Consider the following 57,970-nt stretch of genomic DNA (forward strand, 5'->3'; position numbering starts at 1 on the left):
TGAAACACCTTTAAACCTTTGTATCTTGAGTCCCTGACCGAGGCAGTTTTCCGGTAGGGTAGTGGATGCATTGTGATCCCAACCTTTGTATCTTGAGTCCCTGACCGAGGTAGTTTTCCGGCAGGGTAGTGGATGCATTGTGATCCCTTGACCACGAGGAGGTGGCAAGGATAATGAGATATTGTGATTGAGGTATATGGTCTGCGAGACCCCCATGGGTCCTGCTTGGTAGCACAGCTCGGCAGGTGTATACGACAGGCTGTGCGACAGTCTTGATTCCACCGTACCACCACATCATTGCATCATCATATTGCATTGCATTGCATTGACATTTGTGCTGCTTGAATTATTTGATTAATTGTGATTATGAGTTGTTATTATACTTTATTCGTGCCACTATATATATAAACTGGCGGCACCGATGCCGAAGTGGGACTTTTCTATATGCAGGTGGAAGCGTTCCTTAGTTTACTTCATAGGTTTGATTAATTCCTTATACTCAGTCAGCTAAAACCTACTGAGTACATGTGAATTGTACTCACCCCTACTTCTGTGTCCCTTTTTGATGCAGCTACTAGTCGGGGTACCCCACGTGGCAGTTAATATTCTAGCGGATTGTGTAATTCTCAGATTAGTGGTGAGGTCCCAGAATTCGGATCGTCACTAGTCTATCTTTATTTTTCAGTCTTTTGTATCATTCAGAGACTTATGTTGTATCTTCAGATTCGAACCTTGTATTAGATGCTCTTTATACTTATGACACCAGGTTTTGGGATAATTTCTTCATTGTTTTTTTTCTTTTTATTTAAATCGTGGAATCACTTTCCTCTTTGGAAGTCTTGTATGAATTTTATTTTTAGGGTTACACATCAGATTGGGTTTTGAGATGTGTGCCATCATGACCTCAGTTTTTGGGTCGTGACAATTGGTATCAGAGCACTAGGTTCACCGGTCTTATAAGTTAAAGAGCAGGGTGTCTAGTAGAGTCTTGCGGATCGGTACGTAGACGTCCGTACTTATCTTCGAGAGGCTACAAGATACTTAATAGGAGAATTTCTTTCTTTTTACTCCCTTCGTGCGATTTATTCATATCAAGTGTTGTATACCTCTGATCTATTCCTTCTGCGCAGATGGTGAGGACTAGAGCCACAATTACTGAGGGTGAGGCTGCACCTGCTGCTCAAGCCCCAGTACGCGGGCGAGGTAGAGGACGTGGTGGAGTCAGGGGACGAGGCCGAGCAAGGGGAGCGGCACCTGCTCGTGGACGAGCTAGAGAGCTATCACCTGAGCCCATGTATGAGCATGAGGATGACTTAGAGCAGAAGACTGAGGAGGAGAGGCCATCCCAGCCTCCTGTGGTTCCCGATAGTACTCCGATGCTTCAAGAGCTATTGGTTCGATTATTGGCTAGACTGGATGGTGCTCCTACCTCTGGTATTATTTCAGGTACTATAGGTTCTCCTATCACAGTTGGTGCTACACCGCCAGTTCAGGGGCCTAGTGTAGGATTTCAGACTCCTGGTTCATCTTCAATGCCTTCTATTGCACCTCCGAGATTTGCAGCTCCGCCAGTTTCTGCTAATGCTGCCATGTCGGTAGCTGAGCAGAAGAGTTTTGAGAGGTTCGTTCGATTGGCACCTCCAAGGTTTGATGGTAAAGCCGGAGAGAAAGCCTATGACTTTTTGACTGAGTGTCAAGATAGGTTGTTCAACCTAGGCATTTTAGAGGCACATGGAGTTGCTTACACTTCATATCAATTTGCGGGAGTGGCCAAAGAATGGTGGAGGTCAGTTCTTGCTCGTAGACCTATTGGTTCTCCTATGATGAGTTGGGAACAGTTTACTGAGGTGTTCCTTGAGAGATTTGTGCCATATAGCCTTCGTGATCAGCGTAGGGATGAGTTTGACAGACTGGAGCAGGGCTCCTTATCTGTATCTGAGTACGAGACTCGCTTCCATGAGTTATCTCGTTATGCTATGTCGAGTATTCCCACCGAATTCGAGCGGATTCGCAAACTAGTGAAGGGATTCGCCGGTTATCTCCAGGAGGCTACAGCCTCTCTTGTACTGTCTGGGGGTACGTTTCAGAGTATTATTGATCATGCCAGGATGATAGAGAGTATCCGACGTGCTAGACAGGGCGGGGCCAAGAGGTTCCGTCGGCAGGGTCAATTCAGCGATCATTCCTCCAAGGGTAGAGAATATTCGGGTTCAGGAACCCATGGTTATCAGGGCAGACCAGTCCAGGCAGCTATTCAGGGTTCTTCGAGCTCCGGAGGTCGTTTTAACAATTCTAGTTATTCCCCACGGAGTTCAGGTCCTCGAGGTTGTTATGTGTGTGATGAGTTTGGGCATAAGGCCCAAGATTGCCCCAAACGTGCTCCTTCTAATGGACGGCCTGGGGCACCAGTTGTTCATTCTATAGATGCTCCAACTATTCGAGGTTCTTCGCAGAATACTAGAGGTGGCACCCATGGTGCTAGGGGTAGAGTACGAGGTGGTGCTCGTGGTGGTTCGCAGGCTAAGGGTGACCGTCAGTTATGCTATGCTATACCGGGTAGATATGAGGCAGAAGCCTCTGATGCAGTTATTACAGGTATTGTTCCAGTTTGCCATCGTTCTGCTTCAGTATTATTTGACCCAGGGTCTACCTATTCTTATGTGTCGACTTATTTTGATGTGGGTATTGATTATGTGAGTGAGTCCCTTATTGTGCCTATTACTATTTCTACCCCAATAGGTGAATCTTTAGTAGTGGATCGGGTATACAAGGGATGTTTGGTGATATTTTCGGGTAGAGAGACCCGTGCAGACTTGATTTTATTAGACATGCTTGATTTTGATGTGATACTGGGTATGGACTGGTTATCTCCTTATCATGCTATATTAGATTGTTATGCAAAGACCGTGACCTTAGCTTATCCCGGTTTACCTAGCTTAGTATGGAAGGGTAATCCGAGTTCATACCCTAAGGGGGTGATATCTTATATTCGTGCTCGTCGCTTGATGGATAAGGGTTGTTTGTCTTATTTGGCTCATGTACGTGATCTCACCACGGAGTCATCTCATATAGAGACTACGAGGGTGGTGAGAGAGTTTATGGATGTATTTCCTACAGACTTGCCGGGAGTTCCTCCTGATCGTGATATCGATTTTGTGATTGATTTGGAGCATGACACTAAACCCATCTCTATTTCTCCTTATCGGATGGCTCCGGCAGAATTGAAAGAGTTGAAAGAACAATTGGAAGATTTATTGAAGAAAGGGTTTATTAGACCTAGTGTATCACCGTGGGGTGCACCGGTTTTATTTGTGAAGAAGAAAGATGGTACTATGAGGATGTGTATTGACTATCGACAGTTGAACAAAGTCACTATCAAGAACAAGTATCCTCTCCCTCGCATTGATGATTTATTTGACCAGCTTCAAGGTGCATCGGTGTTCTCAAAGATTGATTTGAGGTCGGGTTACCATCAGTTGAGAGTTCGAGAATCTGACATCCCGAAGACTGCATTCAGGACTCGTTATGGGCATTATGAGTTTGTGGTTATGTCCTTCGGGTTGACTAATGCCCCGGCTGCTTTTATGGAGTTGATGAACCGGGTATTTCGACCTTATTTGGACTCGTTTGTGATTGTGTTTATTGATGACATCTTGGTTTATTCCAAGAATGAGGCGGATCATGTTAGGCACCTGAGGACAGTCCTTCAGAGATTGAGAGAGGAGAAGTTGTATGCAAAATTCTCCAAATGTGAGTTTTGGCTTGAGTCCGTGACATTCTTGGGTCATATAGTGACCAAGGATGGTATTATGGTTGATCCAGCCAAAGTTGCAGCGGTTCGTGATTGGGTTAGGCCTACTTCGGTTACCGAGATTCGGAGTTTTATTGGGTTGGCAGGCTACTATCGTCGGTTTGTTCAAGGATTCTCTTCTATTGCAGCCCCATTGACTAGGCTAACTCAAAAGACCGTGGCATTTCAGTGGACTGATGAGTGTGAGGCGAGCTTTCAAAAGCTCAAGGAATTATTGACTTCAGCACCTATTCTAGCCTTACCCGAGGAGGGCGTGGCATTTATTGTGTTTTGTGATGCTTCGGGAGTCGGCTTGGGTGGTGTATTGATGCAAAAAGGTAGAGTTATAGCTTATGCTTCTCGACAGTTGAAGGTACATGAGAAGAACTATCCTACCCACGACTTAGAGTTAGCAGCAGTGGTGTTTGTTCTGAAGTTGTGGAGGCATTATCTCTATGGAGTGCATTGCGAGGTCTATACTGACCACCGTAGCCTTAAGTATATCTTTTCTCAGCCGAATCTGAACATGCGGCAGCGTAGGTGGTTAGAGTTATTGAAAGACTATGACATTACCATACTTTATCATCCGGGCAAAGCTAATGTGGTAGCGGATGCCCTGAGTCGCAAAGCATTTAGCATGGGTAGTTTGGCCTTTCTTAAGGCTGTGGAGAGGCCTTTGGCGTTGGAGGTTCAGTCATTGGCTAGACAGTTGGTCCGACTGGATATTTCTACACATCATGGTATTTTGGCATTTGTGGAGGCTAGGTCTACTTTGATGGACCAGATTCGTACACACCAGTTTGAAGATGAAAAGTTGAGGGCCATTCGAGACAAAGTGTTGAGTGGTGAAGCAAAATCAGCCTCTCTTGATCAGGAAGGAGTTTTGAGGATTAATGGTCGCATTTGTGTGCCCAAGGTTAGTGAATGGGTACGTATGATATTAGAGGAGGCTCATTGTTCCAAGTATTCGATTCACCCGGGAGTGGCAAAGATGTTTCATGACTTGAAACAACATTATTGGTGGTGTGGCATGAAGAGAGACATTATTGATTTTGTGGCTAAGTGTCTAAATTGCCAACAAGTGAAGTATGAGCATCAGAAACCGGGTGGTCCTATGCAAAGGATGCCCATTCCTGAGTGGAAATGGGAGCGTATCACTATGGACTTCGTGTCTGGATTACCCATGGCATTGGGTAAGTATGACTCTGTCTGGGTGATTGTGGATCGATTGACCAAATCAGCCCATTTCCTTCCGGTGAAGACTAGCTACAATGCGGATCAGTTAGCTAGGATCTATCTTCGTGAGATTGTTAGGCTGCATGGGGTGCCTATCTCTATTGTATCGGATCGGGGTTCAGTGTTCACCTCTCACTTTTGGAAGGCATTACAGCGTGGTTTGGGTACGCGACTAGAGATGAGTTCAGCATTTCATCCCCAAACCGATGGTCAGTCTGAACGGACTATTCAGGTGTTGGAGGATATGCTTAGGGCCTGTGTGATTGATTTTGGTGCCCGATGGGACCAACACTTGCCCTTAGCAGAGTTTGCCTATAATAACAGTTATCACTCCAGCATTCAAATGGCACCATTTGAGGCATTGTATGGTCGTAGGTGTCGATCACCCATTGGATGGTTTGATTCTGTTGCGGTTGATGCATTGGATACTGACTTACTTAGGGATGCTGTGGAGCGGGTACGTTTGATTCAGGGTCGACTATTGACAGCTCAGAGTCGTCAGAAGAGTTATGCTGATAGGAGGGTTCGTCCCTTAGAGTTCATGGTGGGTGATTGCGTGTGGCTTAAAATATCGCCCATGAAGGGTGTGATGAGGTTCGGAAAGAAGGGCAAGCTTAGCCCAAGGTTTGTTGGCCCGTTTGAAATCCTGAGGAGAGTAGGTGGAGTGGCGTATAAGTTGGCCTTACCCCCTAAATTGTCAGCTGTCCATCCGGTGTTTCATGTTTCTATGCTTCGCAAGTACATACCGGATGAGTCTCATGTGATTTCTTATGATGCGGTAGAGTTGAGTCCGGATTTGACTTATGAGGAGGAGCCGACAGTTATTCTAGATAGGCGGCTTCGTAGACTCAGGACCAAGGAGGTCGCTTCGGTCAAGGTGCAGTGGCAGCATCGGCCTGCTGAGGAGGCGACTTGGGAGTTAGAGTCTGATATGCAGGCTCGATACCCTCAGCTTTTTGAGACCCCAGGTACTTTATTTTATCTTATGTTCGAGGACGAACATCCTTTTTAGTGGTGGATATTGTAATGACCTTGAGGGTGATTTTCGTAAATTTGTACAAAACACGCGTGAACAGTAACACGCGTGAACAGTAACTTTTTGGGCAGAAAATGCCCCTTTCTTCTCATTTCAATATTTTTCAACATTTGTTTGAGTTCTTGAACTCCTTGAGGTGATTTGAGAAGAGATTTTCGAGGCAAAGTGTTGGGTAAGTGATTTTTGACCTAAAACCTTCCTTTTTCATTAAGTTTTTGACGATTTTAACTCTTAAATTTTAGTTTCAAACCCCAAAAATCCTTGTTTCTTCCCTAATCCGAATTTAAGGAAAATTGTGATTTCCAACTCGTTTTGAGCTCTATTTTTATGGGTTTTTCAACCATGAGTTCCTTATTACCAATAGAATGGGATTGTTCAATAAATTTACAGATTTGACCCTTTTCGAAAATAGTTAATTTTTGGACCATTTTACCCCCGGTTCCGAAACCTATCAATATGGGTGTCATTGAACTCCTTGTGACGTGTATGTTTCATTGTTGATAGTGGGTTGTCATTCCGAGCGCTGAATTCGAGAGTTACTTGTCCGGTGGAGGTATTCGAGTGCGGTTTCGGCAATTGAGGTAGGTTTGGCTATCTTTCTTTGAGATTGAGATGGGGTAATTAATCATTCATATGTTATAGACTTTGGGATGGGGTTGTAGTATGAGTTGAGAATGTTATATATATTATGATGTCCGTGTGGAGGCTTATTTATTAATGTGTTGCCGTGACGGGGTTTATTTGTATTACATAGCCCGTGTGGGGGCCTTATTTGTTATCTTATTTGCTTTGAGAGCATGTGAATTATGATTTACCTAAGAGAGAGGCTTGAGTATATTATTTGACTTGTGATGCCGCCTAAGAGATTGAGTTGGGGGTTTTGAGCATACTTGAGTATTGAAATATTGTTGAGAAAGGGGTGAATATTTAAATGAAAGTGTGTTCTTCCCGTTACTATTTATTGAGGGTGAATATCATGTGTAGGTTAAGTTTTGAGAACTTTGAACATTATACCACATGTGAGTTGATTATTACTTCCATGCATATGTGTTTTGATGCATTCATCCTCATTCATCACATCATGAAACATGGGAAGTTGAGAAATATGGAAATTCTTTTTGAGAAAGAAAATGAAACACCTTTAAACCTTTGTATCTTGAGTCCCTGACCGAGGCAGTTTTCCGGTAGGGTAGTGGATGCATTGTGATCCCAACCTTTGTATCTTGAGTCCCTGACCGAGGTAGTTTTCCGGCAGGGTAGTGGATGCATTGTGATCCCTTGACCACGAGGAGGTGGCAAGGATAATGAGATATTGTGATTGAGGTATATGGTCTGCGAGACCCCCATGGGTCCTGCTTGGTAGCACAGCTCGGCAGGTGTATACGACAGGCTGTGCGACAGTCTTGATTCCACCGTACCACCACATCATTGCATCATCATATTGCATTGCATTGCATTGACATTTGTGCTGCTTGAATTATTTGATTAATTGTGATTATGAGTTGTTATTATACTTTATTCGTGCCACTATATATATAAACTGGCGGCACCGATGCCGAAGTGGGACTTTTCTATATGCAGGTGGAAGCGTTCCTTAGTTTACTTCATAGGTTTGATTAATTCCTTATACTCAGTCAGCTAAAACCTACTGAGTACATGTGAATTGTACTCACCCCTACTTCTGTGTCCCTTTTTGATGCAGATACTAGTCGGGGTACCCCACGTGGCAGTTAATATTCTAGCGGATTGTGTAATTCTCAGATTAGTGGTGAGGTCCCAGAATTCGGATCGTCACTAGTCTATCTTTATTTTTCAGTCTTTTGTATCATTCAGAGACTTATGTTGTATCTTCAGATTCGAACCTTGTATTAGATGCTCTTTATACTTATGACACCAGGTTTTGGGATAATTTCTTCATTGTTTTTTTTTCTTTTTATTTAAATCGTGGAATCACTTTCCTCTTTGGAAGTCTTGTATGAATTTTATTTTTAGGGTTACACATCAGATTGGGTTTTGAGATGTGTGCCATCATGACCTCAGTTTTTGGGTCGTGACACAGGCCAAGCCCATTTAAAGTATACTCAGCAACTAATTACTAAACATAATTTTCCCTAAACCTAAATAAGAGTATAAGAGATTCAGAGTGCCACTTTGCCAGTTGCCCTCTGTCTCATCTCTATTCTCTCATTCTCTCTCAAAGCTCAGTGTAGTGTTAAGTTGTGTATACTGTGTACTCTTCTTGACTGCCATGGTGGCTTGAAATAATTTAAACTAGTTTGATGTTGCTTGAGCATTGATTGGTCTCCAAGATGTCAACAGAAACGTTGTGGCTCCAAACTCCGGCGAACAACAGGCTATGCGCCATTGCTGCCCACCCGTGCCTGTTACACCACAAAACAACCAGATGAGTCAGATATCTTCTTTCTAAATTCTTTTTTTTTTTCGTTTGGTAGATATTATAAATATGTATTTAGTTTCTAAGATTTGTGTTTATCTAGATATTCTGAATTATATTTGTTATAGTTTAATTTTATTATTTTTGTCCAAGTCTATTTTCAGTGACTAAGTTTACTAATTTTTTTTAATCCTCAAATAAGTTATGCATTGTTAAATTGTCTTTATTCTTTTATTATTGGTTTCTCACTGATCTTGTCCTTCATTATTTCATGATATTATTTTCTATCATTTTATCTTCTAAAAATCACGTGTTGGTGATCTATTTAGATTAGTTTTTGTTTCTGCATTTAAGATATATGAATATATGTGATGTTTTTTTTTAACAACGTTGGATTTGTATTGCTGCTCCACTTGGTTCACAGTTAATTTTCCTTAATTTATTTGAATTGATTTCATTCACTGTTTAAGAATTTGTTGGCAACCCTTGTGTATGTCATTTTCATTTGACTACTTTTTATTGTTTGTCTTTTCTTTACATGTTACCATACCACCGATACACCGCCCGATAACCGTCCGATAATTGCTAATTCGATGCCGAACCAACCGATATCTTATAAGTTGGCTAGTGGATTAGTACTTTTAAAAGCCGATAACCGTTAAGTCAAACCGTTAAGCATAATAATCCGCCCGATAAGCACCCCTAGTAACAAGTCACTATTAGAAAATTTTGCTCTAGCTATTGGTCTTGGAACTTTTCTTCCCTTTTATGCTTTGTCAACAAATAAGAGTACTTGTCTAAAAAGAAAAATAAATAAATCAAAGTTGTTATTTTTGTTTTGTTCACCTTATTTTCCATCTGTCCATTTTTCAACATTAAAAGCCAAAATGTTTCTCCATTTTATTGCATTAATAAATCTAGAAGCAATCAACATGACCAAGATTGCTAATAAGATTTCCCTAATTTTACACCATCGTCCTAAAGTCTTAGCTAAATTTATCATGAATTTAAGTTATCGATCTTGATATTTTTTAAAAAAATTTAAGTTTATTGATTGCTGAATCATTTTCTGTCTTTTTTAAAGTTAAGCTGTTGACTCCTAAAAAAAAATAGTGCAAAAATTATTGATATTGTTAGTGTATAAAATTAAATGCATCATATTATTTTCCTTTGGTGCATGAGTATTTGTACCATTTCAGTTTGCTTCAATTAAAAAATTATAACTTGTTTATATTTGAATTTTTTAAACTTGAATATTCTCATAATCGATCACATAATTTTTTAGGAGGAATGAGATCTCTTACTTTTACAATTTAAATAGAAAAAATAATAATTAGATTTCTTATATATAAAAATAAAATCTATTATAAAATAAATATAAAATTAAAAAATAATTATAAAAAGCCACAAAACCATTTCTCCCATTTTATAGGAATAACACAACATGTTACTTGTAATTGAGTATTTTTTTTTTTTGGTAAATCGACATGTTTTACACGCAAGGACAAATGTCAATTTGGAGAAAATGTCATATATCATCCTTGAATTATTGGAGCATATCTAAAATAGCTTTTTAACTATATATTTATCGAATTTAGTATTTTAACTATTTAAAAAGTTATCAAATTTGTCACTTAACTATACACTTATCTATTCAAAAAGTTATCAAGTTTGATCGCTTAACTATACACTTATCGGTTTTAGTCCTTTAAGTATTCAAAAACTTATCAAGTTTGGTCTCTATTTTTCTTTTATACAAATAGCTTAGGTATATATTAACGGAACTACAATTTAAATAGAAAAAAAAGTTTTTAGATTTCTTATATATAAAAATAAAATCTATTATAAAATAAATATAAAATTAAAAAATAATTATAAAAAGCCACAAAACCATTTCTCCCAATTTATAGGAATTACACAACATGTTACTTGTAATTGAGTATTTTTTTTTTTTGGTAAATAGACATGTTTTACACGCAAGGACAAAATGTCAATTTGGAGAAAATGTCATATATCATCCTTGAATTAAAATAGCTTTTTAACTATATATTTATTGGATTTAGTACTTTAACTATTTAAAAAGTTATTAAATTTGTCATTTAACTATACACTTACCTATTCAAAAAGTTATCAAATTTGGTCGCTTAACTATACACTTATCGGTTTAGTCCTTTAAGTATTCAAAAACTTATAAAGTTTGGTCTCTATCTATTTTTTTTATACAAATGGCTTAGGTTTATATTAACGGAACTCATGTCTCTGTAAAATTAAATCTTAAACTTATTTATCAAGTTGTTTTCCTCTCTCTACTAATTTTTCTTCAAATTACTTTTATGAAAAACAACAACTAACCTTGACGATTCAAAATAAAATTAACGAGAAAAGAAGATACAAGTTCCGATTTTATTTAATAAAGGATAAAATGAAGCATATTACCATGCTAATGACTTGAACATTATGTTCCACTCTTTAGCGGTTAAAAATTCATAATCAGCATGACTTGTTTTTATTTTATTTTCATACAAACGAAAAATAAGAAATTTGATTTTATTACTCAAATTTCTCTCGTAAAATAAAACGATCTGAATAATAAAATTGATCTACTTCAAAACTAGAAAAAAGATCTTTAAAAACAAGTTGCAAATCTACAATTTTATAAATATCAACTTCTAAAATATTCATTCAATAAAGTCGTTAGAGTATAAAACTTGGATCAAAACATGTGAGTATAGAATTTTTAATTATATTTTTATTGCAAGAAATTTGTTTCTATTAAATATAAATAAATTTCTCCCACACCAAATGAGTAATAGCTTTTTAATAATAAATTTTAGCATATTCAAGTTATTAGTAGCAATAATATGCTTCACTCTATTCTCCATTTATTAAAATCATGACTTATACCATCTTTTCTCCTGAATTTTATTTTAAATCATTCAATTTAAGTTTTTTTTTTATAAGAGTAATTTGAAGAAAAAGTGATGGGGGAGAAAAATAACTGAAAAAATGATTAAAGATGTAATTTCACGAAGTTATAAGTTTCATTAATTTAAATTGAAATTATTTGTATAAAAATTAGCCAGAGACCAAATTTGATTAGTTTTTGAATACTTAAAAGACTAAAATCGATAAATATATAATTAAGGAACTAAAAATGATAAGTGTATAACTAAAAACCAAACTTGATAACTTTTTAAATAGCTACAAAATTAAATCAAATTAAAAGAACTATTTTAAATCAACTCCAATAATTCAGAGACTCTGACATTTTCTCGGTAAATTTCCATAAGATATTTCTCGAAGACTGAAGGTCAAAGCCACCTCACATGATGCACATATACTTTTGGAAGGTCGGTTTTCTGCACAAATTTTGAGCAGAAAACACTCCCTTTTTTCATTATCTGTCTGATCTTGTTTGCTGATTTGTTCTCTTTCTGCATAATCAAGATTTGAGCTATGAGGTTTGTGCATTTTCACCTTACTCTGATTCTTGATTCTGACCAATGTTTTCTTGATCCTAAAATCTGACACTTTAGTTAACCTAAAGTTTGCTGCTTTTCTCTTCCTATACCCCGCCGCCCCCCCTTTTTCGTCCTTCCCATTTGCCCTTAAAAAGGGATTTGGGTTAACTCTTACATTAGTTGATCTTTGCAGGTGATATCTTTCTTGGTGAAGTTCTTTGTTGATAGTAATTCCTTGGGTATCTTTGGTTTCATACAAGTTTAAAAGTTACAATCTTTACCTGTTTGGGATTAACCTTGAGTTAGTTTCTTGGTTCTTGAATTATATGGGAGACTGTGAACCTTCAGTCCCCCTAATGGAAGAAGAAGAAGAAAACCTGATAGCTGCTGCACAGAACATTGTAAAAGCGTTGGGCTCAAATAGGACTCTAACGGATGATGCTAGGAAAATTTTGGCTGATCTAGGCTCTCAGTTGTCTTCCATAACTAGAGTTAGTGAACCCCAAGATGAGGGAACTGATGAAACTGAGGAGCAGCTTATTGAGCTGGAGGAGGAGCTTAATTTAGTGCAGAGTAAGGTCATGAACTGGGAGGTGGGTAAGTCAATGATATGGGATTGTGGCCAGGAAGAAGCATATGAGTATTTGAGATATGTGGATCAAACTAGAAAGTTGATCGAAAGATTGGAGAGTTTGAACTTGGTTAAAGGTAGTAAAGAAGATGAGCTTCTGTGTAGGGCTCACGATCTTCTGCAAACAGCAATGAATCGTCTTGAGGAGGAGTTTACGCATTTGCTTGTTCACAACAGGCAGCCTTTTGAGCCGGAGCATATGTCTTTTCGTTCCAGCGAAGATGATACATTAGATGATGGCTCTATTGTGTCGTTTGGGGATGACTCAATTGAGGATGTGATTCAAAGAGATAGCATGAGTAGGGGCTCGGAGGAGTATATCATTGAACTGGTGCATCCAGATGTTATTCCTGATCTAAGATGCATTGCCAATCTGATGTTTGATTCAAATTATGGTCGGGAATGTTCTCAGGCATTTATCAATGTCAGAAAAGATGGTTTGGATGATTGCCTCTTCATTCTTGAAGTAGAGAAGTTGAGCATCGAGGATGTATTGAAGATGGAATGGAACTCGTTGAACTCCAAAATCAGGAGGTGGATACGAGCTATGAAGATCTTTGTGCGCATTTATCTTGCCAGTGAAAAATGGCTAAGTGATCAGATTTTTAGCGAGCTGGAAGCTGTTGGTTCGGTCTGCTTTGCTGAGGCCTCGAAAGCTTCAATCTTGCAGCTTCTGAACTTTGGTGAAGCCATAGCTATTGGCCCTCATCAACCGGAGAAATTGATTCGGATTCTGGACATGTATGAGGTGCTTGCAGATCTTATCCCAGATATTGATGCTATGTACTCTGATGAGGTGGGGTTATGCGTTAGAACAGAGTGCCAGGACATCCTTAGAAGTTTGGGTTATTGTGCAAAGGCGACTTTTCTGGAATTTGAAAATGCTGTTGCTTCCAGCATATCAGCCAACCCTTTTCCTGGTGGCGGAATACACCATCTCACTAGGTATGTCATGAACTACATGAAAACTCTTATAGATTATAGCAAGACACTTGATGAGCTTCTGAAGGGCCATGAGAAGGAAGATTCAGTGGCCATTTTACCAGACATGACACCTGATAGAGAAGAAGATAACAGAGACAGACGCTGTTATGTTTCTCCGCTGGCTCAACATTTTCGATCCTTCACTTCAATTTTGGAATGCAACCTTGAGGATAAGTCCAGGTTATACAAGGATGAGTCACTAGGTCACCTTTTCTTAATGAATAATATTCATTACATGGCTGAAAAGGTGAAGAATTCCAATCTAAGAACAATGCTTGGTGATGGTTGGATCAGAAAACATAATTGGAAATTCCAACATCATGCAATGAGCTATGAGAGAGCTACTTGGAGCTCTATCCTCTCTTTACTCAGAGATGAAGGGCTACAGAATCCGGGATCGAATTCTATCTCGAGAACTCTCCTCAAGGAGAGACTATACAACTTTTATCTCTCATTTGAGGATGTTTACAAGAGCCAGACAGGATGGTGTATCCCGGATAGTCAACTTCGTGAAGATCTTCGAATCTCAACATCACTCAAGGTTATCCAGGCATACAGGACCTTTGTTGGAAGACACACCAACAATATAAGCGATAAGTACATAAAGTATACTGCGGATGATTTGGAGAACTTCCTTTTGGATCTCTTTGAGGGATCTCCAAGATCTTTACATGGTTCCCACAGAAAGTGAGCTTAATATGCTAATCAGGGGTTTCTGCCTAAGGAAATCAAGATTCTTAATCCTCAATCATCATACTAGTGATACATTTAGATATATCTGTTTTTGTAATCTTATGAATTCATAACTTCTTGAATGTAGAAATTTGGTGTTATGTGCAAAAAGGTCAATGCCATGTACTTGTGAAATGCATAGAGCAAGTATTTGTTACTTAATTTTCCTGCTAACTTCATTGTCATTGTCAAAACCAGTTTGCTTAAGGTTGTCACCTAGGAGAATGTTAGTAGCTCTTTGTTAGATCTAGGCCTAGTTGGGTCCTGGAGAAAGCTACTTGTGCTTGGAGATTTGATATCTTGAATCTTGATTAACATGACAACATTTTGGAGATTTGATATCTTGAATCTTGATTAGCATAACAATTTTTTTTAACAGATGGAGTCACCTTGTTCACATAGATTTATGTCTGATAGAGACCATCATCCTTCAATCAGAGTCCATGTGTGTATTGGATTGTTGTCATATTCAGTGGGCCCTAAATGAAATTAGGTGCTTCTCCGTTTGCTTAAAAGATAGAGATTGCAGAAGGTAGTAAACCATGAGTTCAGATTTGAGCAAAAAATGCAAGACTTAAAGTGTACAGACAATGAGGATAATTTTAAGCCTTCTAGTATAAGTGACATTTTTTTTTTATGGTATAACGAATGTGAGATGGTGAGTTTTGAGAGTCAAGTAAAGTAAGCAGTTGGGTCAAAAGGATTAGAGGGTCATGGTCCTTCTATATTGAATATCCTTAATAGCTAATAGCTGACCATATTGATGTGTTATTTTCATATTTCTGTGAAGTAAATTAGTCAAAGAACAATGCAAAGATTAAGCAATATGATTGAATCATCAAATTATCTAAACCATACCTTAATATAATGTTTAAGATTCCTTTTCATTAAACAAAAATAGTATCAAGAAATGATTTTAATTTGAATAAGATATATCATAAATTGTAAGTAAAGCACCAAGGTGAAAAGATAAAAATATAATATAATATTTACAAGATATTAATAAAGGAAGGATTATAAATAATAATGGACAACTTGCTGCACTGAACTTCCGTTATGTATGGAATTTAAAAAAGGATCGAATTATAAATATTAAATTTAAAATAAAAAAATAATTCTCATACAAATAGTCAGATACACACGACTATTTCGAATTTAAGTGGTTGGACGTAGTAGCCAATTATTTCAAAAAATGTCTCTCACACACGCGCACCAAAAAAAATTAAAGACTTTTGGTTAAAATAAAAAATCTTCCAAGAAAAAACGAGAAGTTTGAACCCAAGTTGTGTTAACCACCGCCTTTATTTCATCCAACGGCCAAGAATGAGCAAGTTGTAATCGCAAGGCCGAGATGTTTTTGAGATACTAACGGGAGATGGCCTCCATCTTCTAAAACCCTCCATAGGGTATAGCGAACCAACAAGTGTTCTTCTGTGCAAAGGTAAGTTTCTTCTGCTACCCTTCACTTCATATAATTATAATACTGCTTTACTTGATCTTTAATAAAAGACTAATCAGGTTCTTCAGATTTTTAATTTGTGTATTTGTTTCTTTTGTTCATTTTTTTTTTCAAGATTAGGGTTTTACCATTTTCGATATGTGTTGCTTGATCTCAATTGCTATAACGGTTTTTGGTTGTTTCTGATTCCTTGTAAGTGTCCATTTCTGCAGAGTTTCAGAATCTTGGAAAGGCCTATTTGGATTAGATTATATCAATATAAATGACCTCAGAGATGACTTTCTTTTAGTTTTTCTTTCAACTAATGTCTCTAGTATTGATCGCCATAGGAAATAGGATTCTTTTACCTCCTTAATGTTATATTTTTACATTGAATTTGTGATACTGACTCTTTATTGTCCTGGTTTACTAGGTTTAACGATGGCTTTTCTCAATAAAATTGGGAATATTCTCAAACATGGTGTAGGCAAAAACACAAACTTGGAACTCTCTGCCTCAAATGCTTCACTTTTCCAGACTATAAGAAGCATGTCTTCGTCTAAGCTTTTTGTTGGGGGTGAGAAGATCTTTTCTGTGTATGGAGTTCCTATTATTTTTTTTTGTTTCTTTTGTTTACTCTATAATGGTGTATTGTCTACTGCAGGTCTCTCGTATGGCACTGATGAGAGCTCTCTGAAAGAGGCATTCGCTCAATATGGTGAAGTAATTGAAGGTACTAGGCTTACTGTTTAGCATGTGTAGATTTAAAATTTAGCAATGCACTTTATTTAAAAGGAATGTATCACTGTGTAGTTGCAGCATTAGCTAATATCAAGTCTGCCATGATTACCAATAGAAACAATCTAGCACTCTCAATTGTTATGACATAGTGAATATGTAGAAGAAACAATTCCTGTTCATTGTTTTTAATTAGTTATGAAGTTGGAGTTCAAATTCATTTCTCCTATCTATGAAAGTAGACGTCCTTGGTCTGAATTGGACATGCTTCCTTAACAATTTAGTTCTTGGTGAAATGATAAACTCATTCGTGAAAGGTCTCAATTCTAATGACCTATGAGACAGATCTGTGTGTGCTGTCTCTCTGTAGACGTCTCTGAGATTGGCTTCTTTTGTTGTGTGTTATTTAGCTGAACTTTGGAATAAACTATTTATCCCCCCTTGCAGCTAGAATTATTCTGGATCGTGATACTGGGAGGTCCAGAGGATTTGGTTTTATTAGTTTTCCATCAAGTGAAGAAGCAACAAGTGCCATGCAGTCCATGGATGGCCAGGTATGATGTTATTTCTAGTTGGAAAGGTATCCTTGTGAGCACAATCTACAGAGATTTTTATCAATATCCCCAAAAGTAAGAACTCGAATGGACCAATATGGATTTCCTAGGAAAGGAACATCTTTACTTGTAACATATAGTGCAGAGGACAATATTTCACCCAGAACCTTACTACCAAATCCCGTTGTTATGACTCTTTGTATTTGCAAAGAAGAACAGTGACATTTTTCTGCTTGTTTATTCAATTTCATGAGGCAATTATCATAATCACTTTACAGAGTAAAACTATTTGTAGGGAGTGAGAATTTTCTAGAAAAATTTCATCGCTTGTAACTGCACTCACTTAAATATCCTTATAACTTACCTTTTGCACCTCTGCCACCAAACCTCCTACCAGTTCCATCTTGGGTTGACCGATAAATGTGATATTTCCTGGAAACTTAATGCCACACTGGTAAATTTTGATTTTTTTAGTAATGGTGCTAATGTGATCTGTGCTGTGTAACTTTTTCAGGATCTTCATGGAAGACGGATAAAGGTGAATTATGCCACAGAAAAACGTCGTGATGGTTTTGGAGGTGGCTATGGTGGCGGTGGTGGTTATAACTATGGTGGAGAAGGTGGAAACTTTGCAGGTGGTGGAGGTTATGCAGCTGGTAATTATGGAGGTGGAGGTGGTGGATATTCTGGTGGTTACAATTCTGCTGGAGGAGGTGGCTACGATAGCAGTAGTGGCTATAACTATGGTGGGGAAGGTGGAAATTCTGCCGGTGCTGGAGGTTACCCAACCAACAATTACGGTGGTGGAGGGGGTGGATTTTCTACTGTTAACAGTTCTGCTGGAGGATATGGTAGCTATGGTGGTGGTAGTAGCAATTATGGGAACAACAACAGTTCCCCTGTTGACAGTGGTAACTATGGAAGCAGCACTCCAAACATCAATTATTCTGGTCAAGGCAGTAGTTTTGCAGGTGGTTATGGCGGTGGCAACAGTGGGAATGACTTGTTTGGAGCTCCTAGTAACAATAATGGCTTTGCTAACTCGGGATTTGGTGGGAGCTCTGAAGCATCATATAATGGAGGCCAAGAACAGCTTAGTGCAGATCAAGGAACTGAATCTATAAATGAACATCTTGGACAGGAGTCATCAGAAGCAAACTACAGGGATGATGATGACGAACCAAAGGATTACGCCAACACCAGGGGCTGAAAAAATGTTTGGTTTCAAGAGAATGTCTAGTACATGTTTGAGTCATGCGTGAATAAGATTAGTAATTCTGTACTATTGATATTTTTCCTTTCCGTATCTAATACTCAGCTTAGTTCTATGGTAGATTTTTGAAAACTGGCAATATGCGTATTAATAAATACAATTAGCAATATTTGCATAAAAATTGCATTTGTTTTTTCGTTCGAGGAAGTTAAATTTCATCAAAGAAAAGTGACATCCATCGTAAGTATGTTGCAAAATGCAGATAGAATGAAAGATACAGAAGTTGCAAGACAAGTGTAAATGAGACTTCTCTAATTTGAATAGAAGAAAAAATTGTCTTTTCATATCTCAATCTCTTGTAAAAAGGCCATAATATTGGATTTGTTCTTCTTTTGTAAAGGGCTAGAAAATCATTTCTCTGCAAAATTATTTGAAGTTAGAACATATTAATCTGCCTTCAGTACGTTACCAAAGCGTATTTTCAATCTTCTCTTGTTTGGATGGTGGAGAACGGAGAGGGGAACTGTAATTCCTACTTAATTGTATTTAGCGATTTTTAATACCTAGCGTTTAAGAAGCAAACAAAAAAAAGGAAAATTAGCGGTTCATCCCCACGGATAAACAAAGTATATATAAACAATTATAGGATATTAAACAAGCTGGAATAGCTCAGTTGGTTAGAGCGTGTGGCTGTTAACCACAAGGTCGGAGGTTCAAGCCCTCCTTCTAGCGTATATTTTTTGTTTTGCCTCATTTATGGACAATAATAAACCCACCCAAAATCTTAAACCCTAGTTCGACCCTGCAACGAATTTGGCCGTGAACGTCCACCTCATACATTCCATACCTTTTTTCTCTACACATACATTATAGTTGTGATACTTTATTTTTATGGCGGGTATGGATATTGATGGGAACGTTGAAGAGGCTGCAAGGCGTGTACAGGTCCGGTTTGTCACGAAGTTGAAAGCCCCCTTTAAGGCTCCGCCTACTTCCATTGCTATTCCCTCCAATCTCACCCGATTGGGCCTCTCTTCCATTGTCAACAACCTCCTTAAAGCCGGTAACATTTAGTTCTAACTGATTTTGTTTAGCGGAATGTGCATAGAGGATTCAAGTAGCTGACCCCAACTAGTTTGCGACTTAGACGTGGTTGATTGATTGGTTGTGTCATATAGTTTGAGTTTATATCAAAGTAGATAATTTTTTTGTTATAGGAAGGTTGATTGTAATTACAGAGGATATGGTCGTTGATACTGAAATAGATGTTTGTGGGTAATAATGGTTCAATGCTACTGTTCTATATAGGTCATGTTAATTGTTAATTTCACTTAATTGATTGGTTTAACTCACTTGTTTAAGCTACGAGCTAGTAAATTGCTATTAATGAGTATTTGTTGTGCTACATTGACAAGTTGAAACATTGTTGGTTGTGGTCCGAGAGCTTTGTTTGTTATGAGCTAACAGTGCCATAATTGAGCAACTTTATCCTTAGAAATGACTCTATCGAAATGTAAATTGTGTCTAAATTTGGGATCAAAGATAGAAGAGTCAGGTTTCATATTCAATTAAATAAAGGACCTGATCTCATGTATACTGGACAAGCACTGCATTGTCTGCTCACTGGTTCTGCTATTTGTGTTTTTACTAGTATGCTTACCTGTTTATCATTTGATTCTTATCAGGAAAGGATGATTGGAATCCCGAGCCTTTTGATTTTCTCATTGATGGAGAATTGGTCCGCATGTCACTTGAAGAGTTTCTCCTTGCCAAGGGCATTTCAGCTGTAAGTTTCTTTCCTGAAATTACTCGACTTCCTGAATGACCGCAGATCCAGTAGTACTTGTTTTGTCTGTTCACACCAACTTAAAAATCAAAAGATGCTTATGGAAGCTGGTTAATCTTGTTCCAAACAAAATATAGAACGAACTATTTTGTCTTTTCAGACCAACTCAAAAATTAAAAAAAGATACTCATGGAAGCTGGTTAATCTTTTTTCAAAGAAAAAATAACGTAAAATGAACTCTGTACATTCATGTAAACATTGATTTTAAATACGACAACAGAAGTGTACATTTTGTTGTGTGGTCCATTAATGTGTAATGACATTATGTTTAAAGTTTGTTGCTTCAATTTGTCTGAGCATAACGACTGCTGGAGAATGATAATAATAAACGCTAGAAAACAATGATAGCCAGTCATAAAGTTGATATGTGTCCTGAGCTTGAGCTGAACTTGTACGAACAGTTGGATTGTCTCAAATGCTGTCCCCCGTTACTTGGATTTATTTCTAATTCCACAAAGTATCTACTGCCCGCTGCTAGTGCGATTGTTTGTTCACATTATTTCGTAGGTTTCAGTTCCCTTTATGCTTACAATTGTATCTCTTATTGGAGTTCAAAGTTGTAGAAAAATCCAAACAAATAATGTGTCATATATGTGCTTTTGCACCTCCCAACTCCAAAGTATTAACAGTTCTGTTTCAAAATTGTGGGCAGTGTAGTAACAATCAATACAAAAAACTGTAGTCAGAGTAGTTTAATGAGAAAACATTTTCCTTATGGAAATGATAAAGATAACCAACCTATACTAATGAGGTGTTTGAAATAATTGCACGTATTGCAAAAAGATATACACACCTGAAGGTTCTAGAAGTGCTGTTACTCTGTAATACTATTTCCCCCTAGTTGTTTTTCTTATGTTCTTGTTCACTAGCCAGGTGGCTATGTCAGTCACAAGCCATAGAAATTTTTGACAATACGTTTCACTTATGTTATTATACGTTTATTCTGTGGTTCTTATACTCCTTATCTTTTTTCCAACTGTTTTCTATATCTTTTACAGGAGAAAATATTGGAGATTGAGTACATTAGAGCTGTGGCTCCAAGAAAACAAGAAGAGCCATCTTTGCATGACGACTGGGTCAGTGCAGTTGATGGTTCTAATTCTAAGTAAGCATGAGTGTGAATTTTTTTTTCTAGAATCTCAGTGTGATCCTTATAATTTTTAACGCCTTGTATAGCATTCTTTGTTTAATTTATTTAAGATTTGGTGCGTGTATGCTTGTAACGTAACTTCTTTACTGAAAGAGAATATTGGTTTATCCCCAAAAAATAAATAGAGAGCCAGCATAATATAACTAAATGAAATGGTTTCATTTCTCTGGCTATTGTATCCCTGTACCTTATACACCAGGTTTGCTGTGTATTCACTTCACTTCACTCATAGATATCTTTTAAATGCTAGATTAATAAGGACAACATTTTTGATATTATTACATTATGCTGCTTTTGTTCTGTGTTTTTGAGGTCAATTTCATCCTCCATGTCCCCCCCCCCCCCCAAACCAAATATTAGATGGTGACCGTTAAGAATGTAAAAAAAGTCGTCTTTGCATACAATCAACTATTGCCTTAACTGACAAGATGTGCATATTTGTGATCTGACAGGTTTGTTTTGACTGGATGTTATGATGGTTTTGGAAGGTATTCTACTGATTGTTTATTCTTATGCTAATTGAATTTTCTTGGTTATTGTGCCAACCTAACATTTGATAGTGCTACTTAGAATATGGAAGGCTGCCGGATCTTGTACACATCTACTTGGGGGCCATACTGATGCGATTACTTCTGTTTGTGTTGTCAAACCAAGAGGTATCAGTGGGCTATAGTTTCTCCTCAGTTGCTCGTTGTCTAGCATTATGCTTTATTGTCTGCTGCCATTATCATTTCTCTGTGGCACGCTGTTCATACTCCCACATCACTTAAAAAAGGGCAGCCCGGTGCACTAAGGCTCCCGCTATGCGCAGGGTCCGGGAGCCTTAGTGCACCGGGCTGCCCTTTTTTAAGTGATGTGGGAGTATGAACAACGTGCCACATCACTTGTTTTTGATATTTTCTTTTTTTGGTTAATATTGCTTGTTGATATCCATTCTATTTACTTGCCTTGCAATACTGAAATACACTGGATACCAAAAACTTTTATAAGCATTACAATCAGTATGGAGATATAATTTGTATTTCTCCTGGATATCTACTCCTCTGTGCTTCATTTCTTCCGCAATTCTGTCTGTGTTTATCATACCTTTAATTTCTGTAGTGGCTCAAAATGGTGCTGATCAAATAGTAGCTACGGCTTCCAAGGATAGGACACTGCGGCTCTGGAAGGTAACATGATGTGCCTGCACTACTTATAACTCACTGCCCAATTCGTGATCTTCCTCTAATTACTATTGTTTGGCTTAAAAGTTTGATGCAGATGAGTCTTTGGATCAGATACAGAGGATTAGAGCCTTTAAGATTTTAAATGGACATAATGCTTCTGTCCAAAGTGTTGCAGCCAATCCTGCTGGAGATATGGTTGTGCATCACTTCACATAATTGATCATTTAAAGCTTGTTGATTACGAAATTGATTCTAAGAACTCTTACTGACTCCCACTATTTATTGTGTTGACAGGTGTGTTCAGGGTCCTGGGATTGCCAAATAGCTTTGTGGCAAGCAAGTGACTCAGATACAGGTGACGTCGTTTCAGTCAAGAAAAGGAAGAAGAATGCCGATGAGGAGGATCCTCAAGTGGAAGTATGACTTCATTTCTTCTAACCTGTCTAGGTTAAAGACAGAAGAATACATCTATTTCATGCCACGCAGTGTATAAAAATCCATGATCTGTTTAATAAGGATAACATGTCTGTTCTAACTTCTACCTTATCCAGAAAAAGGATGATGTGTCTCTTTCCAAAAGAAATGAAAAAGGAGGAAAAAACAGTTTATGACTGCAGTTGCTATTTTGATTTTGAAAACTTTCTAGTGCAAGACATACACGTAACAAAACAATATACTTGTACTTTCTTGCAAAAACTCTTCATCCCTGAACCCTACTTCACACCCTTCTCCATCCAACCTCTTATATGCCACACCCATCCAATTGTCCCAACCTTCTTCCTGCAGCGCCTCCAACTTTGTTTTGATACCCTCCATTCCAAAGAATGTGACATAGTTTGAACCGGCATGCAGTTTAAGAAAGAAATGAAGACTCTTAGAACTTGTGGTCTAAAATTTGACATAGCTGGCTATAAGTTTTTTGAAACTTGTAGCCTCAAACATACCATCACATAAACTGGAACTGGAGGGAGTATTTTTTGTTCTTCCTTTTCCCTCCCTGCTACCCCTCTCTGATCCCTAACTTCCTCTCTTGTTTTTTTCTGAGACTGGCCTAACTCCTCCCCTGTTCCTTATCTACCACCTTTGTTGCCATTATATTCTTCTTTTCAATGTTGTTTCAGCAACAATTTTGTGCCATTCGAATGTGTCTCTGACTTTCTATGTTGTATCTCATTGACAATTGATATCGATTAGCATTTCTGTGTCCCTTTTGGTGAAAGACAAAAAACCTTCTGATTTCCTCAAATGACAATGTTTATCAATGCAACCAAAGGGCCAAAATAAATTTGAAATTGATTTTTGAAATATGTCAAGTCTTTGGCTAGGAGAAGAGGTGTTGTCTCTTATTTTATCACTCTGAGTTGCTTTATCTATGTTCTCTCTCTTCCTTTGTCTCTTCCTTTTCTATTGTTTTCTCTTTTATTTTAAAAATATTTTTTAATGTTTGTTATCCTTATCTTGTACTCAAAAAGTTCTATCACATCTTATGATCACAGGAGGAGGCTAAATCTACACTTGTAGGACATACACAATGTGTGTCTTCTGTGGTGTGGTTGCAAGATGAAACAATTTATTCAGCATCATGGGATCACTCTATAAGAAGATGGGATGTTGAGTCGGGCAAGGATTCATTGAACCTGGTGACATACCGTCTCTTTTCTTCTGTTCTTTATCTCTACTGTCCTATGCATGTAGGCTAGTATTTCCTAAAACTATATACAAATGGATTGTGGGTGGGGGGGGGGGGAACAAATTTCCCACTTGCAGAATATGAAATTATGAAAATTTTGTGGAAGGTGTAGCACGTACATATGCTATTCCTGGTGATATTGCTCTCACTTTCTGTCAGAGATAACATTTCTCTTTGGCAGTCAACAATCAGATTCTTAAAATTACCCCATCATGATAAGTAGCCGGTTTTGAACCTTTTTAATGCTGAGATGTATAGTTTTTCTTAGTATATCATGTTGAGAGCTTAAACTGTATTGTCCTAAAGTATGGATAATGATCACCGTCCTCTTCAACAGTATTGCGACAAAGTTATTAATTGCCTTGATATTGGAGGTGAAGGTTCTTCCCTCATTGCTGGTGGTGGTTCTGACCCCGTTCTTAGGATATGGGATCCTCGCAAACCAGGTTTCTTTCTTTTTCTGTCCAACTTGCAGAAGCACTTTTAAACATCCACTTGAACTTTAACAACCTCTCACTGTGCTTAAATATCTTTCTCTATGTATATTGAACAAGTAACTGATGACCTTACATCACACAATGATATATGAAAAGAACTCTTTCATTGATCACTTCAGGCACTTCGGCTTCTGTCTATCAGTTCTCATCGCACAGTTCTTGGATATCGGCCTGCAAATGGCATGAAAAGTCATGGTTTCACTTGGTTTCTGCATCTTATGATGGGAAAGTAATGTTATGGGACTTAAGAACTGCGGTTAGTGCTATACTTCTAACGTCTCTATAATGATTAGTATGATTTTATAAACACTTAACATTTTCCATTCATGGGTAATTGTATTGCAGTGGCCCCTTGCTGTCATTGATACTCACAAGGACAAGGTGCTAATGTTTGCCTTCTAAGAACTGGTTTCATATTATTTGTTCTATCACATTAGAATTTCCTAAACATCAGTCTGTCAATACAGGTATTGTGTGCGGATTGGTGGAAAGGTGAAAGTGTAATCAGTGGTGGGGCTGACTCGAAGCTTTGCATCTCTTCTGATGTTTGTGTGTTGTGATTAGAGGTAAATTACGCTCTTTTTCCAGTAGAGTTTGACAAGGAATCATCTTTCACATCCTAGTTAGGTGGAGTAGAACACAAATTATTAGGAAAAAAAGGAATATAAACCATGTACGGTTGAGTTTTGTGTGTGTCAAAGTTGTGATAGGAAAAGGTAACATTGTACGCAGAGAGTAAGGTTGATGTGTTTTGCTGACTTTGAAGCACTCAATCCTTTGATTGACCTGATGGTAGTTGTGATAATTGTTCACTTGACAGAAGTTGTATTCTTGAATGGGTGACAAGGTAGTTTGTGCGAACAGGAATTGGCTAAGTATTTGATTAGAACTTTTGTTCTGTCAGGACAGATCCCGCCCCTGTTGTTGATGATATTGTGCTCCAAGAGATGATGCAATTTTGCCTATGGAGTCGGTTGGGTCAAGCTGGAGTTGGAAATGGTTTTGTAGTATATACTCCTGCAGGGCTAAAGTGAATTGAAGCTCATTTTTTGGATGCCTAGTGAGTTTGCAATAGTTCCTGATAAATATATCCCAACAGAATTTTCAAGGGATCTTACAGTCATCTAGAATTGTATTCGCATATTATTTCAGCACACCATTAATACCAATTTATCTGGAAGCGACCATTTGAAAATCCAAATTTTATTTTAGAGACTGGTGCCGTTACTTTTCTCCCATTTTTTCTCCTTTCTTTTTGGAAGGTGCCTCAAACGATAAGGTATGTAAAGAAGGCATTGTTTTGCAGGTGAATCATAAAGCATTTGAGATGGTCCTTTTAAGTTTTGTGTGAAAAATGGTTAATTTCAACACACCCTTCTTTTATTGGCAATTAAGGGAACTGTTATTACCAAAACATATATATATACACACGTGAAAACAATTGTCCTTCGTTTTTATTTTTAACAAGGTTTGCGTTTCCCAAATTTTTAGCCAGCTCGATTTATTCACAAATTGCAAGGAATATGCTACACTAATATTACTAGTATGAATGAATAAGGTTTACAACTTTCATTATATATTGCAATTTGCATCATAGATGTTGAGTGGATTTGGCTGTATGTACCATTCCGAGATGGTGCAGAAAAATAATGTGCATTGTTTTCGTCAAGAAAGTACAACTCGCGTATATTTAATGGATCTTTTGCCTGGGTAGAAGAACACTTCTCCTCTTCTGAAAAAATAATTAGGGAGAAATAGTTAGTTACCTTAATAATTGCAACAAAGTTAAGAATAAGATCCTAACTTCATTCAAACTCCATCCGTATCAAAATGCCAAAGCATAATTATTACCGCGGTCTAATTTAATTGAATTCAATAATTTTAGCCGAGAATCAAGTATTGAAACGTCTCAATTCGGCGTAGACTCCAAAGTCGAATCATAGCGGTGAGGTTGGGGCATATGCAGCCTAATTCCTCCCTCATGAAGCTAGATGATACATAAAGCAAGGGAAATAATCAGTAATACTAATATCACATTACAAGATATGTAATAGGAGAGTAATAATAACAATAGTGATTTATTTTTTTTTGACAAAACTGGACTTAATTATCTTTTACCCTAATTCTTGACCTCCATGTATTCCTATTTAAGATCATGTTTTCTATGAGCTATTTAATGCACTATGATTCCTTGTACTTTGATTTTTGATTAATTGATTGATTGATCTTTGATTTATGGTATTTATGTTACTATCTAATAATATCTACTGCTTTTTGTGCTTTGATTATTTCGTTATCTATTTGTCTACTTTTAATACTCTTGTCTGACCTTTTTTTATGCTTCTAATGAGCCGAGGGTCTTTCGAAAACAGCCGTCCTACGTTGGTAGGAGTCAGGTCTGCGTACACTTTACCCTTTCCAGACTCTACTATATGGGATTGCACTGGGTTGTTGTTGTTGTTTTCTATGAGCTATGTCTTTTAATATCAATATAACCAACTTTTCTCGCATGCCCGAAATGGCTTCTTTCCTACTCCAATTCTCGTAATATGCTCACATATTCATTTACACTATTCTCATCCAAACGCGGGCTCTTACACGTTTTGATTGTCGAACAGTCCGCCACATAGAACCTAACTGGTTTGACCAGCACAACTTACAGGGTTAATAACCGTAGATACTGGATAAGAAAAGCACACGAATAATCATTATACAGAGTCAGATACAATTAGATACGCGATTCCCCCAGCCTTATATATGGAGAAGCCAAAGAGTTTCTTCTAGTAGGTCAGTCAATTGCTTTTCCCGCATATATTTTTTTACTTTTGAATTTCTACTGTGTTTTGATATATGGAGATGATGATCGATTATATTTTCATTCTTTTTATTTTTTTTATGGCTAGGGTTTATGATTATCTCTTGAACTAGTTCTTGGGGTTCTTCTGTGGTAGTGGAATTATTTTGTATTGGAATCTTAAATGTATGCGACAGAAAGCTAGGGATTTTGGGGACAGTTGGATTTATCTACTATTTAGGGATTTAATTTCTCTTGTATTCTGATTCCTTTAATAGTTTGGTGTTTGCTGTGCTGTGCTGTGCTATTCCTTTGTTATTGGATGAATATATGATATCTCTTGCCACCGAGGGGTTTGCTTGAATCCAATAGTTTGGTCCAAACTCTGTATTTATTTCAAGAAATTTGTTGAAATAAATATAAGAATCTCAAATCTATAAGCTTCAAATCCGGACTCTGCTTGACACCTTTTCTAAGTATACTCATTTCTCTACAGACTAGCAGTTATACAAATATACGGGCAACTTCAGCAAGAATATCAATGTTAACAAAGAACTGTATCCTTTCTATTGTGAACCAACTGAAAATATGTTCAAGTAGAAGGCAGCTGGAATCCCTATACTCTTTGATGCTAAAGAATGGTGCAACCAAAGACTGTTTCTTGATGAACCAGTTCATTGCTACATGTTCTTCACTTAATAACCCAGATTTTGCATCCCTTGCATTTTCCCAGATGGAAAATCCCAATGTGTTCGTTTACAACGCATTAATAAGAGCTTTTGTTCATTGTCATAGCCCACTTAAAGCATTACTGTTGTATATAGACTTGTTAAGAACTCAAAATATTCCAACAAGCTATACATTTTCGTCAGTTATTAAGGGTTGTACGTTGATGTGTGGTCTAAGATTAGGGGAATGTGTACATGGGCATATTTGGGAATATGGGTTTGGATCCCATGTTTTTGTTCAAACTGGTCTAATTGATTTTTACTCTAATTTGGGTAGAGTTGATTTAGCGAGATTAGTGTTTGATGAAATGCCTGAAAGAGATAATTTTGCTTGGGCTGCAATGGTTTCAGCCCATGCCGACGCTGGGGATTTGGGTTCTGCTAGAAGTTTGTTTGATGAGATGCCTGAAAAAATTACTGTTGCTTGTAATGCTATGATCAATGGATATGCAAGAACAGGGGATGTCGAGTCGGCTGAGCTGTTGTTTAAGGAAATGTCAAGGAAGGATTTGATTGCGTGGACGACAATGATTAACTGCTACTCTCAGAACAGGAAGTATGGACTAGCTATAGAGGTTTTTTATGACATGAAGAGTAACTTGATCACTCCTGATGAAGTAACAATGACGACTGTTATTTCTGCTTGTGCACATCTCGGCGTCCTGGATCAAGGAAAGGAGATGCATCTTTATGTTATGCAAAAAGGTTTTGATCTTGGTGTGCATATCGGGTCTGCATTAATTGACATGTATGCAAAATGTGGGAGTTTGGAGAGATCACTCTTGGTATTCTATAAATTGAGGGAGAAAAACCTTTTCTGTTGGAATTCTGTTATCGATGGATTGGCTGTTCATGGTTATGCAGAAGAAGCATTAGCTCTTTTTAGCAGGATGGAGAAAGAAAAGGTAAAGCCAAATGGTATTACTTTCGTCAGCGTTCTTACAGCTTGTACTCATGCAGGGCTAGTTGAGAAGGGTCGAAAGACTTTTCTAAGTATGACTCAAGAATATGGCATCGTTCCTGAAATGGAGCACTATGGATGCATGGTTGATCTATTGTGTAAAGCCGGTTTGCTAGAGGAAGCACTAGAGATTATAAGAAGCATGACAGTGGAGCCAAATGCTGTTATTTGGGGTGCTTTACTTGGTGGTTGCAAGCTTCAGAAGAACTTGGAAATTGCTCAAGTTGCTGTCAAAAAGTTGAGCGTTTTGGAGCCAAACAACAGTGGCTATTACACCCTCCTAGTGAACATGTATGCTAATGCAAATAGATGGAGTGAAGTCGCCCGGATCAGAGCATTCGTGAGAGAGCTAGGAGTGGGAAAAGAATATCCGGGCTCCAGTTGGATCGAAATAAAGAAAAAGATCCATCAGTTTGCAGCTTGTGATAATTATCACCATTCTTCACAGGAGATTTATTCCTTACTAGATGGATTAGATGGGCAACTTAAGCTGGCTGGCCAAGTTGAGGAGCTTGAATTTGTTCTCTAATGACAGGACAAAGACATTGTTGACAGCATAGGCTTCATAGTCAAATTGACCAAGTATTTTGTGTTCTGTTGCAGTGGATTTAAACCTGGACTGTACATTCGATGTGGCGAAGGAAACACAAATTTGTTGTGAGTCACTATGCTAAGCTACGAAAAACCATGCAGTGCATTGAGTGCTTGATAGTATGCAGTTATTATCTTAAACGAGTAAATGTAATTTAACTGATTATAGCAGATTGATTACAATTTTTATCAGTTTATAAATAGGCATTAATTATTATAGAGGTTTAGTGTAATTATGGACACGGCTCCCCTCCTGTAGACTCCGAGTCCATTTTGTCCAGTGCAGTCCTAATCTTATAACACTAGTACCCTTTTAAATCTAAGGGTCAAGATCTGCTTAAGAAAAACACCTCATAAACCATGGTTAAACTAAAAGTACAGTACTTTATGATAGAAACATCCGAAAGTATTGCTGTGGGAATTTCTGTTAAATGACTTCTTCACTAATGTGTTAAATTCTAACAAAAAACTTAAAGGGAATGGAGAGAGAGTAGTGTTTATCGTCAATAATAACATGGATTTGCTCCATTAGGAGTATTTGTTCCATTCCACATAAGTATAGGAGTAGAATATGTCCGTAAGATCAATATGTGAATAATTTTACAGATAAATTTAAATGTCAGTTTATGCATATTTTTCTTTTAAATTCAAAATGTATATTGTACTAGCTGATAGTGTGTAATGTAATTTACTCTAATAATGCAAGTAGTTGTAATTTATTTTACTCTGCTTGTCTGTTTCAAAATTTCCACAATAACTGATCAGGCGCAAGCTGTGGACATGTTGGGCGTCACCAGGAGGTCAATACAACACTGTTTCATATGCGTAGGAAGGTCCACCTCACTTCATTTTGCATAGACAGCGACAAGAAAAGCGTTGAGAACAAGGGGGAAAGGGAAGCCAACGGTTGACAGAGCCATGAAAAAGATGACAGCTTTGCTGTCGGCAGACTGGGAATGGGAAAATGCCACCGCCGGTGCCGCTGCGGGCCTCGCCACTGTCACATTCTCTCATCCCCTTGATGTTGTTCGTACCAGGTTCCAGGGTAAGTGCTATGCTTTCCTGCTATAGCAAATGAATGATCTCGTGTTGTTTCCTTGGAGCTTGATTTGTTGTATATGTTAATCATAGTTTACGATGGAAGAATCTCCAACGTCCCAGCCTATCGGAACACTCCGCACGCTTTGTTTGCCATTGCTCGAAGTGAGGTTTGTTTTTCTGAATCTTTCCAATTTCTTCAAATATTGAAGCTTATCTACATATGCATTGCTACTATTCCAAAACTCACCTTCTAGTCCATGATTCGAAAAAGAAGTTGCTTTTTCAATTCACAGTTGGTAGTGCTGGTGAAAGACAAATCATACAATGTGTTAAGGATGCATGCTTCACAAATTTTTGGTTTCTCAAATAGGTGATATCAACTTCAGGAAAATGCTTATGCAACATTGTTTAAACAAATAGGTTCTATCCTCTATTAGGAAACAACAAATGGTTTAATGTTGAGTGGATGCCCTGACTTAGATGTATCATGTATCTAAATGGATGTTTTCAGTAAGTATCCTTCTAAGAAGAAATGAGGCCATGTTCATCTGGGCCCTAGTACAACTGACACCTGTGGAGTTTTATGGTTGTTATAGTATTCTCCACATTATGATATTCAATCCATGGTAACAATATCCATTTACTCCCTCAAGAATCTATTTGGAACCATTGAGAGGAATTGTATCCCAGTAGAGTTTGTATATGGCTACTCCAACTGGAAAGCTAGGTCCTTTGTTTTCTTATAAATATGGTTCAAGTCCTTAATTTGAATGTCAAGAGCTGAGTGAGGTGTCAGCTTGGACACGTCGATTTACTGCATATCTTGATTGTGTGTTTTCTTGTTTCATTTACCGGTTTTCACAGGTAGTTGATTCAGTCAGCCTCATATGACATAATCATAGTGAGAAACTCCATCACATTTTGTCAATCAAAATCAAACATACCACTGACATATGGTTTTGAAGATGAAGCTCCTTTACATACTGCCCACTATTGAGTTTTTATGCTGCAGACTGTTGAATGTTTGCCTTATCGCACATAGATGTTCTCATGTTCCCACTAAGACGACTTATTTATTTAGCTATAATATTGTCTTATCAGGGTCTTAGAGGACTTTATGCTGGCTTTTACCCTGCTGTTCTTGGGTCAACTATTTCATGGGGTTTATATTTTTTCTTGTAAGTAACATCTTTTCTTTTGTTGACAGAGTTCTTGTAAGTAACATCTTTTACCATGGCGCATCTTCAGCTTACCGGGAACATGTCCTTAGATAGGGGGATATGGAGGGTCGTGGATTAGGGTGACAATTAGTTGGTAGTTGAGCATTGTCTCACTTTCCGGAGACTTGGTGGTATTTTGGAAAACCATACCTGCGTCTCCTTTCATACCAGTAGTGTTAGTATTATTCTCGTTGCTTTTGTTCGTCAATTTTTGTTATTATTTGTTGTTTTTGGTATTACGGTTAGGGTATTATTTAGCCGTGATTACTGTTACTTTATTTCAAAATGCTATGTAATGCTTTCCTATTATTTGCCACGCTTCCTCACTTTCATATTTTATGTGTTCATAACTGCTTTGGAATGCTTTCCCTTTCTTTATTTTCTTTTCTTTTCCTTTCCTTTCCTTTTTTATTCTCTTCTTTATTTGAGCCGGGGGGTCTAGCGGTGCGTACACACTACCCTCTCCAGACCCCACTTGTGGGATTACACTAGTATTATCAAAGGCGCTCCTAATCCTTGAAGCTAGGCTCAAAATGTGTTGAGCGCTTCGCTTGACTTAATGTGTGCTTCAATGTTGTCCTCAAGGTTCTAAGGCATGCTTTCTCTTTCCAATGAGCCTCTTCTGAAGAGGCTATATTTGACAATTTATATTTCATTTAATCTAAATTTGTTTTCAATTTCTTTGTTCATATATTTGTAATTCGTGTTTATAATTATTAGTCTTGGACTAAACATATATTTTTGTATTTTTTTTTCTCCCTTTGCACCTTTTCTCATTGAAGCCCACACTTTATTTGCGCTTAAAGCCCGAACATACCTTTGAGTTTTTTTGCGCTTTTTGTTTTTTACAGCACTGGATTACATTGGGTTTGTTGTTGTTGTTGGGATTGTTTGTAAGAACAATGTCTCCCTGTAAGAAGCAACAAACATATTAGGTTAGCTTGAGAGACATCCCTCTCTAACTCTTGATATCTTTTTTGGAATTTCCCTTTCGTAGCTATAGCAAGGCTAAGCAAAGGTATCTAAGAAACAGAGAGGAGCTGAGTCCTGGCCTTCACCTTGCTTCAGCTGCAGAAGCAGGAGCGCTGGTGAGTAATCAAATTTCTGATGCTTAAATGAAAGAGCAACGTGTAGTTCACATGTTTAGATGTTCATCATTCAATTGACCAGCTTTTGACAGGAGTGTCAAATATAGATTGTTGGAGGATGTGAGTCTTTATTTTCTGTCGTACTCCTTGTAGGAGTGCAATTGTAGTTGGCTTGCTGGTGCCAAATCCCTTACTTTTACTGTTGATAAAACTTAAAAGTGTGACCAAAGTAAAATCCCTTTTTCTCCAATGGAATCAAGGTCCGGTAATAAACTTATTGTTTTGGACTCCAACATAAAAAAAGAGAAGTTATTGATTCCCATCATTGGCAAACCATAAATTAGTGTGCTTAGGTGTTAGTTAAATATAGGAAATGGAGAATCTTATAGACAAACAAATTTGATTGTGTTGATCTTTTTGTGGACAACCTTTTCCCCGCTTTATCTGTTCTGATGACAACAGATTGATGACTTATTATTTAGGTGGACAAAGTATGTGGCTTGCTTATTTTGGTAGCTTTGAGGACATCCCTCTAATATTGCATACTATGTCATATCTTAAAAGGTGTGTTTGTCGGAATTCAGGTCTGCTTTTGCACCAACCCTATTTGGCTTGTGAAAACAAGATTGCAACTTCAGACTCCTAATCAGATTCGTCCATACACCGGATTTCATGGTCTGCTTCTCTCTCGTATTAACTTGTCAACATCTTATTTCATTGTGCATTCATCTAACTTTTAGCACTCTATGACCACTTCTTTATTTCTTAATTTTATATGAGAATCCTACCTTTATTTCTGCAATTTTGAGGTTCTATAGTTGTGTATCCTCTTTTTGTTTACTGAGGTTCTATTGCAACTTCTGCTCTCTTTTGTATGTGCATGCACATTCAATTATCTGACTGGCCTCTTTTGTGTTTACTATCCTACTTATTAACTTCATAGGAACTTTGTTGTTTGTGGATATCAGATGCTTTAAGAACCATAATCAAAGAAGAAGGATGGAGGGCACTTTACAAGGGGCTTATGCCAAGCCTGTTTCTGGTTAGAATTACATTTTCTTCCATTCTTCCACGTAATCTCACCCTGTAAATGAATGTGATATTATCTTGACGTAAATTTTACGAAGTTAACCATCATAGTATATCTAACTTTCTGGATAGATTATCTGTATAATACTCAACAAATTTAATGCTGAAATGTCACCATTCATTCATGAAACACACTGGTCTGTTGTTGCTTAAGCAGATTACACATGGTGCTATTCAGTTCACGGCATATGAGGAATTTCGCAAAGTCATGGTTAGCTCGAAAGCTCAGGAGAATGAAAACCCTCTTGCCACAGCTGCTGACTTGTTGGTGAGGCTCTAAAACCAATGTCTATTGCTTTCTTTGTATGTAGTTCAACTCCATAGCTGGTTATATCTTTGGATGACCAGCAAAATTGATCCCTTTATGTATTATTAGATATTGGAATTCAGATGTGCTTAGAAAAAATAAATATAAGAAGAAACAAGAAAAAGATAAAAACTACTTGAGTAAAAGTAAAAGGGGATATTTTTCTTAGATTAGCAGATCCGAGTGAACAATGATTCAATTAGTTTATAAACTGACTATATGGTTCTTGTTATTGTTTTATGTGGTGAGAGATGATTTATTATGAACCAGTGAACTGCCACTCATTGATCAATTTATGAAAAACCGTGTGCTGCTAAATGGTGATATATACTGTATTTTCTTTTTTGTCTGTAAAGCAAGAAGACTTCATTAAGGCTCTCAATGTAAATGGAAAAGAATTGGTTGTGCCATGTCTGGAGGTTGATCATTACTCAAGAACACTATTAGATGTAAATGATATTGTGGTCACTGTTATGATTAGTTTCTTTCATATGAATCCTTTGTTGTAGAAAGTTGACCACTTCAGTTCCCAATAAAAAGAGAACATTACGCTTCAGTATTTGCTCTTACATTTCTACACAGGATTCAGTTAACTATGCAACACTAGGAGCTTCTTCTAAGTTGGTAGCCATTCTTACAACATACCCATTTCAGGTATGTTAGGGGTGTGATAAGTTTGTTCTTATCTCTATTGTTGGGAATATGGGTTCGGGGAGTTTTGAGAGCATTATGCAGCACTCGCCTCAATGTGCCAATTTGTTCTAAAAATATTTTACCCTGTGCTCCCTCACTTTTCTCTTTAACTAATAATGTATTTATATGAAACCTTTTCAGGTTGTGCGATCCCGATTGCAGGTAACTGCTTTTCATATTACTGCCTTACGTGATACTTGATACAATTTTTCTCAGTAGACAAGCATCTAGTGGTGATTTTAATTTCCTGTAGAGTAGTAAAAGGTCTATCTTCTCTTTGAACAGCAACGACCAAGTACAACTGGAGTTCCGAGATACATGGATAGTTGGCATGTTGTGAAGGAAACTGCAAGGTCAGGATGAATTTCAGCCTTATGTACGGCTGATGCACTTGATTAATTGTACATGAACGCCAAACATTAAGTTGCTTTATATTGAAATGTTTTCAGTATCAGGGAATCAAACTAAGAACAAACAAAAGCTGAAGTAATTCAAAATTCTTTTTTAAGATCATTAAGTTTAGAAAAAGGTTTCCGGTCGATTATTGAACTCTTTAAAAACAGACTTCAATCAAAAGGATATGCGAAGGAAGCATATCCTGCCTCTTCCCATCATCTAATACATACAATAGAAGTCATCAAAATCGTAGTAGAACCCCCTTATTGGTAAAATTGCCTAATAATTTTATCTTCTTGATTTGTTTTCTTTTTTCTTGTTGAGCTTACAGGTTTGAGGGCGTACGAGGCTTCTACAGAGGTATCACAGCAAACGTGCTGAAAAATGCCCCTGCAGCTTCGATTACCTTCATTGTCTATGAGAATGTCCTAAACCTGCTAAAAATGTCTAGGAGAGAGTATTAGTTCTTTTACATCCTTTTTGCCTCCCATTCTTGTTGTAGCATTAGGATTCTACACTCGTGAAACTATTTCTGGAGAAAAGGTATACTCACAGATTTGACAGGAGTACAAATAGAATCACGATGCCGCTTAGGAGAATGTAAAAAGGAGACAATTTAATGCCTGGTGTGGTGTAATTGTAAAATATTTCTTGTCTTTGTAATTTATCAGAAAAGAAATAATCTTTTGAGTCTTCCTTCAAGTACTCACGAAACTACTGCTGTAGCATGAAAAAGTGATGGAAGCTATGCTTTGACATCTAATAATACTGTATGTGAACCTTGTTACTTAATTGCGTGTTCTTGGTTATTTGAAAGGTTGACTGGAAGAGATGCATCAAAGTTTTTTTTTAAAGAAAGTGTGAGGAATAAATAGTACGGGAAATCCCAATTCTGAGTTTAAGCAGGATGATTTCAGTTCAGCTTCAAATATATAATTGTCAGTTCTCTAATGTTGATTTTATTTGAAGCAACTCTTACTGTATTGGAATCGAACGATGCATGTTTTAGCAACTCGAACAAATTAATGTGTGAAGGTCTAGGAGATGTGTTATCATTTAAACTGTGGTAAAAGAATAGACATCAAACTAACCTATCTAAAAACAAAAAGATTTAGTGATATGAATGAGGTAAATGCTATTGGTAAGGCAAGGTCTCCATTCTATACAAAAGGGATCCTTCAAAATTAGTCCTACCTATTGCATAAGACATAATCATCTAATCAAGGAGGATTATATTCAATGTTAGAGTTTCTAATATTGGATATATGTAATTAAGGGTAAATATTAAAAAAGTACTTACTACTATTTTCTTAATTATTTAAGAAGTTACAACATCTATTTTCTTTGTTTCAATTTATTTATTCTACTTTACTTTTTAGTTTGTTTCAAAAAAAATGTTTATTTTCTTTTTTAACAACTTTTTAATTCTAACTTTTCATCTGAGATGATTAAGACCACAAGTTTAAAGAATATTTTGGTAAATTTAATCTATATATATTTAGTTTATGACCATGAAATTCGAAAGCGTATTTTTATTCTTAAATTTTGTATTAAATCAAAATATAACAAATAAATTGAAATAAAAAAAAAAAGTAGTAGATAAACGTAAAAGCTAAAAACAGGAAAACACATTTTTTAAGTCATGAATAGCGTTTCCATAACCTAAGGGGCCCAAGTGTATGCTAGTAGGCCTAAAACCTCACTTCCCCAACCTTGGGTACCTCTCCCAGACGCTTAAACCCATCGCCGCCGTAATCGCCGTCTCCGGCACCATTACAAAGTCCAAGGAGAAGCTCTTATGCCATAAGATTCTGTAATCATGAGGTTCTTCGATCGATTTGTCTCTCATTCTCTGTCTCGTCGTTCCAGAACTATTTCCACATGTCAAACACCTTATCTGCATTCCTACTGTACACGGATTCCACAGTCCAAGATAGATTTCTCCAAAAAAAACCATTTCTACAGCTTTACTAAACCGTTAATCAGTTCAAATTTCACAACTTCAGCTCAGGAATCAAAGCCAGGCCCATCAGAGAGAGTATCTGCTATAGTCGATGAGATTTCGGGTCTAACGTTGCTGGAAGTATCGGATTTGGGGGAGGTTCTGAGGAAGAAAATGGGTATTGAAGAGATGCCTATAATGGCAATGATGATGCCCGGAATGGGATTTAGTGCTGGAGGGATGAAGGGAAAGGGAGCAGGAACTGCGGGAAAGACGGAGGAGAAGGCGGAGAAGACTGTGTTTGATTTGAAGCTTGAAGGGGGATTTGATGCCGGGGCAAAGATCAAAATTATCAAGGAAGTGAGATCTTTTACTGATTTGGGACTCAAGGAGGCTAAGGATTTGGTGGAAAAGGCTCCAGCTAGTTTGAAGAAAGGGGTTACAAAAGATGAGGCTGAGAAAATTATTGAGAAGATGAAAGCGGTTGGAGCCAAAGTCACTATGGAGTGAGGTAATTGTTCATGCCATTTTAATCAAAATGCTGCTAATGAATTTGATTCATGGGATGCAATTCTTGTAATAGGAATGAGTGAGCCAGGGTGGATAGATGCACTAAGCTAGTTTTTTTCTCTACAATTGTTATGCTTGCTAAAGCAAGATAGATCTTGCTTTCTAAATGGTTATGCTATCTTGCAGAACACATATATTTGTCATATATCCTGGTCTCATATGCAACATAATTCTGTTTTCTCATTTGTTGGTCAATTGATGCACTTTTTGTATGATAATTTTGAAGCATGTCCATTCAAAATCTTAATATCATCCCATATGTCAGCACACTGGGTGGTTTGCTTGTATTTTCAGTATTCTGATGTATCTCATGAATCAGTTTAATATTCTGGTACAAGGTACAATTGTGCAAACATCTGTGGAAGCATAAGTTGGTAATGCTGAATCTTTCTTGTACAGTATGATAGTAGGTTTTAGGTAAAATTAATTGTTATAGGGTGAGGGAAGGCTGAGTTTACTAGTTGTGTCTTCTTTTCTTTTTAGTACTGCGTGTGAAGTGTGGATCTTCCTTGGAATAATATGCTGCCTGATCGAGGATTAGGGGATTTTCTGTGATCTGCAATTTGTAAATGTCTCTCAAAGTTTATAAGACTGGTTACAGAGTTTGGGTGGTTTGTAGCTCTGTTGGAAAAAGAAGGGGCCCAGTGTACTAAGCTTTCACTATGCATATAGTCCAGTGGCGGGGCAGAGCACATTGGGTTGATGTTTGCAGCTTTACCTACTAGCACTTCTGCAAGTGGCTCTTTCCACCGCTTGTACCAATAGACCTCCTGGTCACATGAAGGCAACTCTTAATGTTGCACCAACGCTCTCCTTCAATTTGAAGCTCTGTTGACACATATTTCCTGCATGTTCCTCAAGAAGCCCATCTTGAAGACAATGAAAAGCTTCTCCATTAGATACGGATTCTCTGATTAATTGTAGGGGAAAATAGTTCAAAAGGACTGGCAGAATAAAAATGAATGTGGAAAATATTTTCAGCTATCCAAGAGGCAGAATTAAGTGACCGTTGACTTCACTGTGCATCTTCCCTTGTTTGATATTCTATAACCAAAAAAATTGTACTCCCCATTTGATTAGTTTTACCCAGTATGTAGCTGATCTTTACTAGTAGTAACTTATCAATATCTATCTAATTTGATTTGATCAGCAATAGTTGCATATATCTTTTCTTTAGGAGAGCACTATGTTGAAGGTTTGCACAACAAATCATCTTGTAATTAGTTGTTTATATATCTGCTTGTTGTGAATAACATCTACTAACCTGCAAACTGTAGATACTTAACGCTATTATATATAGTCCCTTGGAGGTTTAACCTTCATCTATCTCAAACTGTATGAGGTGGGATTGTGTCATCTTCACCTCTCTCTATGTGAAGATGAGATGGAACAGTTTTTTTTCTTTTTTGTTTTGGGACAGAGAAGGAAATGCCCTTCTTTGTTATATTTATGAATGCCTTTTAGTTGTATTAACTAATATCCGGTGCTTTTACGTGGACTTTGTTAGCTCCTTAAATTTGGATTAGCCTTTTGTAATAGAGCTAACATTGTGTTTGTACTTTTCTATGCTCTGTAATTTATGCGTCTTCTTGATGCCTTCTATGAAATCTATGATCTTATCGGCTTCTCAAAAAAAAATCTATGATCTTATCAAAAACAATAATGTCTGGTGCTTTTACTTGTATTAGTCATTGCCTTTATGATTGCACAATGAAATGACTTTGGAAGCACTAGAGCTTACCTATCTTTTATGTGCTTATACAGATCCCTTGATTGTATTTTTGCAACAAAGATCAGGAGCTAACAGGTCATGACTTTGTAACAGAATCTGCATTTGGTGATGCATCATGTTGGGAGATTCATGGTTACTGAGCGTGCATTAACCAGCTCAAAGGCTAGCTTTTCTGTTTTGAAAATAAAGGAGATGTTGAGGCTCCTAGGACATTGTAAAGCTATTTGGTTGAGAACTGACATCTTAAGATGGATTCACATTGTTATAGGTTTGATGGGTTGTGAGCTAAAAAAAAAGCTATGGTATATTTTGCAACCATGGGTTAGTTTCCAATCCAGTAAGATCAATTTGTACTCTGTTTCTTTCAATTATTTAGGCTCCAGTTGGTTTGAGATTATCATGACAGGGTTGACACACTCACATAGTGACAAAGCTGGACTTGTCCGATTCTAATTCACATCTTAAAGCTGATGAATTAATGTTTTTGTTTTATTTCCTACCATGCTGTTGAACTACAACTCACATCAGTGACATTAAACTGAAAAGCATACTAAAATGCTTGAGATAAAGAGGCTCAGTGGCTGTTGGAGCCATTGTTGTAAGATTCTCGCTTGGGGTGACCTTGTAGTCCTTGTATAAGCTTGTCACACTTCCTAAGGAGCAAATAATTTATTTAAGTCTTAGCTACAACAGTACGAAAGGTCATCAAGTACTCCTCCCTCTTCTTAAAGCTCGAGTTAGTTATAACCAACTTGAAAGCATTTGTGAAGTCTAGAAGTGCAACTGGAAAGCATTTTCTGTAGCAAGTAATATATTTTATTTTCACATTTTAAAGATGATTTATTTGTAAATTGTAAATATCATTTGGATGATGACCTAATAGTTTAAAAGATCTATTTATATTTGTATATCCACAACAAAACAAGTTTCTCGTTGTTGGTCCAACCAAGAATAATCTGAGAAGGTCCAACGTTTGTTCTAAAGATTCTATTTTTGGCATGCTACATTTTGGCGTCTATCAAATTGGATAGAGCGACTAATTAATACAAGAAAATAATTATAAAAGCAGAAACTGAACTTTCTGTTTTTCCATATTACAATGTTTAATTGGTCAATTTTTTGTAAAATATTTTTTCTAGGAGAATAAGTTGCTTAAAAATGAGAAAAGTCACTTCCAATGTGAGAGTAAGGAAACAAATTTTACAAATGCCGTTCCATATTAATTGTGTCCTTTCCATCCATCACCCTTTACCTCCAAACCCCGTAGCCCACATCCCTAAGTTATATACAAATGCTTTTAGAGTAATATTTTTTTCTTACATACCAAATACAAGAAAATAAGTAGGAAATGCACTTAATTTCTTAAAAAAATATTTTCTTTCGTACTTGGTATGCCGTAGGTTATATTTAAGAGGAAATTGTTTTCTGCTATTTGGTTGCGACGGAAAAATCAAAAGGGGGAAAATGACTTTAATTTCTCACCTGGGATTTCATTTTCTTACTAACAATCTTAATTTTTAACGTCATATTATTTCTTGTTATGAAAAATAACTTGCTGTCATATACCTAACACACTCTAAGAAGAAAACAAGAGGAAATAACAGAGTGATCGATGAAATTGAAGTTTTTGGCCTTAGTCGATGCCAACATTCACTTGAAAGCGAGCACATAGGGCTTCCCGATAACGCCAATTGATCTAGCAACAATAGTAATATTTAGGGAAGAATATATATATTGTTGGTAATTTACTAAGTCCACGTACCCTTTAGAAAAATTACAAGGAGTAGGTAAACATTAATATTCCAAGAACAAAATACAAAAAAGTACAATCTTTTTTGATTAACCGGTGCGCGCAACTGCATATTCTCCGTATTAAAAAGAAAAAATGTATATACTATCAAATTACTTAAAAGATAATACAAACATATACATGCAGTGGTGGAGGTAAACTATTACTTACGAGATCGAGTAGCTTTTGCTTAGAATATCATATGTATTTGTATTAGGAAATTTATTATTAAATATGTATAAATATTTAATTGTGAACATACCTACTAACAAAAATGAGCTATGGATATGATGACAAGTTTAAAATTCATAAATTTTAAATCTTGGGTCCTACATGCGTGTATGTGTATTGCAGTATAATATATTTGGTAGTTATTTGATAATATTTGGTAGTATATTTGTAAGGAAATAACTTAACAATCTGACTTGCTTTGATTCATTCCTCCAAGGAAAAATATATATGTGATACAATATTGAAATAAGGAAACCAATTATTTCCTAATAAATATGCTATCAAATATTAAGGAAAACTAATTATTTCCTTACAAATATGCTACCAAATATTATCAAATAACTATCAAATATATTATACTCCAATAACCCCCTCAAGTTGGAGCATGGGAATCAAAAATGCCCAACTTGGAAAGCAAGAAGTCAAACTGAGTTTTGCCGAGAGCTTTGGTTGTATGTCGATTGTCCATTCATTAAAATTGTCGCCCTTGAAACGAGTAGGCGTGATACAGTCCTCGGGTCGGTTTTGAGGGCCGAGAAAATAGGGAGAATTAGACTCAATTTTGGATGGTGGTTGAGGAGGTACGTCCTCACCAGCCATGAAAATTTACAATAAAAAAAAAAGTTTGATGGGATGACCTTACTAGAAAATAAAAATTATATGGATAGGATCGGCTTGATGGCACGACCCTACTGAAACAAGCAAATAGTCACCGGAAAGATGGCACGGTGCTACACAAACACTGAGGGATATAGGGTTGACACAAAACAACCCAAGAAATTATATGGATAGGATCGGCTTGATGGCACGACTCTACTGAAACAAGAAAATAGTCACCGAAAAGATGCACAGTGACCTATCTGACTGAATTTTCTTCCCTTGCATATGAGATTCATACATATAACATTGATCCTACTTTTGTTAACATAACCATGGGCCAGACGGGCGGCATATATGAGTAATAGCCGCCCGCCGGCAGCGGAAGCTCTTTAATTCACTACAAAGATCGTAGAAGTTCTGATATCATGAAAAGAACTTAACAATCTGACTTGCTTTGATTCATTCCTCCAAGAAAAAATATATATGTGTTACAATATTGAAATAAGGAAACTAATTATTTCCTTATAAATATGCTACAAAATATTAAGAAAAACTAATTATTTCCTTATAAATATGCTACCAAATATTATCAAATAACTACCAAATATATTATAATGCAATAAAACCATCCATGATATCATAAAATCTAGAATCAGTAAGTTGAAAAACAAAGCGGGCAGTTTAATTACTAAATTGCTACAACATGTTATATAAAATGCATGGACTAATTAATAGTGTAAAATTTGTTTACAGTGTAAATTAAATGTAATTAAAAACATATTTCTTGAAGCTAGGGTCCCTTATATAAAGCAGTAATTACTTAGATGTTTAATATCTGCAGAGGATTAAGGAAAGAAGAAAAGAAAAAAAAATGGTGCAACTAATTCCACATATTGCAGTTATACCTTATCCAGCACAAGGCCATGTTCTTCCATTAATGGAACTTTCCTTGTGGTTAGTCAAAGAGCTTAGTTGCAAAATCACCTTTGTTAACTCTGAATTTAATCACAAAAGAGTGATCAAGGCATTATCTGAAAACGACGACATACAGGACAAGATAAGCTTAGTTTCAATCCCAGATGGATTGGGACCTGATGAGGACAGAACAGACCTTAAAAAGTTGACAGAATCAATTAATCAAGTTATGCCTGGGAAACTTATGGAAGTCATTAATATGATTAATAGTAATGAGTCATATGAAAATGGAGTTTCATGTGTTATAGCTGATGAGAATATGGGATGGGCATTGGGACTAGCTGAAAAATTAAACATTAGAAGAGTTGCATTCTGGCCTGCTGCTGCTGCTACGCTAGCGTCCTTCTTTAGCATCTCAAAACTCATCGATGATGGAATCATAGATAGCGATGGTGAGCTCTTGTTTACGTACCCTCTCAAACAGCTTTATTTTTTATTTTTTTTTCATCGCACTTCAATACTTTATATCACGAAAACCTCACTTATTCAAAGGGTCTCGTGTTTAAATAAATAATTAGACGTTGGTAGCTACAAAAGGCGGGATATTAACAATGAGTGTATAAAATTAATGGAAGTGTGTTTTAATAAGTAAACATGGTTAGAAACATCATTGCTGATTTTGAATGGTTGGTTGTTGTTCCGGTCAGCACTGTCTTTTCTTTGTCTGTTTTCGTTTTAGCAAACAAGATTGACTTCTAAATAACCCCTGAAGAATTGTGAGGCTCTAGACCAAGTACGAAAAATGAATCTATATTTGTGCACGGGAAGTTGTGAGTATCCAATTAGTTGTATGATCTTTTTGCTTTCTAACAAAATCTGCATTCCAGGAGCTATATTGAGGGCACAGGGGATTAAGTTATCAGCAAACATGCCCATCATGAATCCATCAGACTTTTCATGGGCTACCTTCCCTGATCCAGCCATGAGGAAAATGATAATGGAACTCGTAGCATACAACAACGAAAGAGTGAAATTCGCAGATTGGATCATCTGTAACTCAGCAAAGGAACTGGAGCCTGGAGCATTTGCCATGTTCCCTCAAATGTCACCAATAGGACCCCTTTTAGCAAGCAACAGATTAGGATCTTCAGCAGGGCATTTCTGGCCCGAAGACTCGAATTGCCTAAAATGGCTTGATCAGCAGCCACATAACTCTGTCATATACATCGCGTTTGGTAGCTTTACAATCTTGGATTTAACTCAATTTCAAGAGCTGGCACTTGGGCTAGAATCATCCAAACGACGATTCCTCTGGGTGGTTCGAGAAGATCTAATTTTGGACGGGGGTGATAGTGCTTACCCCAAAGGTTTCAAAGATAGAGTAGGCTCTAGAGGCCATATTGTGAAATGGGCACCTCAACAAAAAGTGCTAGCACATCCTTCTATTGCTTGTTTTTTGAGCCATTGTGGATGGAATTCAACTGTTGAGAGTGTTAGCAATGGGGTACCTTTCTTGTGTTGGCCTTATTTTGCTGACCAATTGTTCAATCAGAGTTACATTTGTGATGTTTGGAAAGTTGGATTGGGATTTAACAAAAATGAATTTGGAGTTATTGGAAAAGAAGAAGTCAAGAATAAGGTGGATAAAATATTTGGAGATGAAACATTTAAAGAAAGGGCTTTAGATCTTCAAGCAAAGGTTAATTCTAGTGTCAAAGAAGGAGGAAATTCTAACAAGATGTTTGGTAAATTTATTGACTGGATCAAAACTCCAAGAGGTTCAATTTAATTGGGAAAATCAGCATAAGAAAAGGACCATAACTCTCAAGAATACAATATGGACTTTTTTTCCCTTCAGTTTTTGGTACAAGCAATGTCCCCATGACAAAATTTCCATTTCTGTCCCATGTCTCTAGCTTAAAGAAGTAATATCAACAAGTTACTTTTATTTCCCCGCGATAAGGCAGATATGCTAAAAAAGATGCCAAAGAATTTGATCCAAAATATTAAGGAAATGGTTGAAGTATCAGTCGTTACCTCATTAGGTTTGACAAGATAAAGGCTAGCGCTCCTTGCTTATACTTATTTCTATTGAGAATTTTTTTTTTAATAAAAAACTGTTAGATATTATGTTTAGTGGTATAAATTTAAAGAAAAATAAATAGTCTTAAAGCCTCACTCGCCTTAGGTGATTATACATTATCTGGAGAATCACCTAGCTATAATTAGTAAAGATTAATTTAATTGATTATATTTATCAATATATTCAAATAAAAAAAAGGTCCTAAAGAAGCCGTATAATTGTTACAAGTTCTTGTTTTCTCCAATAGAGAAAATGGCCTAAAATATCCCTTAATTATGCGAATTGGTACAATATTATCCTTCAGCTACGTATCGGCCTAAAATGCCCCTCACGTTAATCTATAGGCTCTGTTTTACCCTTATCTTTAACAGTCTAAATATTAAAAATAATTAACAATTTTATTAATGACGTGTCACTATCTTATTGATTACCCAAAAAATTAATTAAACTAATTTAAAAAGCCCAAAACCCATACCCATCCGCTCCACCCAAAACCCATACCCACCCAGAAAACCCCTATATCCCTTAACCCAAATAAACTCTTCATCCCAAAACATTTTAACCGTAAAAATTCCAAAACTCCTTCTTAACCATCAACGTTCATCTCCTCTCTTCTTCACCATCAATGTTCTATCTCTTTTTTCTTGAAAATGTCGGAATCTTCTTCTGTTTCTTCTCCTTAACAATTTTAGTCCCGTACATATATGTTTTGAAAACAAAGTTTAATCCAAGACCTTATTAATAAGGTCTCATAGAATTGGGATTAATTTCATCATCATTGCAAATACCAACATTATTATACACGATAAATAACACAAAAGATCAAACACAAACCAAAAATAAGCAAAATAATATCTAGATAGGAAAAAAGAAAAAGGCAAAGCTCAGATATATATGTGTTGGAAACCAAGTTTTTCTTGAATTGGATTTGAGTCGTGGTATCCAACTCTCCAACTCTTCACTTTAGCTTCAGGCAAATTGAGCTGTGGTGCTGGTTGGGTATGGGTTTTGGGTGGAATGGGGGGGGGGGGGGGTTTGGGGGTTTTTAAATTAGTTTAATTAAATTTTAGGATAACTAATAACATAGTGACACGTTATTAATAAAATTGTTAATTATTTTTAACATTACATCTGCTAACGTAAAGGACATTTTAGATCGAATAAGTATATAAAAGATAATTTTGTACCAATTTGCATAATTAAAAAGTATTTTATGTCCTTTCCCGTTCCTAATACTATGTCAAGTCAAGACCTTTCCTACAAAGAAGCCACGGCTGGCTCAAGAGGTTCAAGCCGACTCCATATTAGACATAGCTTCTTCTTGAGTCGGTACGGTACGCTTGCAATTTTATCAAACAAAACATCATCGCTATTGCTCTTCCATAACTGCTCAATCCCTGAAAAGCCCATAACAGAACAATACATGAAAAAAGTAAAAGAAAATATATAGTCATGGCTGGGTTAAGGATTGTTTATTCTACTTTTATATAATAATATAGTCAGTGTAATTCCACGAAATAAAATTTGGGAGGATAGAGCATAGACAAAACTTTTTTTTTTCTTTTTTAGAATGACAATGGTTGCAATTTGTCTGTTACTAGGGGCTTCTAGCTAGGTGAATTAATTCCCTTTACTTTTCTTGATAGTTCTAAGACGATAAAAAGGGGGAAAGAAATCCAAAATTCCACTTCTTTTTTTTTCGTTTGTTTTAAAAAAATTGGAGGCATTCTGAGTTGTGCACATGTTTCTTAAAGCGTTAGTATTACTACGAGTTGTACTAGTTGTCACTGCTGTCCATAACATAGCATGTGAGGCCATAACATGAAAGAGCAGTGCTGTCTGTTTCACTGAGATATCATGTGAAAACACTCAGAAAATTACACCCTACTTCCGCCATATTTTCCGGTACCACATCTTTTTATATTATCACTCTAATTTAATTCGTTAACATAAATTACCTATCTCAATGATTTTATATTCCTAGTGTATAAACATTGTCTCTCACCTTCCTAGAATAGTCTTTTGCTTTTGTCTTTTTGTTTCGATTTTGTGGGCTTCCGGGTTAATTTAATAAAAGGAACAATTACGCCACATGGCTAGTCGCAAAAATTTTTATCAAAAGTCAGTATATATTTCATGTACAGTTAAATTATATTTAATTTTTGAGTATGTATATTTGGTATATAACTTATATATAAGTAATGTAAATAAAACATAATTATATTTGTTATAAACTAATTAGTTTATTGTATATATTTGAAATAGTCCTTTAATAAAATGGGGCAAGCGGCCAAAATTTCATTCAAAAAAAGAAGTAATTTCTATCTAATTACACAAATAATTCTATCATATTTACTAATTTTCTATAGTTTAAAATAATTATATACATTTTTGTTTCAATAATTAATAATTTTATATCAGATCTTAAGTCAGATACAACCACATACAAAATTAAACTCTAAACATCTGCGTGACATTTTGTCAACTTTGATTAAAATAAAATAAAATATTGAAGCCATCAAATCTGAAATTTAAATTGTTACAGAATAAGCTGATCTGTTGTCAGCTCTCACATTCAGTGAACAGGTCTGAAGCTAAGGCGTGACTTCTAATGGAAATTTTTTGTCTGCACTAAGCTCTATATATGACAAAAAGACAAATATTTTATGAATAAAACCTCTACCTAAAAATATATTGACAAATTAAAACATTCTATATATAATTAAGGTAAGTTAGCTGGTTTTTTAATACTTGTAGTATGTTTACCACTTGGGAGTAAATAAAAGAATTAGTAACTACACTAATGTCTAACCAACAAACCAAATATCTGGGTATTCATAATTTCCCCATTAATTAAGGCTATTACAGAGCTGAATAGTAACAAAATGTTAAAAATTGAACTAATATAGAAAGGTTAAGACTTTTGTGATATACTAGTAACAACTATTTGATCCTGAAATTCAGTACCCGTAACACACCTAACCCATACATAGCTTCAATCTAATTAAAAGAAGAGAAAAGAGAATAATTAACTCAAAACGGAAAAAGGAAAAGAATCTGTTTTTCAGTTTTTGGGTGCGGAAACTGCTATGTTACTATACAGGATTTTGATCGGTATTTAACCCATAAAAATCGACGAGTTTCTGTAAAACGAAGACCTGAGTTCTGAGAAGAACAATGTAGTCAGCGGTTTCTTTGAACAACTGGTCAGCTTTGATTTCACCATTGTTGGCTGGGATTAACTGCTTGAGGGCCTCCAATTTTTCAGAAACGGAAGTGCATGGGTCAATTCTACCATCACCGCCGTCAACGAGCGTTGAGCTATTTTGAGATTTGCATGTTTTTTTGTGAGTGGTAGATCTTCTTGTTCTTCTCATTGATAAGCTACCGGAGTTTAGTTTTGAACGAGAACCCATCGGAATGTTTTGTTTAGGAAGAAGAATTTTGAGTTGCCGGTGGAACGGAGGGAGATAATCGTTAAATCTGTTCCGTGCTAATATAACGGAGAGAGCAACGCGTTTTTTGGGGTTTAAGTAATGGAAGCTTTCATCCTTGCCATTCATATGCCAATAAATAACAGAAATACCATTAGCACTTTTTTGTAGTCCCTTTCTTATTTATGGAGCAAAATTTCCTTTTTAGTTCACTTTATAAATAATTAAATTTAACTTCCATATTTATTTTAGCAAAAACAATACTCCCTTCGTTCCATTTTATATATCATGATTTTCTTTTTAAAAGTTAAACTATATGAATTTTGACTAACATTTTAAGATATATTTTTTTATCATATTGATATAAAAAAAATTGTAATTTATAGTACTTTTCGTATAGTTTTTAAATATCTAATTTTTTACTTTATAATATTGAGTTCAAGTAATATATTTTAACTTTAAAAATTAGTCAAATTAATTTTCGAAAAGTGCAACATGACAATTAAAATAGGAAGGAGGGAGTAATTTATAACCCTAAAAATATTATTAAATACTTTAATAACTATAAAAAAAATCCTTATTAAATCCCAGCATATATAAAATTTTATCACATAAATATGTCGCCTTATTTTATTTTTTTATTTCAACTTTACTACTCTATCGAAGGTATATATGCGTTAATTAACCATTACTAAGTTATTTAACGAAGAGATAAACATAGTCAATTAATACTTTGTATGATTAATGCTATCAAATGCTTTTCAGGTAATATGTAAAGCCTTCAACATCATATCTATAAAAAGATTATAATACAAATAGTTGTAAATGTTAACACAAAACATATCCAAAAAATTATTAAATGTATGTAATTGTAAATATCAACACAAACATTCATAAAAATTTATTAAATGTCATTTTTATTCATCAATTTTCGCTTCTGCTTTACATATTTTTACAGAATAGAAACAATGCATGTTAGTTGTTATTAAAAAAAAAGGTCAGGTTTATTAAAGAATAGCAAGAAAATATATGACATCATATTAAGATATTATAGTTATAACTGTCAAATTCCCACTATGAGAGCCACTAAAATATTTCCAACAATTTTTTTGGACGCATGCTATTTGCAACCGTTTAATAGACGTGGTAGAATCAATTAAAAACCAACAGAAATAATTGATTGTAAATTTGAGATAGCAACTGGATCAGAATTATTGAAATAAAAGTCGACATCGATTAATTTCTAATTAATTCTTCAACGTTGTAGAGAAAGCACGAGCCAAAAATAATAAATGGCGTTAGCAAAAATCATTTCTTGCCAGAGAAGCGTTCATTAATAAGTTCACATGAATTTAGGCTTATTGGCCATGCACAATTCAATTCGTAGTATCCTATAATTATTGATGAAAATTTTGCACCACACGTGATACCATTAGTATTACTCCATTATTTTTTAGTCAAGAAGAAAATTTGTATACTCTTTGCTAAATTCTTGACATCGTTATAGTGGAGAGTCATCATGTAGCAAGAAAATATCTCAAAATTGTTTGAAAATTCAAACTACTTGGACTTGTAAAAGCCAAACTAACAAAACTGCAGGCTGCGTAGTTTTTCATTATTATTTTTTCAGAAACAATAGAAAGGTCCCCATAAAAGTTGATGGTCCTGTTCATTCATGGGCGCCTTTTTTTTTTTAATGAGTATGAATTTGAGCTAGGTTAACAACTTCCGGAGAAGAACTTCTTTTTAATTCTTCATATCCCAATTGAGTATATCTCTACCGTTAATAAATACGAGATGATTTTAATTTTCGCATCTTACATAGTTAAATCAACATATTTAATAAAGGTGAAAAAATCTCAACGCCCTTATCATGGTAATTTGGCGAGAAAACTACACCAATTTGGTTACGTAATTATTGGGGTAAAAAAGTGTATCCAAGTTCATGACAAAAAATTTAGTGGACAATGCTTTGCCAGAGCAGGCTGGCTTAGGACATGTGAAATGACGAGACCTTCTATTTTTGTACCGAAGTTACCCTCAACAAATGTCCAAATAAAGGTTATAATTGGGATATTCTCTGGTAACACTCTTTTTGGTCTCTCTCTTTTTCTTCTTTTGCACAGACCATTTTTATTAGATATTTTTCCCTCCATAGTCAATTTACTCATACTTGATATTTATACATGTCCTTTTGTTAACCAGAGAATGTTAATGCATTATAAATTAAAGTATAGAAAATATCGTATTTACCGTACCGCTTGACGAAATATAGTAACATGTGTAATGACAAGGGATACATTAATTGTTGAGTGTAAGATTATGCTGGATCAGCGGCATTGAACTTGACCATGTTAATTAGATAGAATGAAAAGGGGAGCCGTTATTCATTTAATTGTACAACAATTTAGTAGAGAATAATTTAAAATTAAGGTAGACAAGAGAGTACTTTTTTTTAAGAACTAAAAAAGGTGAAGCAAAGATAGGAAAGGGTAGAGCAAGGGGGCAAGAAAGTCATTGAATAGGGAAGAAAAGTTAGTTAGCCAGTTGTACGTGAAGGCGCATGTGAATGTGGGTATGGGGCCAGCAGAGCCTAAAAACGCGCATTAAATGAGAGACATAGCTTAAATAGTTTCGTCTCTTATACATTTAAAATTTAAAATTTATGAATTTTTATGATAACTTTAGTATAATTAAATTACGATGATTTTAATATAATTAAATTACGTTCTATGTGATCATCAAGTGTTAATGAATATTTTGATACGTACACCTATAAAGTTTAAACAAAAATTATTGGATTGGGTCCCGTGTACACGATGACTTCCCCTCTAAATCGGCCACTGTCTCTCCCTCTCACACACAGGGTGGGCCGATAGAAGAAAAAGCACATGGGATATTGCACATGCAATTGCACAAGCTAAGGTAAAAGGCAAATGCAAGAGAGAAATAAAGTGTATTTGTTTATTGAGAGAGGGGGCATGTGACAATGTATAGACAGTGAAGCAGCATGAAATGTACAGCTTGTTCTGCACATTCCCTGCATGCTCCTCTGCTCTATTTCCTTCATACTTCCTTTGCCTCACGCCACCCCACAGTATTGTTTTAACTGTCAACTATATATATGGAAGGAAAAAAAATAACATTCACGACTGATCAGTGTTTCTATCAAACAAATGAATAGAGTTTCATTATAATTCGCAATATTTAACAATAAAATAATTTTTTAGATCTTTAATTTTGCACCATATGTAATTAGATGTGAATGTATCTCAATTGTGGTTAATGCTATGGTTAAATAGAAATTAAATGTGATTATGAGTGATAAAGATCACACATCCTTTTAATTTAGTCACATGTGGGCATGTGATTTCCTAGCTATCTATATACGGCATGTAAGTCACGTGTGACTAATGCTCGTGTTTTCATCTGTCATTAAATAATAATTGTCATTTCTATATATATAATCTCAATTAGTAGTAATATATTTCACGAACTTGTGATTAAAGTTGTCTTTTTCCAACTCAAATCCCCTTTTTAATTATTCAATTGTAAACTTAATTTAGTGCGATCCTTCCCTCCCCACCTTTTTTTTAGTCAAATTTATTGAATTTTTTGTCGAATGATCGGTAAGTGAAGGGTATATACACTGATATTAGTGAATTTTGTTAAAGGTTATTGTTTATTGAAAATGCATTTCACGTAAATTGGGACAAAGAAAATAATATTTAGTAGTAATTTATGAAGAGATGTATCTGTATATGTCTAATAACTAACATAATTATATAGAAAAAAAATTGTATTGTTAATTGAATAGCAGCAGCAGCAGCTACATTTACGATTCACCATGTGTTTCACTTGTCTGCTTTATTCCTTTTGTTTTTTGGTCGGCACAAGTTGAACTAGCTCCCTTATATATATTTGCTAATACAAAAATCATTTTACAAAAAAAAGAATAACTAGTATTTGGTTTTTGATCAGTCATAAAATAAAATATTTTTGCAGGTATTAAAATATAATTATCCTTCATAAATTAAAAATCTCCTTTATGTCATCACCTTCAATATTACTAAAAAATATTGTATCAAACCATTGTCGTCATAAAATAATAATACATGTTTACATATCTAGTCCAATTCTGAAAAATTAATTGTAAATAATTATTTTAAAACAGAAAATATAATACATTTTTTTCATATTTTCATTGGTATGAATGCACCAGCTCCACTCGGTTGATTAAAATGTAACGTTGAGTTAATCCAATGAATTTAATAATTAAAAATGATTAACAAATAATGCCTCTTTTTTTTATACCCATTATTTGATAATCCCTACTTGTTTTGTCCCGCATGCAACAATTGTTCTTGCGTTTCTTCTTCTTTTCCACTTTTTCCCTTTTGTCGTTTTGTACCTTTTCCTCTCTTCTTTTGTTCTTTTGTTTCTTTTTTTCATTTCCTTTTTCCTTTTAACGTTGCTATATCGCATGCACCATATAAAGATATGGTGGGAGACATTTCTATACTTATCTTTTCTAACTCCACCTTTTATTACTTAATACAATTTTATACAAATTAACTAATCGTAAAAATTTAAAGAATTAATTCAACTTGTACGTAAATAATTTTTTTTTTCATTTTAAATTATCTGTGTTACTTTTGTTTAATCTGTTTTTAAAAAAAAATAATTAAAAATCAAACAAATAAATCAAAATAAAAAAAATAGTAAAACAATATTAAATTAAGAGATAATAACATAAAGTTCGTCTAATATATCATATTTGTTGAGAAACTATAAAATAAGAAAAAGAAAAAGGTACGGAGAAGACTTAATTATAATAAAGAAAATCCCCTTTATTAATAGAAAAAATTGAATTGATTCATAACAAGAATTTCTAACTTTTCTCCAAATGAATATACATTCAGTATATTACAAATACGTTTATAATAATATCTTACATTCATTCTAGCGTTTGTCGATTTTTGGGAGGCGGAATGCATTGAGTGAAGCACATTGGGCTGACGAAAAGATACTATATGGGCCATAAAGGTGTTTGGTGATCTGCAATAAACTGAACTATTTATGTAAGACGAATTAAGAAAATATTGTCACATAGATAAGTTTAAAAATATATATTTTTTAAATTATATATATTGATCTAAATAAATTGTGAAATCTCGTGCATGTTTCAATTGATAATACTATATTTTTAAATAAGGAAAGATATTTTATATATTTAATTTATTTATATAATAAATAATTATGAATATGCACAAAAAAAATTGAAATATAAGGTAAAAGTTTCTAGTATAAATATTTTATCACGTATTTAAATATTTAATTAAAAAAAAGAACTTCTAATTTGAAGCAAATAAAATTTACTGATAAATTTAAAAGATACAAACATCTTTATGCATGCACAAAAGGCGACTACATAATTATATCCAACCTAATATAAATAATATATATTACCTAAATACAGATTGGTACATTCATGGCATAATAAATCTACTCCACCTGTTTCAATAAAATTATTTTATTTTTCTTTTTAGCTCATCCTTTTTCTTTTTCATAATATTATTTGGTTTTGATTTTCCACATGATAAATTTTACACTATAAGATTAAAAACAAATTTGATACATTTAATATATCGTTAATTTAAGACTATAAAAAAAATTCTTCGGTACCAAGATAAAATAGAACAAAAAAATCAAAATGAACGGAGTATATTTTCAATAGGGGAGAATAAAAGTGAATCGAAAACCGCACCAAACTGCAAATCAAACAAAAAAACTTTGACTAGTAATTTAGTTTGACTTGGTTTGGTATTGAAGAAAAAAAATGACTATATTGGATTGAGTTGGTTTTAACTTTAAAAAGTCAACACGAGACCACACCAACTCGACATCATATATATAATTTTTAAAAATTATTTCAAACATAAAAATATTTACGTTGATATAATTTATAAATATTTCTTAAACTTTTTCACAGTTTTTATCTTTTAACAATGTTTATTTAAGTTTGACTTGAAATTTTGAATAGTCCAATAAAGGTTATAAAAAAAGGGCAGCCCGGTGCACTTAAGCTCCCGCTATGCGCAGGGTCCGGGGAAGGGCCCGACCACAAGGGTCTGTTGTACGCAAATATTAGTAATATGGAATAGTCCAATAAAGGTTATATTACATAAATATTAGTAACTCTAATAAAGCTTAAATCAAAATCAAATCAATACTATTGCTAACACAAAAATCGAATCAATACAAAAAATGACAATTAATGTTGAATATTTATTCTTTAGTTATATATTGGTTAAGATAACTAAAATACATAACCTAATTTTAGATTTCTTTGATATTTTGTCATATAATTAATACTTTCTCTATTCCATATTAACTGAATTTTCAAGGTAATGCACACATATTAAGAAAAATATTCAAAGACAAAATTTGAACTATATTCTCCTCTATTTCTCCTGTTATGTTGGGAAAAGATGGTTTAAAATTAATTTCAACTTAATAGAAAAAAAAAATTAATTTTAGAAAAGAAGAGTTGCCAGTTAATTTTTTAAAAAAAAATTAAGAAAACTTAATTTAAAAGACCCTAACAAATTTAAGTCTTAAAAAATTCAGAGAAAAAAGTACAATGTTCTTATTTTCACTTTGAGAAGGTGTTAAGCATTCAAAGTGGCCGCTAACGCGCGGTTATCCGACGATTTGAAAAATTATTTGACTAACTTTTGAAAATATTAATTTAAAAGAAAACGAAGACTTTAAATTATTTTTTTGGAAAAAATGAACAAACTTAAACATTAAAAATAATATACATGTATATAAAAAAATAAAAATTTACCAAATGACTAAGTAAAGGTAGAAAATCACTTAAAGAGTAAATTGACATGAATTGGTTTAACTTTAGGGGAATCTAATTAAGTTAAAACAAATTGAAATTAATATCTAAGCAAGCATAAATAACATAAGTAAATAAATTATTACAACTCGAATAAATATAAATAAATAATAAATAAAACATGAAAATATGGCCCGACATTTAGTTTCTGTACGTCTGGACTAAGATGTTGGGCCATCTTCATTTTGGGCCTTAAGCACAATTCCATTGTATATCACAGCTGTATATACACTGTATATTGCATATAATATTATTTTTATATATCGAACTGTATGCACACAGTATATACCACATGTTTGTTCCCTATATTTGTTGTATATCACTATATATATACTGTATATCAATATATACAATATTGTTTTCTTACATATCAGACTGTATAGATACTATATATCAGCGTATACGATACTAATTTTCACCTCTAAACATGTATATTAGCTTTCTTTCCATGTATCAATATCAATATTCAAATCATGTATATTAGCTTTCTTTCCATGTATCAAGTTTCCAGCAATTCGAGCAAGATGATGGAAGACTCAAAACTCAATGATATGCAAGGATGGAGTCAAAAGATGGACTCAAATTGATATCACATGCACCAAAATAAAATTACATAGGCATTTACTCATTTTAAGCTAAACAAGGAATATATCATGATATTTTAAGTTATCAAATTGATGGGCATCTTAGAAGTGACCAACAACAAGCATATATATAGACAAAGGAAAGGAAAGACGAAATATATTCAAATAACTAAAGAATACGGATTTAATATATAAGCTATACTAGCTCAAATTTTAAAGAAAGAATTAAATCAATTAGACAATGAAAGTTCTAATTAAATAATAAATTTTAAGCATATTTTTGTTATCTAAATCATGTTGAAAGAAGAAATTAAAAACATGAAAATCTATATTGTCAAAGAAAACTATTTGAAAAAATAATGAACAAAACTAAGATCTTTCATGAAATAATGCTAACACATGATAGCTAATTAATTCTAAATATGCTAACTATAAGATTTTTTTTATCATTAATCTAATTATTCTTAATATATGCTAACTAAAAAAAATAAGACTGCGAATCAACTACATATAAAACATGAAATAATTAAATAAAATAAAGTTGAGAAAAGATTTTACCTTTTTTCAGACAACGAGACTAAAGACGACGAGCGGAAGACAACTTCACCACCACCCAAGAGTTTGATAGAATTTCAATCCACAAAAACAAAAAATTAAAAATTTAGACTCGAATCTTCGTGGGATCGACGTTATAAGAACACTGTTCTTAGCCTAAAGAAAAAATGAAAATTTAGACTCGAACCTTGAAGAAAAATATAGATTGAAAGCTAGAAATTTTCATAACTTTTAGGCTGAGGACAAGAGTCAAAAATCCTAGCCAAGTTAAGAAATTTTTTAAATTTGGATGGCTAAAAGACCTCCCACTACTTCCCCCTTCTTAATGAGAATATGAGTCTTTATATAGGCTCTAAAAACTCCAAATTTTCAATCATTTTCGATGTGGGAGATTGATTATTTATTTTTTTAGAAAAAACAAAAAATTTCAAAAATGCAAACTATAATTAAACTAACCTAACTAACATTGTATTTAGTTAAAAATAATTTTTTTGAGTTGATTTTTGAATAACCACATAAATAGTATTTGAAGATATAGTTATATATAAAAATATGTATATTATATTAAAATTTATAAAAAAAATAGTTAAGAATAAAATGAAAACATCTTTGTTTTTTTTTATAAAAGCTAATTATTTAAAAAATATTTGAAATTTAAAGAAATCGATAGCTAATTTGTGTTGTAGATGGTCAAATTGGGTGTCAACAACCCATTTATTTAATCAACCTCGTAAAAATGATTAAATGTGAAATCATAAATATAAATAGTCCCTTATTTGAGTATAACTTTGTAAATAATGTAGTTTAACTCCTAGAAAATTATAAAACTTTATTAATGCAAAGCGTAAACATGGAAAAAGATTCAAACATTTCTCTTGAACTTTGAACAATTCAACTATTTTGAACAATGAAAAAAACTCTAGAAATTCAGTTACTATGAAATAGAGGGAGTAGTTATTAGACTTATTTTAGCATGATTTAGTGCTTTTAAATTATAATCATTTTCATTTTGACTTATCTATTTGCAATATTTATTTTATACGATTACATTATTATTTTTGTTAAATATTTTAATGTCATCACTCATATCATATTTGTGTTATTTTTTTAATAAACACCTTAGATAATTATATTTTGGTAGGATTAAAGAAATATTTGAAACA

General features: G+C 35.0%; 7 protein-coding genes and 2 non-coding genes across 15 annotated transcripts; 7 read left to right on the forward strand and 2 right to left on the reverse strand.

Annotated features, from left to right (window-relative positions):
• Positions 1-11,741: 11,741 nt before the first annotated feature.
• LOC129873399 (exocyst complex component EXO70E2-like) lies at positions 11,742-14,404 on the forward strand. The gene is made up of 2 exons (XM_055948486.1): positions 11,742-11,918; positions 12,112-14,404. Exon 2 carries the CDS (start codon positions 12,245-12,247, stop codon positions 14,222-14,224), a length of 1,980 nt encoding a protein of 659 aa, XP_055804461.1. The 5' UTR covers positions 11,742-11,918; positions 12,112-12,244; the 3' UTR covers positions 14,225-14,404.
• A 1,147-nt stretch (positions 14,405-15,551) lies between these two features.
• LOC129874496 (glycine-rich RNA-binding protein 3, mitochondrial-like) lies at positions 15,552-18,389 on the forward strand. Its single transcript, XM_055949790.1, has 5 exons — positions 15,552-15,706; positions 16,137-16,280; positions 16,368-16,436; positions 16,889-16,995; positions 17,510-18,389. Exons 2-5 carry the CDS (start codon positions 16,145-16,147, stop codon positions 18,203-18,205), a joined length of 1,008 nt encoding a protein of 335 aa, XP_055805765.1. The 5' UTR covers positions 15,552-15,706; positions 16,137-16,144; the 3' UTR covers positions 18,206-18,389.
• Positions 18,390-18,866: 477 nt separating this feature from the next.
• On the forward strand, positions 18,867-18,940 carry TRNAN-GUU (transfer RNA asparagine (anticodon GUU)). Its single transcript has one exon. It is a non-coding gene; the product is annotated as a tRNA-Asn (tRNA).
• Positions 18,903-25,784, forward strand: LOC129874479 (ribosome biogenesis protein WDR12 homolog). 2 transcript variants are annotated; one of them, XM_055949769.1, is made up of 14 exons: positions 18,903-19,271; positions 19,894-19,994; positions 21,053-21,159; positions 21,657-21,692; positions 21,775-21,860; positions 22,306-22,373; positions 22,455-22,565; positions 22,665-22,787; positions 23,867-24,010; positions 24,398-24,506; positions 24,677-24,813; positions 24,903-24,938; positions 25,025-25,123; positions 25,462-25,784. In XM_055949769.1, the coding sequence occupies exons 1-13, from the start codon at positions 19,100-19,102 to the stop codon at positions 25,115-25,117; spliced, it is 1,323 nt and encodes a 440-aa protein (XP_055805744.1). In that variant the 5' UTR covers positions 18,903-19,099; the 3' UTR covers positions 25,118-25,123; positions 25,462-25,784. The 2 variants fall into 2 exon arrangements, with proteins under 2 accessions (XP_055805744.1, XP_055805745.1); XM_055949770.1 differs by having other exon boundaries at positions 25,467-25,784.
• Positions 25,785-27,059: 1,275 nt separating this feature from the next.
• On the forward strand, positions 27,060-36,257 carry LOC129872004 (folate transporter 1, chloroplastic-like). 5 transcript variants are annotated; one of them, XM_055946825.1, is made up of 12 exons: positions 27,072-27,344; positions 30,397-30,676; positions 30,763-30,839; positions 31,774-31,850; positions 32,890-32,980; positions 33,565-33,655; positions 33,949-34,022; positions 34,227-34,337; positions 34,959-35,030; positions 35,211-35,231; positions 35,355-35,422; positions 35,797-36,257. In XM_055946825.1, exons 2-12 carry the CDS (start codon positions 30,550-30,552, stop codon positions 35,927-35,929), a joined length of 942 nt encoding a protein of 313 aa, XP_055802800.1. In that variant the 5' UTR covers positions 27,072-27,344; positions 30,397-30,549; the 3' UTR covers positions 35,930-36,257. The 5 variants fall into 5 exon arrangements, with proteins under 5 accessions (XP_055802799.1, XP_055802802.1, XP_055802800.1 ...); XM_055946826.1 differs by having other exon boundaries at positions 30,429-30,676; XM_055946827.1 differs by lacking the exon at positions 34,959-35,030 and having other exon boundaries at positions 27,071-27,344.
• An 839-nt stretch (positions 36,258-37,096) lies between these two features.
• LOC129874617 (uncharacterized) lies at positions 37,097-40,042 on the forward strand. 2 transcript variants are annotated; one of them, XM_055949928.1, is made up of 2 exons: positions 37,097-37,918; positions 39,803-40,042. In XM_055949928.1, exon 1 carries the CDS (start codon positions 37,285-37,287, stop codon positions 37,915-37,917), a length of 633 nt encoding a protein of 210 aa, XP_055805903.1. In that variant the 5' UTR covers positions 37,097-37,284; the 3' UTR covers position 37,918; positions 39,803-40,042. The 2 variants fall into 2 exon arrangements, with proteins under 2 accessions (XP_055805903.1, XP_055805902.1); XM_055949927.1 differs by having other exon boundaries at positions 37,098-37,918; positions 39,742-40,042.
• A 3,158-nt stretch (positions 40,043-43,200) lies between these two features.
• On the forward strand, positions 43,201-45,207 carry LOC129874793 (UDP-glycosyltransferase 83A1-like). The gene is made up of 2 exons (XM_055950152.1): positions 43,201-43,696; positions 44,132-45,207. Exons 1-2 carry the CDS (start codon positions 43,201-43,203, stop codon positions 45,031-45,033), a joined length of 1,398 nt encoding a protein of 465 aa, XP_055806127.1. The 3' UTR covers positions 45,034-45,207.
• Positions 45,208-46,017: 810 nt separating this feature from the next.
• On the reverse strand, positions 46,018-46,116 carry LOC129875393 (small nucleolar RNA snoR69Y). The gene has a single exon (XR_008763183.1). It is a non-coding gene; the product is annotated as a small nucleolar RNA snoR69Y (small nucleolar RNA).
• A 2,035-nt stretch (positions 46,117-48,151) lies between these two features.
• On the reverse strand, positions 48,152-48,923 carry LOC129873550 (uncharacterized). Its single transcript, XM_055948663.1, has one exon. It carries the CDS (start codon positions 48,888-48,890, stop codon positions 48,423-48,425), a length of 468 nt encoding a protein of 155 aa, XP_055804638.1. The 5' UTR covers positions 48,891-48,923; the 3' UTR covers positions 48,152-48,422.
• Positions 48,924-57,970: the final 9,047 nt, after the last annotated feature.

Source organism: Solanum dulcamara, chromosome 11, assembly GCF_947179165.1.
Source record: "Solanum dulcamara chromosome 11, daSolDulc1.2, whole genome shotgun sequence".
Taxonomy (NCBI): Eukaryota; Viridiplantae; Streptophyta; class Magnoliopsida; order Solanales; family Solanaceae; genus Solanum; species Solanum dulcamara.

Bases quoted from the DNA above. Each gene is read 5' to 3' on its own strand.
- LOC129873399 (XM_055948486.1), top strand. From the start codon at position 12,245: ATGGGAGACTGTGAACCTTCAGTCCCCCTAATGGAAGAAGAAGAAGAA.
- LOC129874496 (XM_055949790.1), top strand. From the start codon at position 16,145: ATGGCTTTTCTCAATAAAATTGGGAATATTCTCAAACATGGTGTAGGC. The intron at 16,437-16,888 runs GTACTAGGCTTA...CCCCCCTTGCAG, and splicing joins ATATGGTGAAGTAATTGAAG to CTAGAATTATTCTGGATCGT. The intron at 16,996-17,509 runs GTATGATGTTAT...TAACTTTTTCAG, and splicing joins TGCAGTCCATGGATGGCCAG to GATCTTCATGGAAGACGGAT.
- LOC129874479 (XM_055949769.1), top strand. From the start codon at position 19,100: ATGGCGGGTATGGATATTGATGGGAACGTTGAAGAGGCTGCAAGGCGT. The intron at 19,272-19,893 runs GTAACATTTAGT...GATTCTTATCAG, and splicing joins CAACAACCTCCTTAAAGCCG to GAAAGGATGATTGGAATCCC. The intron at 24,011-24,397 runs GTGACATACCGT...CCTCTTCAACAG, and splicing joins GCAAGGATTCATTGAACCTG to TATTGCGACAAAGTTATTAA.
- LOC129872004 (XM_055946824.1), top strand. From the start codon at position 27,893: ATGTTAACAAAGAACTGTATCCTTTCTATTGTGAACCAACTGAAAATA.
- LOC129874617 (XM_055949928.1), top strand. From the start codon at position 37,285: ATGAGGTTCTTCGATCGATTTGTCTCTCATTCTCTGTCTCGTCGTTCC.
- LOC129874793 (XM_055950152.1), top strand. From the start codon at position 43,201: ATGGTGCAACTAATTCCACATATTGCAGTTATACCTTATCCAGCACAA. The intron at 43,697-44,131 runs GTGAGCTCTTGT...TCTGCATTCCAG, and splicing joins TGGAATCATAGATAGCGATG to GAGCTATATTGAGGGCACAG.
- LOC129873550 (XM_055948663.1), bottom strand. From the start codon at position 48,890: ATGAATGGCAAGGATGAAAGCTTCCATTACTTAAACCCCAAAAAACGC.